This window comes from Lemur catta, chromosome 2 (genome assembly GCF_020740605.2).
Source record: "Lemur catta isolate mLemCat1 chromosome 2, mLemCat1.pri, whole genome shotgun sequence".
Lineage (NCBI taxonomy): Eukaryota > Metazoa > Chordata > Mammalia > Primates > Lemuridae > Lemur > Lemur catta.
This window is the reverse complement of record NC_059129.1, coordinates 106,603,335-106,675,423: the sequence shown is the minus strand read 5'-3', so window position 1 is coordinate 106,675,423 and position 72,089 is coordinate 106,603,335.

The following is a 72,089-nucleotide window of genomic DNA, read 5'->3' as shown; positions in this document are numbered from 1 at the left end:
TATGTAATATGCACGAAATGGAAGACTATAAGTATAGTTATCCTAACACTGAATTATTTTCTTGAAAATTTTACAATTTTACGTATGACATGAATAGCTCTGCAGCTTCATTAGGCAGAAATCCTCATTGCAAGTGTCCTGGAGGGCAGATCAGATGGGAGGTGCTCAATAGAAGGAAAATAGATGCAGCTACAAAAGTTGACCTTGCCTGGTTCCTTCTCTGTGTTTCAGAGTACTAAGTTCTTTTCTTTCAAAGGAATTGATCTCCAAGGTTAGTTGAGAGCAAAATCTGACCTGAATGTTTTTTGTCCTCTTTCTCTTTCCTCTCTTTCTTCTGCTCCTCCCTCTTTCCTTCCATTTTTTTTACCTCTTCCATTTTTTCATATATTGCTCTAGATTTTTTCTCTTCTCTTCTTTTGAAAATGAAAAAATTTTATTTTTAAAAATTTCCACCTATTAAAATAGAGCAAAACATTAGAGTTCAGAAAAGAGACAATTAGCTGAAATCTCACTATAAATACAGTTTTATCATTATCATTTTTCTCTCTCACACACAAACGCATTCATTCACATACATGAAAGCACACCACAAATACTTATTTATTCAAATGTGATTATAGTATATGAACTGATTTGTAGGGCTTTTATTCCCCATCAAATATATTGTGGACATCTTTTTTTTACCAATCAAATTAATTCTATATCAACATTTTAATATTAGCATAGTAATACTCTGAATGAATTCAGAATATTTAACCCACTGCCTTCTTTTTTTACTGTGGTAAAATAGATGTACCAAGTTGACAATTTAACTATTTTAAGTATATAATTCAGTGGCATTAATTACATTCATAATGTTGTACAACCATCATCATTTCTAGAACTCATCGTCTCAAGCAGAAACTGTACTTATTAAGCAATAACTTCCTATTCTTCCGTTCCTCCAGTTTCTGGTAACATCTAATCTTTCTGTCTCTATGTATTTGCCTGTTCTAGATAATGCACATGGTGGAATATACAATGCTTATTCTGTGTGTCTGGCTTATTTCACTTATGATGTTTTCAAGGTTCATCCATATTGTAACATATTACAAAACTTCATTGAGTTTTATGGCTGAATGATATTTGATTGTATGTATAGGCCACATTTTGTTTATTCATTTGTCTATTGATGGACCCTTGGGTTGTTTCCACCTTTTGTCTATTCTGGATAATATTGCTATGAACATTGTTTTATAAGTATCTGTTTAAGTTCTTGTTTTCAACTCTTTTGAGTACATACCTCAGCGTGAAATTTCTGGATAACATTGTAATTCTGTTTAACTTTCTGAGAACTGTTTTCCCAGTGGCTACAGAATTTTATATTCCCACCAGCAATGCACAAGGGTTCTAATTTCTCCACATCCTCATCAATATTTGTTATTTCCATTTTTTTAAAATTATATTTTTACTAGTGGGTGTGAAGTAGTATCTTACTGTGGCGTTGATTTGCGTTTCCATAAAGACTAAGGCTGTTGAACATTTTTTTCTGTTCTTATTAGCCATTTGTATTTCTATGGAGAAATGTCTATTCAAGTCCTTTGCTCACTTTTGAATTGGGTTATTTGTTTTCTTGTTGAATTATAAGAGTTCTTTGTATGTTCTGGATATGTGATTTGCAAATATTTCTTTCCTTCTGTGTGTTGTTTCCCCCCCCCTTGATAGTGTCTTTTGATGCATAAAAGTTTTCCTCACTGACTACAGAAGGATATTTAGACAGTGTCCATTTTTTTCAGTATTATTGGTAATCGTGCAATAAACATTCATATATTACATCTATATGTGCTTTTCTGAATTATGTCTTTTAGAAGTAAAATTGATGGGGTACAGTCTAACCACTTTTAAAACTTTTGATAATTATTGACTAATACTCTGTTCAGGTTGCTCACCTGCATTGTACAGAAATACGTAATTCCCCCTACATTGTCAACCACATTATCCTTCTTTTTCATCCTTTCATATAATAAAATAGCTCTTTAATGACTTTATGTTCTTGGAGGCCAAATTACAATGTATGTAGGGGGAAATTTTGGAAACAATTTTTAAAAATAAACTGATATTTAAGAATAATTATAAAACTTGTTAAAGGAAACCCAGAAAAATTTTTGAGCAATAAATTTTAAATAAATAACATATAATTATTAAACTAATAAACATTTATAAGGTTAATAATCATTCTCTAATTAATCTACTGTGCAAACATGAATTTTATTTCCTCATTTGCACAAATAATTCCTGTGTGTAAGAGAAATGCATTACCATATGAAAAATATTTACTACTCATATGCTAATAAATAGTCCACATAACAATTTTTGTTTTTCAGATATTCTAAAGTTTTACGTGGAAATTACTAAAGCAAAAAATTAGCACCTTAAGACATGATTATTATAATAAAGTGAATGAGTCATTTAAAATCTGATAATTGCCTGTAGAAAATATTTGGAAAAATAAAAGTAACTGAAAATATTCAGAGATAAACTATCAATGCTTCTTGCATATAAAATTTGTAATTTGTTTAATTTATACAAACATAGCAGTTCAGATTTATGAAAACTGGAAAGAGTAGATTTAACCATTCTATCACCCATTATGTTAATCTGTATTAAGAAATTCTGTAGCCAGTGTGATATGGAGAAAAAAATCATGAAGCTTTGTACTCAGTCTAGGTTTTAAATTTACCTTGAGCCTTACTATCTTTATGAACTTGGGGAAAGTACACACATTTTCTAGGTTTCATTACCTTCATCTGCAAATAAAGATGATAATATCAGCCTCATTGGGAAATTGCAGAAATTAAATGAGATAATCATACAAGATGTATTTCCCATAAAGCCTAGTGCATTACATAGGATGAATATATAGTAGTCTTCCCTTCAAATAAATATAATACATTTGTATGATCCATAATACATGGAAATGAAAGCTCAAGATTTTCCATATGCTACTCTTCCATAGAAATACGTAGATGAAATTTTGTGTACTCTAATTTGATGTTTATTACTCTTTGATTTTATGTAGGTATTCTGTTTTGTTAAAATGCTTAATAGTAGCCTGTGGTGTTATTTAAATAAAGAAAGATTTGTTTCTGAAATTAAAAGCATCTTTACCTTTAATTCTAAGACTTGCATTATTATCCATGGGAGGTTGATGTGGCTATAATGCGTAGGGAGGCAATAACAGGAATTCCTGTCTAATAACTAACCAACAGGTTCTCTCAGAAAGGGAATCCCATCTGTCCCTCCTGTTGAGATGTTTTAATTCAGCTTTGCAGACTTTCTATACTAATTAATGTGTAGAGTGTTTACATAGATTATGGAACAGACATTATTTGTTTTTAGAAAAGGTAATTGCCTGAAAAACTATAGTGATCCTATTTAGAGGCAAAGATTTTATGTGATAAATAAAACTACCCCCTAAATGTGTGCAACTATTGTTCCTCTTCTGTGATTGCCCTGATTTCAGGGCATGTGAACACAAATGTGGCACATGGTAGACATTTAATAAATGTTTTTCAGAAAGATGTCAAATAGACAAACATGGTAAAAATAGAAAGAAGAGAAGTAATTGTAGCTTTATCATCTTATGAGATTTCTAAAGTGGTCCATAAATCAGTCATCTGTTTACTAGATAAGCAACGCATGTGAATTTTTTCCCAAGAAACTCCTCTCTATTAATGAGAAAATTTTTAAAAAAATCAAGAGCCACTGCTGTAAGAGGATGCCACCACCTCATGCAGAAGATGTGCTTTCTTCTAGCCTTGCTGGCTACTGGCCCGGCCTGGTAGTTCTTTGTGCTTACCCTGAACCCACTGATTTGCTGAGTCCAATTGTCTTCCACTGCCAATCTACCACTTTCAAAAGTATGATAAAATATAAAAACAAACTGAAGTATTGACAAGTTCATTATTCTTATTTCAGTTGCAAATGAAATTTTTGAGAAGTACGTTGAAAATGACCAGGTTTTACATTGTAAATGCCATCTCCGTTTCTCACTCCTACCCCAACTTTCTATTGCTTATTGCACTTTCCATTTCCTCTTCTGAGTCTGTTTACTTCTCCTTCATTTCCTCTGAGAGCCATCCTCACAAAAACTGGGGATTTTGAAGGGTTCAGAATGGCTGTTTGCAGAGTTATCTCATTTGGCCACATTTCCCACAGATCCTTAGGAAAGAGAGAAAAGTCAGAAAAGGTAGCATCTGTGATCCTGAGGGGAAAGAGGTACCTGCTCAGAGATGCTTAATGCTCTCCAAGCTTATTTTTAAAAAGCACCATTTGGGCCTCCAACTGGCTCAGCAATGGGGCTCGCTTCTTGCTGCTTTCATGTTAAAAAGCTCCTTTGTCAAAGCCCTTAAGCCCAATGGTGATAACTGCTACAGAAAAATACTAGCGATAGAAAGATATATTTTCAATAACCCTTGACTTTTATTAGTTCAGCCACGGCTAGAATAAAGGGTAAGTGGGCCCTTGATATTTTAAATGTTCCATGTCCCCCTCCGTATACTTCCCAGGTCAGCATTCTTTACTGATGAAAATTCTGGTCTGGATCTTGGTTAGCTGTCATGGGAAGAAGTGTCTGCAACATTATCTACCTCTGAGCTTTGGTTGTTTTCCCCAACAGCCTAAGATCAATAATGGTAGCATGAGCTTTGCAGTGGTTTCCTTATTTTCATTATATCTGGAAACCAAGTGTCAGATTAATAAATCTCTAGCAGTATGCACGGAGGGTGGAGGTTTTCTGAAACAAAGGAGAGCAGCACAATTTTGTGTGATAAAATCTTAAACACAATTAAGGATATTTCTAAAATACTGTGTAAAACTTCTTAAAAGAATTTTGCAGCTTCAGGGCAATGTTATGGATAAATTTTTAAAAATTCTGTTAGTCATAAAAATTTTACTAGCCTATAATTTTTTATAATTTCCTACATTGATTGGTGCTAGCAAAAAAACTTTACGTGAAAAGAAGTATTTAGCCCAAAGATGCATGGAACTAATGTAATGATTTTTAACATAAATTCACATTTGTTCAAGGGCTTTAAGCCAATCTAATTGTTCATGTATCCTAAAATAGCAGAACTTTACATTACATTACATTACATGGAGCAAATTTTAGCTCAAGCATTTGCCAATAAATTGAAAGCTGACCTTCGAGTGTGTAGGGATGAGCTAGACTTATTGCCATCTGAATTTCAATGCAGTTTTCTCAGGCTTTCAATCTCATGGGCAGTTGATAGAGTGGAAAGCACACTAAAATGAAAGCTAGGAAAAGTGGGTTCTAGTAATGGCAGTGGATGTCGGGTGAGTTAGTTAATGCCTCTGGATCTCCAGTTGCAAATCTGTAAAATGAAGGAGCTTGATTAGATGATCTCTGAGTACCATTTGAATTAGAAAATTCTGGTTTTATTGAGAAGTGCTATTCATAATTTTTGCAAAACTATTAGAATCTATGTTAGATGAAATTAGTTGAAAAATTGATAAAAAGGATGCTTTTTTGTTTATATGGATATTCTATCATCTTGGCACTGATATTATATCATTAGTTCATTGTAAAAGAATTTTAAACATTATCTTATTTTCTCCCCTTACACTTATGATAGAATGGGATAAATCTAGAAAGAAGAAAACATTGAAGTACATAGAATGGAAATTATGGTCACCATGTTAAGTTTGAAATAAATGAAATTAAATAAACAACTTGTTCAAGTTCATATGGGGGAAAAATAGAAAAAAAAAAACCTATTTCAGAGCATGTAAAGTAAGGTTTATATGAAATCAATTCTCCCTATAAAAATAGATGGATCTCTAAGAGAAAGAAATGTTTTCTTGTTTGTTTATTTTAGATCTGGAGTCCATGTAACAACAGGTCAATATATGATACTTGAAATTCATATAATTTAAACATAATTTAATTAAGTGATAGAGTTGATACAGTTATTGATATGAAGATATGAAGAAAGTATAGCAATTATTGAATTTTTACATGGAGAAATAAATATTTTTAATTTCTCTTGGTTAACTTTCTTCCACTTCGAAAAATGTTTTATATTTGTTGTGTTACACATAATTTTAAGGCAAAATATTGAATGAAAACAGAAAAACTATCAATTCATTACCGATGAGGACATTTAACCCATCTTTTATATATTTCTTTAGATTGGTGGTTCATAAACAGCCCTGTTCAGTTTTTCGATGACACTAACACAAAAGTTTTGGTATGAGGACCAAAAGGCATGCTACATTTTCTGAAGAAATGTTATGCTTTGCATTGAATAGAATAACAAGAGTAAATATTCCTTGTACATTACTTAGAAGGAAAAATCCCTATTTATTTTATTATTATGGTTTATTTACTTGAACCTCTAAAGAGGAAATATGGGTAAATCCATACTACTTCAATCATAACAGAAAATCCTCCTAATTTACAAACTTAGTATTCCTTTAAAAATTGTTCTTTTTGTAGGTATGTTGTTGTATCAGTACTTGAACTTAGAAGATAGATTCATTGTGATGGTTTTGGTCTTTAACAGTAGAATCTTTATAAATTTGCAAAAACTTTCTTGCTGAAAGAGGTCTTCTTCTATATTCTCATTGTATAAATGAAGGCTCAGAGGCTCTTTAGGATCAGAAAAATCTCCTAAGAAATACAATTATAGGCCTAAAATAGCATCTAGTTATTCTGATACCTAGTGGTCAGTGGTTTTTGTCCTTTCCACCATCTTCACAGAAAGTGTATTTAATATGAAATCGAATTAACAAAAATACTGTTTGTAGGGAAATATAATTAAAACCACAATGAGAACATGAATTTAGATGTATCATCCCGGCAAAATTTGTTAAATTCCACACAATGAAATATTGACAGTATGAAGAAACAAGAATAATTAATTATACTTATCCTACAAATATAGAATATTCACCAGTAGTAGCAAGATAAATTTGTAGAGCCAATCAGAAAACACTTTGGCATTATAAAAGTGAAAAATATATCTACCAAAACTTAACAATTGCATTTGTTATTTTTCCTCACTTTAAAATATCTGATTGACAAATAAATATTATATATATTCAAAGTATAAAACATAATGATTTGATATTAATAAATGCATACATTGTGTAATGATTACCACAATCAAATTAATTGACACATTTGTCACTACCTAAACTGTACATTAGATACTCTGAACTTGTTCATCTTAAAACTTAAAGTTTATACACTTTCAACATCTTCCCATTTCTCCCACCCTCAAACTTCTGGTAACCACTTTTCTACTCTCAGCTTCTATCATCTCAACTCTTTAAAGATTCCACTTGTGCCAGTTGGCCAAGTTGTGAATGCAAAGGAAAAGCTTCTGAATAAAATGTAAAGTGTTCCTCCTCCAGTGAGCACATGAATGATCAGAGTGAAACAGTCTTAACTGTTGGTAAGGAGAAAGTCTTAGTGGTCTGAATAGAAGATCAAACCAGCCATAACATTCCTTTAAGACAAAGCCTAATACACAGCAAGGCCCTAACTCTTCAATTTTATGAAGACTGAAAGAGGTGAGGAAGCTGCAGAAGAAAAGTTTGAAGCAATCAGATGTTGGTTCATGAGGTTTAAGGAAAGAAGCCATCTCTGTAACGTAAAAGTACAAGGGGAAGCAGCAAGTGCTGATGTAAAAGCTGCAGCGAATTATTCAGATCTAGCTAAGATCATTGATGAAGATGTCTACACTAAATAGTAGATTTTCATTGTATATGGAACAGCTTTATATTGGAAAAAGATGCCATCTAAGAATTTTATAGCTAGAAAGAAGTCAATGATGGCCTCAAAGCTTCAAAGGACAGGTTGACTATTATGTTAGGGGCTAATTGCAGTTAGTGACTTTCAATTGAAGTCAATGCTTATTTAACATTCCAAAAATCTTAAGGTCCTTGAAAATTATGCTATATCAACTCTGCCTTAAAAATTATGTTATATGTACTCTGTCTGTGCTCTTTGAATGGAACAACAAAACCCGGATGACAGGATACCTGTTTACAGCATAGTTTACTGAATATTTTAAATCCACTATTGAGATTTACTGCTCAGGAAAAGAGATTTCTTTCAAAAGATTACTGTTCATTGGGAATAGACCAGGTTGCCCAAGAACTCTGATAGAGATACACAAGGAGATTAATGTTGCTTTCATACTTACTAACACATCCACTATGCACCCCATGTATCAAAGAGTAATTTTGACTTTCACATCTTATTATTTAAGAAATACATTTCATAGTGCTATAGCTACCAATAGACAGTGATTCCTCTGATGAATCTTGGCAAAGTAAATGAAAAAACTCTGGGAAGAATTCACCATTCTAGATACCATTAACCACATTTGTGATTCGTGGGAGGAAGTCAAAATAGCAATATTAGCAGGGGTGGGGAAGAAGTTGATTCCAATCCTTATAGGTAACTTTGAGGAATTCAAGACTTCAATGGAGAAAGTAACATCAGATATGGCAGAAATAGCCAGAGAACTAAAATTAGAGGTGATGCCGAAGATGTGACTGAATCGCTATAATCTCATGATAAAATTTGAACAGATGTGGTGTTGCTTCTGATGGATGAGCAAAGAAAGTGGTTTCTTGAGATGGAATGTACTCCTAGTGAACATGTTGTGAACATTGTTGAGATGAAAGCAGAGGATTTACAATATTATGTAACTTAGTTAATAAATTCAGCAGTGACATGGTTTCATAGGATTGACTCCAATTTTCAAAGAAATTCAGTTGTGGGTAAAATGCTATCAAACAGTATCACATGCTACAGAGAAATCTTTTGTGAAAGGAAGAGTCAACCAATGCAGTGGACTTAATTGTTTTCTTAGTTAAGAAATTGCCATGACCACCCTGACAACCTTTGGGAACAACAACCCTGATCAGCAGCAGCCATCAACATCAAGGCGAGACCCACAGCTAGCAAAAGATTATAACTTGCTGAAGGCTCAGATAATTATTAGCATTTTTTAGAAATAAAGTATTTGCAATTAAGGTGTATACATTATTTTTTAATTATTATGCTATTGCACACTTAATTGATTGCAGTATGGCAAAAAAACAACTTTTATATGTACTGGAAGATCAAAAAAATTATGTGAATCATTTTATTGTGATACTCACTTCATTTTGCTGGTCTGGAACTGAACTCAGAATATCTTCAAGGTATGCTTGTATACACCACATTTTCTTTATCCATTTATCCATTGGTGGGCACTTAGGTTGTTTCCATATCTTGGTTACTGTGAATGATGCTCCAGAGAACATGGGAGTGCAGATATCTGCTTGACATACTAATTTCATTTCCTTTGAATATATATCCAAAAGTAGGATTGCTGGATTATATGGTATTTCTATTTTTAATTTTTTGAAGAACCTCCACACTGTTTTCCATAATATTTGTGCAAATTTATATTTTCATCTACACTATACAAAGTTCCTGTTTCTCCACACTCTCGTTAACACTTGTTATCTGTTGTCTTTCTGATAATAGCATCTTAGAAGGTGTGAAGTATTATCTTTCTGTGGTTTTGACTTACATTTTACTGATGTCTAGTGATGTTGAGAAATTTTCATATACTTGTTGGCCATGTATATATCTTCTTCAGAGAAAAGCCTATGGTATTACATTTCATTTTCAGGAATGAGTTCACATCAACTTATTAAAAAACAAATATCTTTTTGTCAAATGAGCTTTCCTGAAGGAAATTGTGTGTGCAATTGCTCTTAGAAAAATGCTATTTCCTTCACCATTCTAATATCACCAATAAAATTACACAAAGTAAATATCAGTTTGGAAATATTCATGTATATGTCTTCTAATTGATTTTTGAGTTAAAGTCAGTGATCACTACGTATTAAAATAATGGTGGCTGGATTGTGAAAGTGCTAATTTCAGAAGATTCATAGGCCAAGATGGTAGTATCATTGGCCCTATAGTTTAATTACTTGTTATTGGCTAATCACAGGCCTTACTGTAATAGGTAAACAACAAGAAAACACACAAAATTACTACATCATAGGCCAATTTGAGTTGTGTTCTGGATTATCCCAGTATGTAAATTAATTAACATACTGTTTAGGCAGAATAAATAAATGACAGACACATTACTAAACACTGGGAGGAAAACTGAGAAACACAAAAACATAACTATGTCAATATATACAAAAATAGGAAGATGTACATATATCAAAATAATAAAAATTGATCAGTTCCTTGAAAGACAGTATTCCTTGAAAGACATAATGTACCTAAGTAGAAATAGATAACCTGAATAGGCCTGTATCTATTAAGTACATTTCATCAATAATACCCTTCCAAAAAGAAAGCACTAGGGCCAGGTGGTTTAACTGATATATTCTATGACCTCTCTAGGGGAGAAATGACACTAACTCTACACCAACTCATTCGGAAAATAGAAGAGAGAACATTTCCTAAATCATTTCAATAGGTCAGCATTCTCCTAATACCAAAACCAGATAAGACATCAGAAGGAAAGATAACTATAGACCAATATCTCTCATAAATATAAACAAAAATGTAGAATCACCATAATTATGATAGTACTAATTTTGGATTATTTCTCCTCATAATTTAATTCCATATACTGGAGCTATAATATAAGCTATAATATAAGCTATAATATATCTTACAATATAAGATAAGCTTTGACTGGAGAAATCAGCCTGATAGGATCAAATCAAAGGCTTAGGTGCATAACATACCTTCTGTGCTCTTGCAATTGAATGGTGTATTCCTCCCCTGCAATACAGAGCAATTCCCCTCCCTGTATTGTCGAATTTCTATATTATTATATAATCTCTTATATGCCTCTTCACTAATCTGGAATGTTCATTCCAACTCTCCTGTTCTTTCATTCTGTTTCTTTAAGACCCTTTAGAATTTACATGCCTACAAGGCCTTCATAATAGATTTCCTAATTTATCACAATCCGTAATAATGAGAACTTTAGCCTAACTAAATTTTGTTTCCATGCTCTATTCTCTAAATTGAAAAATAAAAAATGAAAAAATAGAGTGCTAAAAAAAACCCCACCCTAAATATATTTGAGAATATATGTTCTGAATCAAAGTACTAAGGCAACAGAATGTAATCAATGAAAGTCTCAATTACGTTCAATGTAATTTGTGAAAACAGTAATATTCTACTATGGGAAAAATTCCAGATTTACATATAGAATAATAAATTTTAGAGAAAATATAATGGAAACAGAAAATATGTCTCTAAAAAATACAGATAAAGTGTTAGGAAACAAAGAATACAAGATGTGCCATTAGGGTCTAAATTGAAGGCTCCTCCCTGTGATGACTAAGGACAGAGTTTTGCCTCTGAAAGAGTTTCAACTAGGACAGCTATAGCTGGGTTCTAATAAAGCAGGACTTAAATAGGTACCACTCTAATAAATCTGAGGAGTTAACAAAGGCATTTTAACTGTTTGCAAGATATCACACTTGCAACAGGGAAGAATCAGCTCTTGAGTGTTAAAAAAAAAAATCTGAAGATTTCCCCTGGCCATTCTGAAAAAGGAAGTTTTATTGAAGCAAATAAATGTTTTAGATGATGAATCTCTGATGTTTCTAATTTATTTATCCATTTGATGACAAGTTTTTCATGGTTCTGACATATAGTCTTAGATATTTAGTATTAATATCCAGAAACCACAAAGAGGGTTCACTCTGAAAGCTGCTGGAAACTAAATGGATAATAATGTCAGATGCAATAACTAGAAGTCTGCATGTTTGATGTGGGTTAGAGAAGTAAGTGAGACCCTGATTCACTCAGCTGTAGAAAACATTTCTTATTGTTCTATTTTATCACTTGTACATGGTGCTGAATATTCTCAGGAGCAATACATCATTAATTAATTTCTCTGGCAGTGAAAATTTCAACTTTGGAGAGAAAAATCAATGTCTCAGCAAGTTACACCATAATTGGATCTTTAAAAAATAGTTTTCCTAAATTCAACTTTAAAAATCACATTTTTTTCACACTCTTGCAGATACTGAGTCTTGTCACTTGGAAAAGTAACTCAAAATCTTATAAATTATCTTTATTTGATGTTGTTGGGGTTATAACTGTTTTAAAATCTATTCCTTATTTTGAAAACTCATATGAGCATCTTTCCCTCGACAGTTTGTGTTTTATACTGAGAGAAGCGAAACCTGTTTTTGTAACCATCTTTTTACATAGCACATGGAAATAATACATCTTTGTTGGCCACAATTTGATTAGACTCTAATTTTCACTGTTTTATTCCACACCTAATCAAAGTCAGAAGTCATATTGTTGATGAGCTACAATTTTCTCTGAAAAAAGCTATGGGATTCTAACATTTTAAATACATTTATTAGTTCCATTCCTTGTGTTCATGTATATTAACCCCAACATACTTTTGAATGTGCATTGTAAGTAGAAAAATTTATTTGAAATACACTATCACATAGATGAAGTTTTTAATAACAGAAACATTGTTGTCTGAATCAATGCCAAAATGCCAAGAAATGATTCTACCTTTGTACATCAGCGATCTTGAGAAGAAAACAACATGCTAGCTAGCACACAGAATATTTATTGCTTCCCACTGTGGTATGATGCTAATGTTATAGAAAATTCTATAGTTCTATTTCATAGAAGGATTTTGCCAAAAGCTTTTTCTGTTTTTCAATATATGCCATAGCATTATATTTAGTGTTATGAACTTCATACATATTTGCTACAGAAAGTAAAACTTTTTTAGTCCTACCTTTATTGATGAGAGAGAAAAGAAAAATGTATCACTAGGACAATGAAATCCAATTTTCAGATATTCATCTTCTTATTTCCAATTTGCAATTTTGTCATTGGCTTTGTTGAAAAATGATCACATATTCAGATTTACTTGACCTAACACCAATAGAATAACATTTTGTTATAAACCCAGAGTCTTTTTGACTATATTATTTGTGTCTATGATGGTACTCTGAGGTTTAGCACATCCATTAATAACTTCCTATCTTTTACTTCATTGAAACAATTTTGAGTTTTTTGAGTCATTTAGTGAATGTAAAATAGCACAACAGAAACACTATCACCAACAATAGATAACATGTAAATGATATTGAAATGTTGGCTGGGAAAAAAAAATCACACTATTAACTAATCATTGGATGAGATTAGCGGATCAACACAATTCTTTAGTGCATAAATTGTTACTATATAGTGAGGTTTCCGTGAAAATAGTAATTATTGCATTCCAAAAGTATAAAATATATGTGTAATGGGTTGAATAGTGTCTCCTCCAAATTCAAGTCCACCTGGAACTTCAGAATGGGAATTTATTTGAAAATAAAATCTTTGCAGATATAATTAACCCTAATATGAGGTCATATTGGGTTGGGGTGGGCCCTAAACCCAATGTCTGTTGTCCTTGTAAGAAGAGAAGCCACACAGAGACACAGGGAAGGAGTTATGCAAAGGCAGTATGAGATGACCACAGATGCAGGCAGATTCAAAACAGCTTTTAGAGGTGAAAATTACAGACATTCTAAATAAAGATGAGAGATAAAGAATGAGAGATAAAAGATGAAAGAATTGATCTCTGGCAGAAGTACACTAGAAGAAATGAAAAAGGAAAGGAGGTTCTTCAGGTGGAAAGGAAATTATACCAAATGATACTTAGAAAAATTATGAGCATTAGAAATGTTAAGTGTAAAACTAAAGGCAAAAGATTATCATTTGTTACTTCTCTTAATATTTTAAAAAGACAATTGACTGTTCAAAGCAAAAATTATAACACTGTATTGTGAGATTTAAGATTTATATAAAAGTAAACTGTATGAAAATAATTGCACAAAAATGAAGACATTAAATGAAACTATACTATTGTATTTCATACATTTATACATTATATATTTTATACGAAGTAGTACAGATTACAGATACGTATTGTAATCCCCATTGTAACCACTATAAAACAAAAATACAAAACATTATAGCTAACATTCTAAGAAAGATTTAAAATGAATACTGATTTTATCTAATTATCAAAGAAGGAAAGGAAGAATAATGAACCAAAAACAGGTGATAGTAAAATGTCAATAAAATAAAATTAGAGATCATTATAAATAACTTATCTAGAAAAGTCCTAACTATTATGGAATTTAAAAATCTACATAACATGTAATCAAGAAAGTACCTACATGGGAAATAAAATATGTATTTTGATTTGTTTATGAACAATCATGAAAACACCTCCTATCAAACTTTGTGTGACACAGCTAGAAATGCTGTTTAAAGGCAAATTTATACTTTAACTGCTATTATTAGGAAAGATAAAAAGATTTAAAGTCAGTTATCGAAACTTCCACATAAGAAACTAGGGGGCAAAAAGAAAAAGAAAAGAACAAAAAGCAGCAACATCTAAAACAAACAGTAGAGAAAGGTTTTTAAGAACCCCAAATTTTATTTTTTGAAAGGTTAATGAAACTGGTAAAGGTTTGACTGGACACATCAAGAAAAAAAAGAAAGAAAGAAATCCATAAATTAGTAATAACCGGAATGGCAGGAGGAGATATCACTATAGATCCTGGAGGCATTAGACAAAGGTCAAAGCAAGTGGGGGTTAAATACTCACAGTTTGGGGAACCATATATATGAAACTTAATGGCCTCAAATTGTTGACTGAACTTTTGAAATCAAATATAAAGTAAGAATTACATTTGAGAAATGTAGACAAATATTCCATGAAATTACATGTGATTTTAAGTACCGAGAAATGGAAAATTATTTAAATTTCAAAATGAGCACAGATAGGAAATTCTTCAGTCATATTTGTACTTATCAAGAAAATCAATAATACATGGTTGAAAGGGTGTGGCTTCCCCACAGCCCCTCCTCAAATCAGTGAAAGCAATTACTTCTTGACACTGAGGTAACAGGATTTTGCTTTTAGTTTAGATAGGTGGTGAATTTACAATATAAACCATTTGCAGTTGAGAAGAAAAAGCTTTCAGAGAGCTTTTAGTATAATGATTTTAATTTTCACTATAACGACACATATAACAAAAAATAAAAAGTTTCTGTGCCAGTGCTATCATGTTAGGGGTACTATTTCATTCAGTAAAAGGCAGAATTTAAAAGTATCTCCTAAGTAAATGATTAACCCAGACTTTTTAGTGAATAAGTTATTTCCACAAAAATGTTGAGTTATTGCTGAGTTGGAATGAAGTGTATTATTTTTGTAGGATACATATTTTTGATGCTCTAAGAAATCTTCTAACCTCTATATTTAATCAATCCCTGAAATACAGTTTAATTATAAAATAAAATGCTCCTTTGTCTTTGTTCTTCTCATGCCATGTTCCTCCCTTGCTGCATCCCCCTGCCCCACCCACAGACTTGAGAATCAGGAAGTGTTCTTTGAATTAAACCTCTGGGTTCATTGTCTGTGATCATAACATGTAGAGGGAGTTAATTGTTTTATTTTATTTTATTTTGAAAACATTAAAATAACTTATTCATCACTACCCACCAGAGTGGTGGTATCTTACTATTTGTTGAGTAAGAAAATAGTTCTATGATTTACAAGAAAGTTTTGGCTATTATATGTAAAAAAAGTTAACCATATTTACCAAAGACTGTCTCATAATATTTTTTATGTGAATAAGCATCATGATTCCCAGAGAAAGACCCATTTTCTTCCAGAGAATGTCTAAAATTGATATTTTTTGGTGGAACTTTGGGAAATGTGGCCCTATAGGATTTTACTAAATAGGAATACTCTTTCTCTTTTAGAGAGCACAACTTTCATAGAAAATAAGTATTTTTTGCTACTTTTTACTAACCCTATCTGCTATTATTTCAGTACGCAGTGATGCAAAAATTTGCACAAGAAAAATTACAAATTTCTCACTAAATAAAACCAGCTGAACTCAGAGCAAAGTTCTCCCTAGAAATGACAGCTGTCCCCATCTGCAGTCCTAAGCTTATCATAGGTGATAGGACAAAGTGATTTTAACATATTTTCAGGCAAATATATTTTCACAGTAAATTCAAAAGTGTAGAAACACAATAATGTATTGACTTTTTATTGAATAAAAGATTTTCTTGTAACATGCCTAAATTGAAGCCACAGACTAAGGTGCTGCTCAGCCATCAGTAGATCAAAGGAGTAGTATTAATGGTTGTGTCATAGTAAAGATAGTAAAGCTTTCACCATCATCTATAAAGACTAGGTAAAAAATTCTGCTGGCATCAATGTATAATCAAATTTTCCTTCTTGTAAATTAAAAGTCTAAATAATTGTATACTTTTGCTCAAAAAGATGCTATGAATTAGATCATGAACAGAGAGCTCTATGTAAATATCTATCAGAGGGCACGCTCATTTAAAGACGAAACAGTCAGAAACAACAAATCATTGGTAGCTTTTAAGTGCTAGGCACTGTGCCATGTATTTTAAGATCCATTATCTCACTATGTCTCTCATGTTGATGGAAACCTAGAGCAAAAATTGAATCATTTATATTATTTTTCATCAAAACTAAGCTTGGGCCCAATAATCTGCTGAGTGTTAACCTTCATACAATCTACTGAAGCCTTAGTAACTTTTAAGTTAAATATTTTTTGTTTTGGCACTATTCTGTACCTTGAAGTAGAATCCAACTAGTTTTATAAAATCAGAGTCTCAGCTCACTAAAAAGAAACTGAATTAAAAAGCTAGAATTTTCAAAATAAGCTAATGATAATTAACATCTACTGGGCTACTAGAAGCTTTATCCCATTTGGCTAGAATCTGACCATTTATAGCAATAAAAATTCTCCTTAAAGAAATTTCTCCTATTGTAATCTACTTATACAATTAAATATATTATAAAATCTATAAAGATTTTATATATTTTCTCAGTTGAATGTCATAGCCTTTAATTTCAGTGTTTGGTAGACATCTTAAGCTATCAGAACAGCAAATTATTATTGATCTAATTTTTAAAATTGCAACCTTAAGCCAGGAAACACTAACTGTTTATTTTTCCACACTTTACAGCATGCCTTATAAAATTGTGCACAGATGGTGACAAAATGGACTATTCGGATTTATTGCCTGTTAAAAAAGGAGCAGGAAGTATAGATATAAAACTTGTTTGCCTCGAAATATGAGGAAAGTAGCAGACTTTTCAATTATTCCTGCAAATCACCAACAGTAACTTTGTTTTGAATGCGTCAGCAACTGTCTTTCTTGCCTTGATATTCTTTGTATTGGAAGGAGCTTAAGTAGATTTATTCCAGATAGTTATTCTTGTTCTCATCACTGTCAAAGGTACTCTACACTTGGATGGATACATTTATTTATTTATTTACAAATCTTCTTTAAATTTTATTTCAGAATACTACAGGGCTACAAACATTTTGGTTAGATAAATTGCTTTTGTACCATTTGAGTAAAAGTTATAAGTGTGCCCATCACCCTGATAGTGTGCATTGTACCCATTAGGTGTGAATTTACCCATCTGCTTTCCCCCCACCTGTTTGATTTCTGATGAATGTTATTTCCATATGTGCACATAAGTATTGATTGATTGGTTCCAGTTTAATGGTGAGTACATGTGGTGTGGTGTTCACTTTTCCATTCTTGTGATACTTCATTTAGCAGAATGGTTGGATGGATACATTTAGATGGCAGAAGAATATTTCCTTGATTGTAGTTTTCACAAAAGGCATCTCTGGTTGTGTGTCTACCTGCTTGACTATTGATTGATTTTATTCCAACTCCTCAATTTGTCTTCACATTCATTTTCTACCCAGTATTTCTCAAAACTCAATTTGATTAAGAAATATCACTCAAAAATTGTTGATGCTGTTCTGTTCACACACATGACAATTGCATAAGAAACAGAAAGTGTCCACATGCCTTTGTCAGTAATGAGTGCCTACGCAAATACCCTGTTTTTGGAAACAGTAATAAAGTTTTCAGTTTCTTTCTTCAAATCAATCATGAGACTTTTAGATTTTCCTGATTTCTTAAAAGGAAAATATCTGTCTGTCATTTTACTTAGGCTGTTGTACAGGAAATTCAAATTTCCCATTCCAGAAATTTCAGGGGTAAAATCTAGCCTCAAATAATCATGATAATAATTGAAGCAAATACACATATAGCACTTTCTATGTGTCACATACAATTCTAAGATTTTACCTACATCATATAAATGTATTATTAATTCTCCCCAAAACTGTAGGAGATAGAAGCTATCATTCACTCTGTTTTACAGATGGGTCATTGAGGTACAGATCTAGATGTATAATGGTGACTGAGAAGTTTTTCCAAAGTCACACATCTAGTAGTAACTGTGAAAATTGAATGTTGCCAGCCTGAGTCCACAATTTATATTCTTAGTCACTATGCTATATAAACTGTCCAGCATTGTGCCTAGAATACAGGTCATGGTCAATAAAAATCTTTGTTCCCTTACTATCTTCCACCTTTACAAATCTATATAATCAGTTCTTAGAAAGGTGCTTTTCTTTCTCATTCGTGGTTATCATGTCCTTTAGAGGTTCTAATGCACGTGACCACATTCCTCAGGCCTGGATATAACCTGCCCCATACCACCCAGGAGTTTGCTTCAAAACAGAAAAACCCAACACACTAGAACTTCTATGTGCTAACGCTAGGCCGTTGGATACATTAAAATCCTGAATTGGTGGCATATGTGGAAACTGGCAGGGTTTTTCCTGGCCACTGGAAGAAAATACTTTGAATCTTTTTTTTTGAAGCAAGAAATATGTAGAAAAGTTGTAATTTTCAGAATCAAAATTTCTCTTAAATGTATCTTTTGTGACAAGGAACAGTGATTGCATAATAAAATACAAAATTGGTACAGTCTTTCTCAGAAAAGGATTTTTGAAAATAGGAGAATGGGAGAGGAACTGAATTTAGCTGTACAAACTTCTATGTTTAACTATCTATGATGTGCGTTCTATTTTCATTCATTCATTCACCAAGAGTTTCTTTAATGGTACCAGGTATTAGGATGGATGCAGAGACATAATAGAATAACAACTAACATGCTATCACTATTTTTAAGGGACTATAGTTTATCGGGAAAGGCATATAAGTAGATAACATAATTATAATGGGATAATGCTCATAGTAGCTGTTGTGGGAATAAAAGGGATGGATATCCTACTTGTCACTTTTAAGATGAAGAGGAGTCAGCAAACAGAAGTAAAACACTAGTGCTCCAGGGAGAGAACATCTTATGCAAATGTCCTGAGTTTAGGAAGTGTCGAAAACGTATGACATGTCATTACCTTTGACTTCTGGATGATGTGCTTCATTTTCCTTTTCCAGTGGTTTAAACAATATGTCTCCAGTAAAACTCCCATATTTAGAAAATGACTAAATTAATTTATTCCCTCTCTGTACAAGCTCACATCCTTAACTGTATTCTTTCCCTATCCAGATGTTATCCTCAGAATGGCTGTACTCGTTAACACTCAGTATTTCAGCACATGCTACCACATTTCCTCTTCCCATCTATAATTTGGCAGCCAGTTTGAAACCATTATTTAACATGTTAGTGTTATAATTAACTAAAAATGATTGAAGCGCAGTTTTAAATGTCCTTACAAAATAGAATGATGCTTGCCAGGGCCACAATTGACAAAATATGTGGTGATAAAAGAGACATTTGGGCTGTACTTGTCAAATACATTACCTTTCATTTCTAAGAAATCATATCAGATAATTCTCTTCTATTACTTTGGAACTCAGATGCCTCATTTATTGTTTGATAGCTACTAGAAATGGAAACAGTCTCTTTCCCTCTCTTTAAGCTTGGTAATAAACTACCATGGTGTCGACATCTGAGTGTATATTAATTCAGATGGAATTTTACCACCTGGCATTTGGGATGTAATTCTTGAACCTGTGAAAACTTGACACTGAGCCCCCTGAAAGATAAAAAACAATGTTTCTGAGCACTTTAAAATGCTCATAACTTCTCTGCTGTAATAAAATTTTAATTATAATTATCTGATAAACTACCAATTAAGTTTTAAAGAAAATGTACTTTTCTATCTGTATAACCTTGAATTTCGTATACCTTCACTGTTTTTTCCTGAAGTAAATATTCTTTAAAGAGGTTTGCTCTGTTTAATAGGATTAACTCAAATATCTGTAACTCTAACCTGCTTTTCTCAATGCTTCTTACATGCCCAGAGTTTTCTCCTAGAAGCATGTTATCTTCTAAAAAGCATGTTTGGTTTTGTGTTTTTGACCACTTGTTTGATTAGTGGCACACCAGTGGTTAGGATATTATGAAGAAGGAAGTATGGAGAGAAAATATAAAAGAGAACTATAAAGCACTTTCAAGAGAAAATCTTATCTCCTTACTAGTGATTTAGAGACTTTTTTCCAACGTAACAAAAACAAGATCTTAAGCATGAGTTTTCTGCTTCCTAGAAGTTTGAACGTAGTTATTTAATATTAAATTTTTAACCTAGGTTTGGTTCTCCCTGCTGCTGACTCTTTCCTCCATCTCACAACTCTTTGGACAGGGGTGGGGAACCTATGGCCTTCCAGGTCTTTAAATGCAGCCTTTTGACTGAATCCAAATTTTATAGAATAAATCCTTTTATTTTTAGTAATACATTTTTGTTTGTCTTTTATATTTTTAAAAATGAATGTATTTAAAATACCAAAGAATAAAATAAGTTTCAATGAAATAATCCTTCCAGATTGACAGCCACAATTAGTAAGCTATCAGAGGCAAACTGACCACTGCTATGCTCAAGATTTAGTTCAACTTCTGCCACCTAACTGGTGCCACTACTGTATGAGGCTGCTTGGTGAGAGTTTATGGGGGCTGAGTACATCAATCTGTTATCAGCTTAAGACAACAGTGCACTGTGTTCTGTCTGAAGTGGAATTTGTGAATAATTGTACAGCATGACAGTATTTTTTGATTGGTCTGCTTAACAGCCCATCATGTCAAAGAAGATCAAGAAAACACCGGAGGAAGAAAACAGACTTTTTAATGAGGGTTGGGAATTGCAATATTATCTTGTTTCTGCTAATGATAAGCTGATTTGCTTGCTTTGTGATACTGCCATATCAACATTAAAGAAATTCAGTGCTCATCAATGTGATAACACTCATAAGGATGAGAAATATTTTAAATTAGAGGAAGAGGCATGAAAAGTAGTATTGCAGAAATTAAAAGATGAAAAGCAAAAGCAAAAACAATTCTATCAGATAACCATAAGACCTGGAAATAATGCTACTGAAGCAACTGATAAAGTAGCTTATACACGGGAAAAAGTGGAAGCCACTCAGGGATGTAGAAATTGTGAAAGAATGTATTGTTGAAGTTGTAGTATGCTTAGACCCCGATAAGGTTTCAAAGTACAAACAACTGCCTCTTTCAAGAAGAAACATAATGGATTGGCAGCATGAGTTAGCCTTCAACTTAAAGGAACAACTTCTTGCAATACTTCAAAAGGAAAATATATATTATTCAATAGCTCTGGATGAATCAACTGACACTACTGACTTGCCACGGGTTTTATGTTAATACTTTATTCAGGTCATAGCAGAAGATTTTCTTTGCTATTAAGAGTTACTTTGTGCACTCTTGTGCATAGAATTTGGGGAATAGATAGCTTCAACAACTTTCAAGATAAATGTCTTGAAGTTGGTGTGAATTTGGTACATATACCATCTGTGTATGTACAGATGGTGCACCTTCCATGACAGGAAAACATGAAGGGTTTATTGCACAGATAAAAAAAAGTATTATCAGATCCAGAGGCTCTCATTTCTTTTCATTGTATCTTGCATCAGCAAAATCTCTGTGCTAAAGCTACTATTTTAAGTGACATTTTGCAACAAGTTATAAAGATTGTTAGTTATAATTGTGCAAATACAATAGAGCATCCTCAGTTTCATAACATGCTCAAGTTGAGTGATGACATATTCAGTGTAAATTTTCCTATCATTCTAAAGTGTGTTGGCTAGTGCAGAGACAGGTGTTAGCCAAAATTTTGTCTCTGCAAGAACAGATACTTCAATTTTATGTAGAACAGAATCAGCCATGTGAATTATTGAAAGAAGATTTCTGTAGGAATGCAGCATTTCTGTGTGATATCATGTCAAATCAAAATGACTTGAATATTTCTTTGCCAGGTAAAACTAAATCTATGTATGATATGTGGCCAAACATCCAAACATTTTGGAGAAAAAGCTATCTTTTTTCAAAACACTTCTTTATCAAAAGGAAATTCTGGGTGAACATTTTCCTCATTTAGCAAAGGTCATTGATGAGCAGGATGATATATGTGAATCATTTGAAGAATATGCAGCTGTTATAGACCTATTAGTTAGAGAATACAATGGAAGATTCACTGACTTTAAAAACCATGACATTATCCTCAAATTAGTATTTCAGCCTCACCAAGTTTATATGACCAAGGCACCTAAAGAACGACAGATAGAGAATTGATTGAGCTCTCAGTAGATGACATTTCAAAGTCATTGTTTGATGCTAAGAAAGATCCAGTTGAAATATGGAAAGAATCCCCATGCCTTCAGCAACATGCACCAAAAATACTTTCTTGCTTTTTAACCACTTGTTACTGTGAATCTTCATTCTCCTACCTAACCCAAATCAAGATGCCCAAGGTCACAAATGACTGATATCCATCTAGAGGATCAACTGAAACTGTGGACCACCGTGCTGTAACCAAATATTAAAATGCTTTCCAATAAATAGTGAACAGAACAAAGTCATTAAAAGGTTAGTTAACTTTAAAATTAAGAAATGATTTTCATTTTTCAAAATTATTAAGTACATAGTAGTTAGATTTTTGTGAAATAATGTACATTTTTGAGTATACCTAAGTGAAGTTTCTTGAATGTAGTCTTATTTGATTATAGCTAAATTAATGTGCCCTTTTAACATGAAAATGTTCTCCACACTGTCTTTGGATATTATGTTACGCATGTCTAGGCAGCACCATCTCAGCTATGACCTCTTTTGGGTGTGGCCTTGGTACTGGAAAACAAGCTGCCTTAACATCACTTTCTCATATTATTCTGTTCTTATTCTATTTTCCGGAAGCAAGGGTAAGATGACTGAAGGTGAAACAGTGTGTTAAGAAACCACTAGCTTATTATTTATTTTCTCTTTCTTTCTTATCAATAGAACCTTAACCTAATGGAGTGGTGGTAATGCACTGTGTTCACAAACTATTCTACCCAGTCTTTCTTGCAGTTAGGGATGCCAATGAGATTTGAGGGAAAGTCAACAGATAGGTTCAGAAAAGCCTGTTCATCTCTTTGCCCTTTCTGTTTTTCCTAATTGAAATACTAGACACAATAGTTGGAGCTCTAGAGAGAATATTTCTTATGACTTCAAGATAGGAAGCAAAGCACTAAAGGCAGCAGAGGAGAAAATAGAAGGAGGGTCTCTGATGATTTTTCAAAACTTCCATATTATTTTTCATCTGTCTAAATCTGGACTTCTGAAATAAATACTCTAATTTAAGACACTATATTCGAGTCTTTGTTACTATCAACCAGACACAATTTCTAAAAGGTACATTGAGTAAATCATTGACCAGTAAACTACTTCAGTCAGGAAATCAACTGTCCCTATCTCCCTCTCCATTTCTGTGGCCTCATCACATATCACAAAATGGAGGGAGTCACTGGATTTTATAGACACAGATTTTGGAGCAGAAGAAGATGAGAACCATCTCAAGCCACACAATGACATTAATGCTAGGAAGGTGAAGACTAGAGATACTGAAATGAAACAAACATTTATTCAGTAATACAGATGCTCCTCACCTTACAATGGACATCCTTACAATTTACATCCTGATACACCCATCAGAAATTGAATATATCCTAAATTGAAAACACCTAACGTACCAAACATCATAGCTCGGCCTAGCCTCCCTTAAACGTGCTCAGCACACTTACCTACAGCTGGAGAAAATCATCTGCCAACACAGTACACTGCACAGTATTGTTTCCTCACCATCCTGATTGGTGGCTGACAGAGAGCTGCAGCTCACTGCTCCTGCCCAGCATGATGAATATTGTACCATATATTGCTAGCCTGGGAAAAGGCCAAAATTCAAAATTTGAAATATGGTTTCTACTGAATGTGTATCACTTTTGTACCATCATATAGTTCAAAAAATCTTAAGTCAAACCATCATATGTCTGGGACCATCTGTACTATGGATTGGGAATGGTACTGTTAATTGCATTTCATAGAAGTACTTTGTCAGGTAGACTTTGTTAGACTGACTTTTGCAGAAAAGCAAATAGAAGTAGGGAAATTAAGTAACCTCCAAGACCACTTAGCTTATTCATTCTAGAGCCAGGACTCAAATCTTGATGACACTCCTCTAAAACCCTTGCTCTTTAGGCTTTAGTAAATAACCAAACAAAATCATGATATTTTCTGTTTTTTCATATATATGTATATATTCCACCTCACTCTCACTCTCTCTATATATGCATTCCATTTATATGACTAATAGAGTAGACAAACTTCATCAGAGCTTAACAAATTAGAAAGAATAGCAAATTCTACTTTTTATTTCTCAATAAAGTGGCAGCTTCTTCATCTCATCAGGCCCAGCTTATAAATCATAGCATCCCCATATGAGCTGTAATAAAATTAGATGAGGAAGAATCTCACTGAAGTGGAATAACAAGGACACCAGATGTGAAGCAACTAGAGAAATGAATGAATGAACATCTTATCCTTATTAGTTGCACAACTCTAGATTTGTCAAGAACTAGGAGTTTTTAAAAAATTAAGCAGATTCTCCAACGTCTTGCTCCTGAACTCACAGAAAAGTGCTGAAATTTTGCAAAATATAAAAGTCAGTTCCTATATTTGTTAGTATTTGTAAAAAACATATATATAAAACAAGCTCAGTGAGATATTCTGACTTGTGGATAAAAATAGCATTTATTAAACTTTGCCATATGTGAGAACATGCTCAAAAAATGAAGTAGAAAGAGTTCTAGTTAATGGTCAGCACATTAATCATTTCCAATGTTGATTTCTGTCATCATTTTTGAAAGTGGTTTGTAATTACTTTTTCTTAGATGCTGCAAACGAGGAAGAATATTTAGTGGCTGCATGTGGGTGGAGTCCAAAGCAACTCTGAGATCTTAGTAATGCTGGTTGCAGTAAGGTTATTTAATAAATCCTAAAAGGCAAAGGCTTGGGAGAAATCACATCTAGATTTGAATTCTGGTAACAAGGGTTACAAGGACCAAGAGGTGAAATAAGAATTAACTATAGAAATAAACTGAAGGTCCAAATTACTTTGTTTATGGGAAAGCTCAAACCTTAAAAAAGTCCAGTAATATAGAATGCAGCCCCATAAAGCTCTGGATAAAAAAGAGATGGAGGTGAGAGCTTTCCTGAGACAAGCTTATTCCTGCATGCCTGAAAAGCAGTTACACAAAACATCACATTTTTGAATAATTCATAGTTCTATTGAAGAGGGAGACTTGAGCTGTCAAACAGGAAAACTACCTAGGTGCATCCCTACCCCCACAGAAACTCCTTCATTAGAGCTTCGGAAAGCCTGGGTCATGTAAGCAAATGGAAAAATAATCGTCATTAAACTCTAAACTAAGACAGTGAAAAAGATGAAAATAAAATGAGTAATATTTCTACAGTTAAATAAAACACCCCAGAAAAAACTGTTTTTGAAGAAGATGATAATTTTAATCCAATATTTGAAAATTAGCTTTATGAATTTTAGAAGTCATAAAAAAAAAGCTCAGAAATGACTTCACTACATAATAGAAGTATGGGAATCAAGAAATAAGGGACCTAAGAGAAGGATAATGAAAATAGAACAAAATTTAAAAAAACAAACTCTAAATAAGAACTCATGCAAATACACATAAAAGAAGTCACAGCATCACAGCAAGGGAACGAAAAGTATGAAATAAAAATAAATAAGAAAATAAAATAGAGTCAAGGAAGGTTTGGAGACAAAGTAATAGTTATACAAATATGCAAAGAGATCTAGTGTTTGCCCACTGGAGTCCCTGAAGAGGAAAGGCAAAGCAATAAAACATAATAAATAGTTATAACTGTAATTCAGGAAACTTTCTTAAAATAAATGAATATTAAATCTGCATGTTATAAAGGAACATTCTATACCTCAAGAATTCTATTCAGAATATTCAAAACATAATTTTTAAAACAACTATTCAACTTTAAATATAAGAAAAAGTGTTCTTTGGAAATCTGGGAAAGGAATCACTTAAAAAGGAAAAAATGCCACCCAAGGAAAACATTAAAACATCTTTAAGAATCACAAATGTAGACTGAATAAATGGAGAGGAATTCCATGTTCTTGGAAACCTTAGTATCACTAAGATGTTAAGTCTCTTCAAATTGATGTCAAATTCAGTATGATCCAAGAAAAATCAACAGTTCATTTTTAACTTAAGCTATATACATTGCTTTTACTTTACATAGAAAATAAATGAGAACAAAAAGCTAAGGAATTTGTAGAAAAAAAATAACAATATTATTAAATGTTATATATGTGGTGAGGCCTTTATGATTAAAATAGGAAAAGAACAGATAGACAAATGAAACAGAAAGGACATTTTAAAAATAGACCAAAGTGAATTTGATCATTTATGATAAAATTGACATAGAAAATCAGTGGGGATAAATTAATGTTTTAAATCATTAGATTAATGCCATTCAGAAAAGAAAATGATAGAATTGAACCCATATCTTTGTTACATTGTATAAGAAAGTAACTTCCAAATAGATCAGAGATATAAATTTAAAAAAAAAATAGTCACACAAGTAGGAAGGAAGGAAGTCTTGGTGAATTATTTTGTGCCTAGCTTTAATAAAATCTTCCTAATTATGATTCAAAATTGATAATAAGTAATGAAAAAAGAATAATATCTTTGATTAAATAAACACTAAAATATCAAATAAGATAAATGGGAAACTGGGAAAAGTATTTGCAACTTATACAACAAAGAACTTATACAACTTACTTTAATAAGTAAACAGTTTTTAAAATGAAAAAAAAATATAATCCAGAAATTTAACACAAAAATTACAAATGACACGAATAGGTTACAGGAAAAAATACACAAATATCTATTAAACAAATAGAAAGATATCTTGATTCACTCATAAAAAGAAAATAAATGAAACAACACTGGGATACCATTTCTCACCTTTCAGGTAGGGAAACACTAAACAAAAGACAAGGTTTCACAATATACCAGGTTGGCAGGTATGTGGTAAAACAGCATTATGTTAATTTTAATTATTTTAATCAGGTTCCTTTGGCCTGCGAACTAAGTTCAACCGAAGCCAGAAAGTTTCACACTAACTTAGGGCCAATTAGCAATGGTAGAATTCATGGTTTATTGCGAGAGATTTACATATACAATCCATCAAGCAAACATTCACAATACAATTATTAAAGGCAGTAATTGGGGTGTGAGGAATCATAGTGACGGCCCTGAAGGCCAGTGCACTGACAGAAGACTTGAATGGGTGTGGAAGTCCCTCAGATGCTGGTCAGTGGGGCAGTGGCTGCTCCCCTGGGCTAGAGCCTCTGGGCGGCAACTGTCAAATTGGGAGGAGGCTTCAGGATTCTCATGGACAGAGATTCTAAAGGCCCCTTGGACGCTGTCAGCTCCTTGCTGGTTTTATGATTCTCTATAGGTGTGTTCATTATCGTTATCTCAGCTACCTTTTGGCTCCATTTTCTCGGTTCTTTCTGGCTCTCGGTGACACTGAGCCACAGCAGGTGTTATCCCCTTAGTCTATTATGCACATTTATCACTTAGGAGAAAAGAGCTCTCGTGTAAACTCATTGCTCAGTCTATTACACATATGCTTATCACTTTGAGAAGTAAACAACTTCAGGAAGGGCTTAATGCCACTTAACAGGAGTGACTCCATTTTGAGACATTAGGATCGCAAATCATTATTATATACAAAAAAGTCACTCATACATTGTGAATAGAAATGCAAAGTGTTACAACTCGTGTAGGGGGCTTTGGCAATATTTAGCAAAATTATGTCAGGCTTCAGCTGACAAAATCCCGCTTCTAGGAATCCACCCCAAAGGTACACTGGCAAACCACAAAAATAGTTTATGTGTAATATCATTTGTTAATATTATTTGTAATAGCAAAATATTTTGAATTATACGTCCTTTTGTACTGGATGGGTTGAATAAATAATTATACATATTATAATGAAATACTATGAGGCTGAAAAACAGAATGAGAAAGCTCTCTGTCCATGGATATGCAGTGATCTACAGCATACATAGCGGATGGATATAGTATGATACGTTTTGTGTAAGAAATGGAGGGGGATCAAAATATATACATTTTATTTGCTCAAATTTGCAAAAGGAAACAATGAAAAATATTAATAAAACAAAAAGTTAATGAAAATGGTTACCTATAGTAAAAGAGAAGAAACAAGTGGACTGAGATTAGGAATATACCTAATTATATAGTTTATCTTTGAAATCACGTGAATGTTTTATATAACAAAACAAAACCAAATAAAAAATTAAAATCTCTAAAAATTTAAAATGAGGCAAAACAAATATAAATGATTATAAATTTTGTGACATATGCACTCAGAATAAAGAATTATTCTTACTAAATTTACAGCATAGCTTTTCAGTATAAATCATGACAAACCACACTCTACAGATCAAATCAGCTACAAAGAAACCTTATCTGTATGTACTAGTTTTATTATTAGTGATAATACTGGCATGGTTATTTAGACATAATTATACATACATTGTAAGAGAACTTTTAAAAGTTGATGTTTTCAGAGGTAGAGATTTTTAGCATAACAAAAATATTTAAATAAAGAATCTAATTTTAAGTAAATTTGAAATAGTACAGTATGAGCATTGATTATTATAATATTTATGACTATTTATTTCCTAACTCTAGCCACTGAAAAAAGTATATGCTAGTGACAATCAACTAGTAATTCACTTCTAACACACCAACTGTGATTTCAAAATACCATTCTGTATCTTTAAAAAAGTAACAGAGTCACTTGGGTTAATGGTTATTTATAGTTAGGGATTAGGAAATATATTAGATGAGCCTAGAATGTAAGATGAAAAGGAAAGAAGCCATAAAGGCTAATGAGGTTGTAGCTAAAGGACACACAGGCAAACTTTAAGTGCTCTGGCCAACATGGAGTAATTTGAGCAATACAAAGAATAATAGCTATATTTAATTAAAATAGTGAATATACAAAAAACAAACATGAGTTCATAATGATACAGGAAAAAGAAGGAAGGAAACAAAACTTGGACACCATTAAAGATTGCTAGAGCACCAACTCAGTATAATGAACATAAATTACAGAATGTACTGATCACAGGGAAAGAATCCTGCATTCATTCTGGATTCCAGTATGAACTGCATTTGGGGTCATCAAATAACTAGAATGGATTAAGGAAATTTCTATACATAATAATTCCATCTAATAAATGCAAAAGGAATGATAAAATCAGAAAATCATCATTTCATCCCTAATGAACAAATTGATCCAGGCAAGTCATCAATGGACAGTAAAACCATTAGGTGAAAGGTTGATTGGAAACTTTAACTTGACATAGTCTTGCTGTCACCTCCTGAACTCATTAACCAATGTTGCATCACTAACATGCATGAGAAAACCAGACAGTATGTGCCTACCGAAAAGATATACTATGAAACAAGCTGCATGCAGCATCTATGCAGTATTGAAAAGAATCTGAATCAAATCAGGCTAGCAGGAAATTCATGGAATGAAGTGACAAATGACACATCAAGAAAGCAATCAGTCAAATACAGAATGTGAGACATTCACTGGACATCTAATGTGGTTTCTAAAACAAGAATATTACATACAAAGATAGCAAACTGATGAGCAAAACAGAAAAATTGTTATAAATTAACAGACACTTAAAATACAAGGAGTATAGGAACAAAATATAGAGATTATAGCTTGTCTAGATCCCAGTTTGAATGAATTGACTATCGAAGAGCAAGTTTTTATCAATTAGGGTAATGTGAAAGTAGACTAGGTATTAGATAATATTAATGCACATTATTAATTTTTAGAGGTGTGACGATGATATTGGATTATTTAAGAAAATTCCCTGTTTTTGAGATGTACATGGGAGAGTTGACATGATGCATAAATTTTTCTTTGAAATACTCTGGTAGAATAATTTTTAAAAATATTTTTAAAAATATGGGTGGAGGATAGATAAACAAAGAATGGGAAAATATCTTTCATCTAGCTTCAAAAATATCAACATTTTTCCATGCTTATTTTAGCTATTCCCAATCAGTACTTTTTGCCATATCAAGAAAACTTTCAAACATACAATAAATGTTATGAGTAATAATCTAAGTATACTTTTGTGTATATTTGAATATTTTCATAATTATTTTAATTGCTCTATAGACATTCAATAAATGATCTAGATAATCTTGTGATCATTTGAAGGTTTTTTAAAAATAGATTATCTTCTAAATATATTGAGATAGATTAAGCAAGATATTTCCGGAATCATTTTTCTATCAGGTGTGCTCACTAGGCCTTAGCTTTAGAAACCAAGAGAGGCCCCTCAATCACCATTTCTTGAGTTATTTAAAATGACACTACCTGAAACACTTGAAACAAAATGTAAGGAACAAAATCACTACAGGCAAAGTAGTGTGTTATGAAGAGGGCATTATCTAGCACTGAACTCTCACGATTTTACTATTTTGTAGAAAATTTATTCCATGTTCTTAAATTTCTACATTGAAATGCCAGAAGATTTGCCTCTCAGCATGCAGACTCATAGAAACACAGTATAGAATTTGGTAATGTCTCCAGGAAATTCACACATTGCTGAGATAACAAATGACCAGAGTGGTTTTTTAACTATGTTCAAATTTCATGGCTTAGAAAAACACTTTCAGATCTGATTTTGTGGCTCTCACTTATAATCCACTTTGGAAGGTCAAGGCCAGAGGAGCCCAGGAGTGTGAGACCAGATTGAGCAACATAGTGAGACCCCATCTCTAAAACAAAAAAAAAAGAAAGAAAAAAATTTATATATGCAGGCATGGTGGTGCATGCTTGTAGTCCCAGCTACTTGGGAAACTGAGGCAGGAGGATCCCTTCAGCCCAGAAGTTCGAGGCTGTAGTGAGCTATGATCAGGCCACTCTAGCCTGAGCAAGACTCTGTCTCCATGAAAAAAAAGATGAAAAAGAAAAACACTTTCTTCTCTCCATCTTTGTCATCAAATATATGTCATGTGGGCTGTCAACACATCAAAGTAGGTGAAATTTCATAATTTAATGTTTAAAGATGACAAAATGATGTCGATTATGGATTACCTTGGAGCATTTTAACTTGTAAATTAACAGTTTAGCATTTCAACACCACTCAGGCAACATATTTGGAGGGCTACTTTGTTCATATAATTATTATGTTGTCAGGCTCTTTCAGCTGTTGGATCATATGGAGATAGCCAGGATTGTTTTACGAGCAGCTCACTGAGAGCACAATATAGCAAGTGGCTTGGGGGAAAAAACATGTATTATTGGACTTTTTATCCTTTAAAAATAGTAAGATTAGGAGTTGAGCAGTAGTAGTAAAAATTAATAGCAAATGTTTATGGAAATCTTACTATATGTCCCACCCTGTCTTATGACATTTACATGTATAATGTGCAATACAGCAATCCTGTGAACTAGGTACTATTATTACCCTTTGCATTTCCTAGAGTACTTGGAACACCACTGTTGGTCAAAGTTTGTGAATAAATTAATGAATATGTTGATATGTGGTAAATAATCATATCTAGAAAGTTTCTGAAAATATTTTATCTTTCCTAAATAATTTATTTTATCAGTTGACTGCATTAGCAGCATATGCTCCCAGGATGAGCATGCAATGAAGCATGCTACAGTCATTTATTTTGTGTTTCTAAATGTAAAATCACAATTGGGTTGAGTGACACACAATTGATCACTGCTGTTTTGGTGACTTGTGAAAAAATACTATGGTGAAATCATCAACCTTTGTGTTGTTTTTGCAATTTTATTCTGAAAGTTATCACATTCCTGTTACATGAAACAATGACAACGAGATCTATTCCCCTGTGTTTTCTTCCATGTTCTCTTTTCTTTCTCTGTAGGTTTAGGAGTTTAGGATTCAAACCTCTGATTTTTGTGAAATTGATAAGCAGAAATCTCTGTGGTAGGAGCCCTATTGCCTTGATCTGTAATTGAATCTCCTTTGGAATTTTGTGATAAAATTGATCCAGCCCAATTAAATCAGGTAGATACTGCTTCTCTACTGTTTGCCTTTGAGGCCTCTACTCAGGTTTATCACTCCCATCAACGTTATCCCAGCTTGTGTAACTAATTCTTTGTGTGGCAGATATAAAGCTTAAACTCTTTTTCAACTGCTGCAGAACAAATGTAAGTATAGTATATACATCACATTACTTTATTTCCAGTTACAAAATTAATTCATGCTAAAAAATAAACTTACAAAACTCCTCTTACTAAAATGAAATCATTAGGAATCCTACAACCTATCAATAATTAATATTACTGTTTTATGTGTAGACCTCCCATGTATTCCCTGCATGTGTGTATGTGATTGCATTTGCAGATGATCACACTGCACATTATTTGTAATTTTTTCCATATAACATCATGGACATTTTCTGCTCTTAATAAATGTTATTCTTATGATATTTAATGGTTGTATAGTACTATAGTATTATGCTCTTTGGGTATATAATACAATCTCATTGTTGGACATTTAGGCTTTTTTCACCATTTTCCTTATATTACTATAATATAAATAACACTCTGATGACCATCCTTCCATATAAATTTTCATGCCTAAAACATTTCTTTACTGGAAGTAATTGAATAAGTCAAAATATGAGAAGCAAGTTCAGGCTTTTGTACAATCATGCAAGCACCTTTAAAAGCACTACTTTTAGAATAAGAGCATTAGTCATACTACATTTCTTTACAAACATTTTTATATACATGGACTGCCTCAGATGTTTGGATTCATGTTTAGGTGAAGATGTGGCTCCTTGACTTTCACCTGTCCTGAGAAAAATTTTTTTCTTTTCTTTCTCATGTACTTTTAATTCCATTATTCGTAGCATAATTTTGGAGATAACCATGTTTGTTTTCCAAGTTGTCTTGTGACTTGATGAAAATTACTATCTCTACCTTCTTGCACCATTTATGTAGCAGAACTTTTCCATTAGCACACAGGATATCTAACACTATTCCAAACAAAATACTCTCTACTCAGGTACTTCCTATGGCAAACTTAAAACAAGTTTTGAACTTACTAATGCAAATATCACTCTGTATTACATATTTGTTGATTTGCAGCCAAATTTTTTTTTTTTTTTGCTTTACATTTTTCTAGGAAAAATCAAGACTATATAGTAGTGATCTCTGGTTCTTTGATCTTCATAGCAAACAATACTTTTGACAAAACTGCTCCAGGAAGATAGGAAGACTCTCAAGGCTAGAATTCTACTTCTACACACAAAGTCACAGTTAACAGCCTTGTCATTGCTTAATCTTATGCTGTGAATGTATATTAACTGATTTATATAAGGCATCTTGTTTAGGATTATTAATTATTTTATCAATATGTTCTAGGCCAAGTTACCTCTGCAACAAATTTAACAAATTGGTTCACTTAATAATACAAAGATTGAGCCAGTGTTTTCGTAAGGTCTTTTTAAAAATTGAGTATGACGCTAAGCATTTTCACAGAGAAAATTCTCACATTCTAATATATTGTGGCAAACAACATTATACCCAATCTACATATGAGAAAACAGAAGCTCAACAAGCTTAATTAACTTGCCAATATGACAATGAATAAAGGGTAGAGCTAGGCTTTGAGCACAGGTCTTCCAACTCTAAAGTTAATGCTCTCTTCATTGCTCTTTACACAAATAATTTTTATTCATTTATGACTTATTTTCAAGAAACATGTATTGAATTTTAACTTGTTGCAAGCCCTCTGCTTAGTACTGGGAAAGATAATAAGAAAAATAAATACATAAATAAATTTAAAAAAAACAGTAAAATAGTATGCCTGTTACCTTTTTGGAGTTAACTGTCTGATGTGTGGGGAAAATATTAATCAAAATATAACACAAATATTCCTCACAGACAAGGACAATGATATAGGTCAGAAACTCATATCTACACAAAGAAAGGAAGAACATTAAAGGGGGAATGAGTGAAGGTAAAATAAAAACTTTTGTTTTGCTTATTTTATTTTAATTAATTAATTTATTTATTTTTGAGAGAGTCTCACTCTGTTGTCCAGGCTACAGTGCAGTGGAGTTATTATAGCTCACTGCAACCTTAAACTCCTGGGCTCAAGTGATCCTCCTACTTCAACCTCCCAAAGTAGCTAGGACTACAGGTGTGCACCACAATGCCTGGCCATTTTTTTTTTCCTTTTTCTTTTTGGTAGAGACAGGTTCTCACTGTTGCTCAGGCTAGTCTCAAACTCCTGAGCTCAAGCAATCCTTCCACCTCCACCTCCCAGAGTGCTAGGCTTACAGGCATGAGCCACCACTCCCGGCCTTCCTGGTCAGTTTTTTACATATTTTGTAGAGGTGAGGTCTTGCTATGTTGCTCAGGCTGGTCTTGAACTACTGGCCTCAAGCAATTCTCCTGCCTTGTCCTCCCAAAGTGCTAGGATTACAGCTATGAGCCACTGTGCCTGACCTAGTTTTTTTAAATTTAGTTGATCTAACAGACAACATTGTATTCAAAATTATAATTGCAACTATGTATTTGATTATATGTATACTTATGTACAAATGGATAAATTATAGCAATAGGAGAGGGAAGGGAGGGAGGAATTATAAATATTTTGTTATTATAAGGTACTTGCACTACCTGGGAAGCAGTTTCATGTTATTTGAAAGTAGGCTTGAAGTAGTAGTAAATATATATTGCAAACTCTAGGGAAACCACTAAAAAAATATAAAAAGAAGTATAATTGAATCAAAGAGAGGACAGAAACTGGAATAATATAAAATTCTCAATTAAAAGCACAAAAGATAGAAAAGTGGAAGACTAAAATAGGAGCAAGAACAAGGACAACGAATAGAACACAGTAACAAATATGGGAGATATTATTCCAACTATATTAATAATAATTTTAAATATCAGTCATTTAAATATACCAATTAAAGACAGAGACAAAAAATTTGGATAAAAAACAAGACCCTCAGAAAGTGGTTCCGGAGCTGATACTGGTTAATTGAAAAGAATTAACTGAGTGATGTGGGTCTGCTCTGCTCCCATCCTGTCCTAAGCAGGCCCCAACCCTCCTCTACTTTACAAAGAAATAAGATTCATCCCCTGATACCACGATAGAGAGGATGAGATATTAAACTGAATACAAACATAGTAAACTGAAAACCTACAAAATAATTTTGAGACCTCTGGCCCCTTCCACTATGTGTCTCCCCAAATGCTCACAGTTAGATTTCTACACCCCTGTAGGGAATGTGGGAGAGTCCCCTGTGGAGAAGCATTTTAGTCTCCAGATAGGAGTATCTATGGAGTACTTGCATGAAGTTGCCTGGTGCTCGCCCAGTCATCCAGGGTGAAGCCCAGCATTTAATGAGTCCTGCTACTACTTATAGAACATCCAGTCATTTTCAGTACTTTAATCCTAAATATGAATTGACAGACAAGAATTATCAGACATGTGAGGAACTCCCTAATATGAAATAGAGAGATTAATTCTCCATCATGCCTCCCCCCAAAAACAGAAAAAAACTCAGTGAAAACAGAGACAATATTGAAAAGAGAAGAAAATGTCAATATACCTATAGTTAATATTTTCAGAGACATATGATAAGAAATTGATTTTATATATAAATATGTCAAAATTAATAATAGAATAAAAAATAAAACTTTTATAATTAAAATATGAAATAGAAATTAAAAATTCACTAAACATTTGAAAGGTAAAGTTTAGAAAGTAAAATAAAATACAAAAAAAGACAATAATCTAGGAAATACAGGATAATTAGGGGCTTTGGAAAGTCCAAATGCTAGTAATAGTAGTGTCATAATAAATAGTAAAATTACGGGGGAGGAAAATGTCAAAGAAATAGTAGAAAAAAATGCCCAGAAATCAATTATGTGGGTTCTTAAATTAAAATGGTTCACTCAGTTCCAATGAAGTAAACTCATTTTGAAATTTCAGAATAATGAAGATGAATACAAGGTCATCGTATTTTCCAGTGGTAGATAATGAGTTATCTATAAGAGATCAAGAATTCAAATGCCACTGTATTGTTTCCATAATTACAGGGATGCTGAAAGCTAGACTAGGAAGCAATGCTAATAGAGCTCTGATGGGAAATAATTTCCAACGTAGCCCTACACGTAGCCAAATTTCTTCTCATGAGTAAAGAAAAAACAAAGGTATTTGAAACCATGCAAGTTTTTTTAAAAAAGCTACTCCCTATGTAAGCTGGTGAAGAATGTGTTCCATCATTATGGAGGTGTAAACCACAAAGGAGGAAGACAGAGTACCCACAAACAGGGAATTCAACACAAGAAAGGGGTCAAAAGAACTCCAAGTATGACAGTGAAGGGAGACCCAATTTGAACAGATGTGTAGCCCACTTAGAGAAAGATCATTTGCAGATATTTTCAAAAGGATGTTTTTTTCAAAAGTATAGACATCCTGACAATTCGAAAAAATGAAACTTTCTATTTTGAATTATGGGTATCATCCTTAAATCCTCAAAAATTAATATGATAGCTTGCATTATTTAACACCTATATAGTATTTCCTAAATGCCTGGCACTGTTTCAAGCACTTTACATATACTAATCACTTAAATCTCATATTAATCCTATAATATAGTTATTATTTTTTACCCTGAGAAGTTAGATTGACAGGTTAAATGACTAGCTGCTTAGTGGAAGAGTCAGAATTCAAACTCAGGAGGTCTATCTAACGGAGTCTGTGCTCTGAACCACTGCCTATCTGCCTCTCATCCAATGACTCATTGTACTGCAACTTTCACTATTATGAGAATTTATTCAAAAGGCTTCTTTTCTTTCTAATTTTGGACTGCCTAATGGGTCTGAGAGTTAAGGTTGTGACTTTCTGCACTATCCTTACAAAAAATGAAAAATTTGAGTTTAGTTGTTATATTTTAGCAGAAATATTATATACATTTTTCCATCAATGTTAGAAAGAGAGGGAATTTAGTAAGTGTAGCTGAACTCCATGGGTGGTTTTATAAGATAGCAGAATGTTTTTGCTGCTTCCTGTCTAACATTACATTTCAATTTTAGGCATTTAAGAATCTCTATTACAGAGGAAGAAGTTGTCAGGACAAAGACATTCTATACTCTGCTATTGGGATTCAAGGTATATTTACTTTATACAGGAGTCCACAGGAGGCCAGTGTTATAGGTGTAATAAATGTCTATATCTGTAGTTCAAATATGTTGGGAGAGCACTTTATCTATTAAGGAAACCTAACTTGGAACCTGCATTGGTCACTAACTAGCTCTATCAATTTATGAGTCGTACAACTTCTTTGATTTGTATTCCATCATTTTTGATGATTATTTTATTTTATAATAGGGATAACAATATTCTCTCAGGTTACTTTATGACTTTTATGAAGCTCAACACACATTGATGGATTATAAAATATTAACAAAGCACATGAAGTAAGTGCATACTATTTTTTTCAGGGCCAAAAAGGCTTAGAAACACTGTAGTATACAAAAAAGAAAAAAAAAATCATCACAAGAATGATTCTTGCCCTGAAGGAATATGCACTCTGATGAAGAAGACAGACAAATAAAACACAATTGCAAAGCAATATGAAAATTGCTAAAATAAGTGTAAGTGCAAACAGGTATGAGAGCAAAGAGTCAGGGATCCTTGACTCTGCATTTCCCTAGTCTCCTAGTTACCACTTTCATCTCTTTCTCTCCTCAAATTCCCTAAACCTGCTAACACACACACTCTGTGAGCTGATAAACTTATTTTCTCTTCACTTCAAAGATCTCACCCTATCACATCGTCTACCAGCATCTGTGTCCATGTGCTTAGTAATGCTATCTGCTGTTACAGATGAACTCTCCATGCCCAAATCTAAAGCCAGTCCTTCACGTGGGCACTAGATCCCAACACTTCTCACATCAAACAGCACATTATTTCAGCAGTTTTCACCTTCTCTTGAAGTTTAAAAACATGCTGCCATTTCTCCTCTCCTCTCCCCCTCCCCCAGCCTAGAAACAGTACGATTTCTTGAAAAGACTTTACCAGACAGCCTGATTTCTTTTCTTTGCAGCAAAAGTCCTCAAAAGAGTTACCTATATTCACTCTCTCTGATTCTTCCCCCTACATTGTTTTTTCAACAAGCTCCAAGCAAGCTGAAGGTGCTAAGCATTCCACTAAAACTGCACTCATCGCTAGTGACTTCCGCTTTGCTAAATCCAATGGCAGGTCTCCAAAATTTTGCTGGAACTGTCAACAGAGTTTGATGCAATCTGTTCCTCCTTCTTAAGAACCCTGCTGCATTTGACTTCCTGGGTGGTTTTATCTTTATTATTAATATTTTTGTCCTTTTCATTCTTCTTGGTCCGTTCCTAGTCATCTCTCTTACATCTTAATTTTGGACCCATCTTCCCCCTTTCTGGGCTTAGTTCTTGTTCTTCTTCAATTCTCTATCCAAGTTCATATCATGTCCTTACCATCTCATCTTGACTCATGGTTATACCTGTCGTGTGTGTGTGTGTGTGTGTGTGTGTGTGTGTGTGTGTGTGTGTGACAACTCCAAATCTATATCTCCATTCAGGACCTCTTGAGGCATAGATGCATGCTAATTTTAAAGCTAACAAACCTTAAGCTTTGGGCTCCTTCCTTGCATGAATCCCTTTCGGGGCTTTGGGTGGCAGCCTAGCAATATGATCTTGCAGGCACCATTTTTGTAAAACATGTGGAAGACTTTATGTAATGGTAATTTGTTAAGATGGTGAGTTCTCTCTAACCTTTCCCCATGCCCAATGGCCAATGGGCATTTTGGGGATATAAGCAATGGGATATTAAATTGGCAGTGGGCCTCTGGTCATTATGTAGAGTGTTTTTTGTGCATGTGGGACACAGACCTGTTGCAGTACTGTAACTATTAAGTATATCTGTTTGCGTTTGGGATTGTGGAAGAAAGTAGAAAAAGGGAGGGGAAATGTAGGTGTCATGGATTCATAAGAAATAAGCTGAAAAGATACTTTCAACAACATATTATAAAGGAGTTTTTCTGCCAGTTTTAGGCAAATGAAAAATAATAGACTAGAAAATTATCAGAAAATTTTATAGTTTTCTACACACTGAGCATTTTTATCAGTGCTATAGGAATAGATGTGCTTTTGTATTTTTGGCATGCAACCATCCTTTTATTACAGTTGAAAACTTGGGAACACATAAAATTTGAGAGAATTCAAAGGCTTATATTATACATACAAATGATCAGGATCTGATGAGAAGATACATTATAGTCAACATATTCATTGGTATGAATTAAATTGAAGTAAAGTGAATTAAATTGCTTAGCTTAAGGTGGAGAGTTCGAGACAGAGAGAGAGTGTGTGTAATGGGAGATTTTATCAATCAGGCAGACAGGTCAAGAGCACACAGGGGCTTGACGGAGAGGTTAAAGGATTTTTGAATTTTTTTTTGAAGAAATAATCCTTCCTTAATAGTTGTATGAAAATATACTTCTTTCATTAAAATAAAAATGTTGTGAAAAGTTAAGCCACCAGGCAAATTACCTACCCAAAGTAGTTTTTTTTGTTTCTGGGAGCAGTTTGCTTTAAATACCAGAAGTGTTAAGAATATTAGTATTTCTGTCTTAAGAATAAATAAAAATGGTAATTAAAAATCACACGGTATAAAGACAGATTTTTTTTCTTTATTTTCTATAAGAAAAGAAAAGGATATAAGAATGTTCCCAAGATGATAAGAAAGATCTTCATTGGGAAGAGAAAGTGAGAACTTTGCTAGCATATTTTTTCTATAAAAAATGGAATGAACAGCAGTTGAGTTGCTATAAAGTTTTTTTTAACTAAAATTTAACTGTCACTCATTCATCTGTCCTGCCCTTGGGTAAAGAATTAATGATCAGATATAATCCTCATAATCTCTGTTCATGGGACTTTAAAATCATTGAAATAAAAATCCAAATAAACACTGAAATTTTACCTCAGTGTTTTGCGGACAGTTACTCTGTCAAATGTGTCAGGTTGAGACTAGAGACAAGAATAGCAGTAAAGTTTTGACATAATTCATGGGAAAAATAATAAATGACCCAACATAAAGAGATGATTGCTTAAGTAAAAACAGTTAATATTTATTAAGACCTTATTATATATAAAGATAATCTGAGTGAATTATAAATATGTGATTAGGTCAAGGTTGAACGAACTTATCAGAACTGAGATTTAGACGCCAGTAATTTGGTTCCAGAGCATGCATTTTAACCACTGAACTGAACTACCTCCAAATAGGGAATGAATTGAAAGGTATACAAAAGCTCAGAGGAAAAATGAGACACCATTACTGGGACTTTAGGTCACATGATAATAACACAGGATAGTAGCAAGAACGATTATATGGAGAGTTTTCAAATGATTGTTGATTTTACCCAAATGAAATCATATCATATGCCCTTCTCTGTACCTTGATTTTCTCACTTAAAATTACATCATGGTAATCCCTATGGTTAAATTGTTAGAGCTTAAAAACTTTTTTTCTAAAAAAAAATATGCTGCTTAAGTTTCTATGATATAAATGTGAAATGGTTTATTCAACTCTACCTTTATTAACAGACTTCTATTTTATCTGATTTTGTCCACTTATAATAATAAGAGATGCAAACAAACCTTATTTATCATATCCATACATACTGATGTTTTATTACCATGGGATTAACTTTCATGAGTAAAACTGCTAGATCCAGTAGTATGCCCATTTTTATTTTGAATAACTATTGACAGATTGCTTTCCAAACATCTGTAACAATTCATATTTCCAGCAGCAATGTGTGAGGATAAAATTGTCCTTTCATAAAAGCCAGCCATAGTTTTTATCACTCTTAATATTTTCCAATTTAATCTTCAAGAAGTATAATTTCATTATGAATTAAAAATTTACTTTCCTCTAAATACTAGTGAGACAGAACACGTTTTCATAAACTTATTGGCTATTTAGATTTAATTATCTATGAATTATTGACTGGAATAGCTTTGACTGATTTTTCTGTTGGATTTTTTTTACCATTTTCATTTTAAATTTGTCAAAGGCTCTGGTAAATATTTTCTCCAAATGGTATTTTATCTTTGATTTGATTTGTGGTATGTTTTACCTTATGCTAAAATTATTTATAAGTAAGGGAATCATGGCACTCTTTCATTTTATAGCTTCTGAGTTTCTAATCTTGATTAAGAAGGGCTGTCCAAACCAAGATTATGCATACATTCTCCTAAATTTTCTTTAATATATATTTTTTTAATTTCGGGAAATTATGGGGGTACAAACATTTTGGTTACATGTTATGACTTTGCCGCATCCCAACCATGATTTGAGATGTGCTCTTTCCCCACCTACAATGCTCACTGCATCCATTAGTTGTGAGTTTACCCATTCCCCAACCCCTCTACCCCCAAAGAATATTACTACTATGTAAGCACCTTAGTGTTGATCAGTTAGTGCCAGTTTGATGGTGAGTACATGTGGTGCCTAGTCTTCCATTCTTGTGATACCTCACTTCGGAGAATAGGCTAAAGCTGTATCCAGGAAAATGTAAGAGGTGGTAGATCACCATCGTTTTATTTTATTATACTTTATATGAAAAATTTTTATAAGGTAAGAATTTTTTTTCATTATGGTGTGAAGAAAGGTCCAAAGATATATCTGGCTTCCTAGATAGCAACTTGTACCAGCATTGTTAAAAAAAAATCTTTTCTTTTTGAATTGAAATAATAACTTTTTCATATGTTAAACTCTAGTAATACTGGGCTCTATTTCTAGACTTTATATATACTTATGTATTTGTCTTTTCCTATTTAAATTCTAGAATATTTTGATCAGATGGAGTCTTGTATGTGTTAAAGTAAGGCAATGCCCCCTACCCAAGATAATTGCCTTGGGAATTATAATAAGTTTTTATGTTAATTTGGGGAGCATTGACTTTTTTTATGAGCTGTTTATTACCTAAGGAAAAAAACATGCTTCCATTTGTAGATATCTTATTTTATCTCCTTCAATAAGACTCCATGGTTTTTCTATGCTTTACTTGTTAAATTTGTTCTTGAGACTTTTATAATTTTCATTACTATTGTGAATTAAATAGTTTCCTTTCCATGTTTAGGTTGTTATTTATTACTCATAGATTTATCTTCTATAAACCTACTATTCAAAGTTCCATAATTCCAATAATTTTAGTAGTCTGTTGAATTTTCTCTTCTTATTTTAAGAAAAAAAACTTAAAAATGCATTGCCTCATTTCAAATATTTTCATTGACTATTTAAATTTCTTATTAAAATCCACATAATGCTAAATGTGTTATTTTGACTGAATGAGAAATGAATAAATCTTTTGGCAAAGTTGGCTGCGGAGATAACTGGGTAGAGTCCAGGCTGAGTTTGGGGCACTACTTTCTTTCTTCTGTCTTGCTTAATCTCAAGCCTGAGTCAAGGTTCCTACAGGCTCACTCGCCCTAATTCTGAGTATATACTGAGCTTTGGCAGCATATGATAACACTATCCACACAAGTAGGTGGTTTTAAAAATTAACCGTCTTTTCCTAAAACTTGTTTTGTGTGCTTAAAGTGAGCACCCGGGCAACTAAAATCTGATCAGTCTCTTCCTTTCTTTCTCCTAACACCTTCACTATAAATCTAGTCTATGTGCCTGGACTTCTGCCTTACAGTCCTCTTTTCCTGCTCATGCTAGATGAAATGGGGCCCTGAAGATCTTACCCAGATACTAACAATATTACCTAAACAATACAGTAGGTTTGCCCTGTTTCCCAACGTCAACTATATGCCTGACACTAGAGCATGCAAATCATCCTCACTTGGCCCTAGGCTTCATCATTACTAACGTACCCGTAGATACAGTCTTGGTTTAAATCAAATCTGATTTTGACAAATTCCAGTGGATACACTAAGTTGAAATACTGCTGTTTAAGCTTTTCCATTTTCTGGAGACTAACTTCCCCCCATCTCCTACCCTACTCATTTTCCCATTTCTCCCTATGCCACCAGTGAACAACTCTACATTTTGTGGTATCTCCATGTCAGGTTTGAACATAATAATCAAAATTAAAATCAAATGATTACTAACCTCATTACTTACTATAATATATGCATATAGTTTTCCAAATGTTTTACATGTATTAATTCACTTAATTTTCACAACCACCATATGAACTACCCCTGTTTTACAAATGAGAACATTAACTGACATACAGGCAGGTTTCTCCTTTTGAAAACTAGGCTTCTCTCTTCCCATTTGTCAAACCTTATCCCTTTTAAGACAGCAAGGATTGTTTCCAAAATTAGTATACTGTGTAAATATCCTTTCTCCTTGCTTCAATCACAGATTACTCGGCACTTTTATTTTTTCTTAGCACTTTTTATCAAGTCCTATGTAATTTGTGGTCAACCTTTTCTGATGTTCTTAACGTTTTGTAATATTCCTTGCATTTAGTTTTCCTAGTTACGGTATTTTTTATGACTTATTTCCTTTTATAACCCAAACTCATCTGTAAACGTAATGTGCATTCACATTGTTTTCTTTAATCTGATTTCTGTTCTTTCCTCACAATGAATTGTGTAATAAAAAATTTATTGCTTTCTATCATGTTGAGCTGTGTTTCCTTTATAGAGGCTCTTGCTCTAGGATTACTTTGAAATCTAATTTGAAATAAATGTTTGACAATGTCCTGAATTATGTTCTGAATTTTATTCTGGAGGCTTTTAGGGTCTTCTTTCTATCCACATTATTTCAAAATTTCAATAAGATATAATTGGCTGGGGGTTACTTTTTATTCATTGCACTGAGCATTCAGTGAGTTTATTCAATCAGAAAACTTCTATCATTCAGGCCACAGAAATTTTCCTCTTCTCTGTAATAATATGACCACCTCCAATCTCCACTGCTCTCTCTTTCTGAAACTAGTAGTCAAATGTTTGCCATCCCGTATAAATAATTTTATTTCTATTTTTTCTTTTCCTTTATTATACCTCTGAGGAGTTGGGAGTCTCTCTGGTATGTTTTCTTTGAAATATATACTGTGGAAGAGAAGTAGCTTGTCTACTTAGGATGTTTAAATAATTTTTATGTTCTTACACGAATCTCATTTTCAACCACTCTATTTCACCTCACGTTTTTAGATTCCTTGTATCTTTAGGAGGATTCTCCAGGGTAAATCATTTGGCAACTCATTTGATTCTTTCTCTAGGGACACTGAGGTTTGACTTTCCCTTTTCAGTCAGTCATAATTACTTCATTTGTTTTTTATCATAACATTTTGCATTTTGGATTGGCAAATCTTTCCTTACTTTGTTGAGGATGGGATTGATGTTCATGTTTCTTTTTTTTATTTTCCTTGAAATTTTAGAGCAATTTTTAAATCTGGGTTGCCAAAATTTTTAGAGATGCACCACTTGCAGTTGACCATTTTTATTCCCCTCTTTTTTGTCTCCAGGGCCTAGTCCATGCTATTCCTTTTTCAGAGAAAGACTCATCTCCTTACAGCACCCTTTACTCCTCTATCACAGTAATAACCATACTAGGTTGTTACTGTCCAAATGTTTGAACCCAAGCATGTAGACACCATGAAAACAAAACTGTGCTATGATTGCTGTTGTCACCACCAGCACAGCGTCACTCAAATGTATGTTGAAAAGATAAGTGTGTTTTTGTGACCCCATCTCTCATCCCCACACAGACCAGTGGAAGTAGAGAGGAGTGAGGTTGATGACTCTGGGCAGGATTTCTGTCATGTCTTGGATTCACACTCCAGAAAGACAGCATCAGAGCCAATTAGCCATGCCATCTCCACATATGGCTGTCACCATATGCCTCAGCAGAAAGGCACCAGACAAAAATATGCCATCATTTCTTCCTGGAATTTAGCAGTGTTTATGCATCTGTTAATGCTCATGGATTTTATTATTGTTTATCACTATTTTGTAGAATGCCCTAATTAACCCTCTAGGAGAAGATCCTCACACGTATTATTTACTCCTACATTTTTCATTTCTCCTCTCTTTCATGCCCATCTTTACCTTTTAATGTTTTTGTTTGTTTGTTTGTTTGTTTTTTTAATGAACTCTTGTCTGCCTCCTCAGAAACTTTTTTTGTTCCCTTTTACCTTCCTGGATTATTTCTCCTAATTAGCATGAGAATTCTTCATTCTCTTCAATAAATCAATGCATAGAGATGTTTCCTAAATGGTTTCTTCCATTAGCCAGTAAGGAGGCCAGCCTCCATTAATAATATTCAGAATAAGAAACAGCCTCAATCAGGAAGATAAACATAATACATCCTCTGGTTTCCAGGAACAGGTCCACCTGTGCCCATGTGAGTCTTGCTGGCCATGCCTATCCACAGCAGATATCTGGCCAAGAGGCAGCTATTAGGAAAAGTATCTTTAAGCTTTTTAGCCATTCCCTCCCTGTCCTTTAACTGTTCTGAATGTATTTGTGAATGTATACCTGTGTACCAAGTCTTGCTTTTGTCAATATACACCAGCACACACACCCTTGCAGATCTGCATCAGCAACTTGGAAAAATTATTTCTCTCACTTCTAACAGTCTATTTTGTTGTGCCCGCTCACTAGGGGTTTCTAGCAGGTTACCTTTTCCTTCTACAAATGGGGCTCCCAAAACTGTAAATAAAAGTGCTCACCTTGCCACCTCTCATTTGAACTCAAACAGCTTTAAATTGTCCGATTATTTTCACCTTTTTGGAAACTGAGCCTGAAAAACAGGATTCACAATAGCTATCTGTTGCTATTTCATTGTCCTGCATCATTAAAAATGAGGCTGTAACTCACAAGGATGCATGGATTTCCTCCTTGACACATTCATCTGCTACAAGTTATCACTGAGTAAGGTATAGACAGCAATCTTCCTCCAATCTCCTCAATGATTTTGCAGTTAAAGGGCTCACAAGTTGGCTTCTAAACAGACCCAGAGATGACTAAAGATTTATCCTTAATGAAATTCTTCTCATTTCTCTCAACCAAACTAGAAATGAGTTGACAGAAAGAGAAAACTGGCTAGTAAAATTAATAGGTATTGGGTGTGTGCATGTGCATATAAGGAAATAACCTTCTTTGCCCTCAAATGATAATCCATTTGTTATTTTAAAAATGCAAAAAGCGCATTTATTTATGCTCACGCATTCTATAAAAAAGAAGAACCCCAATAAGCAATGGGAAGCAACCATCTGCATCTTGCATAACACTTTCAGATTCACATTTGTCCTTCCCCTGTAGGGCTCTTGTCCATCAAGGCCATTATCAAACTAATACTGATGCACCAAAAAGAAAGCAAAGAAGCCCCTAGAGCCTCTTTCTTTGCTTTGAGCCAATTGTCAAGGGTTACAGAAAGGAAAAAAAAAATATCTTTTTGATCCCTGTGGTGTTAAGTTTATTTTCTGAGGCGTGAGAATTTATTCCTCTTATTTCTTCAAGTAGAACCATTGATACAGTTTGTTAGAAGGGAGATAGGGCTCTTTTCTGTCTTTGAAATTCCAGGCAAGATTTTTAAAGCAGTGAATTTCCCAGGGTGATTGTTTGCTGGGTGGCATAGAAATTTTCTTTCTACCTACTCTGCTTGCTGTTGCCTATGTTGACTGCCTATGTTACAGTATTGATTCACATAATCCTCTTTTTCTAAGCACTGTCTTAGGGGCTAGAGTTAGAAAGAGTTGAGCACGCACAAGAAATAGAGCAACATTTTGAAGAACAAAGTTTCTATTTGTTGTCCTATTATTATCTGTATTATATCAGGGGAGGGAGAGATATGTCTGTTAAAATGCTATTTATTCTCACCCAGTCTATAACATAAAAATACTGACTTAAACAGCTTTGAAAATCATAAAATCATAAAGGACAATACTAAAGGTTTGGGCTTACTGGAATGTGATTGCTGCTAAGTAGGTGCTGGTGCCACCCCCTGGTGCTGTTATAATTAGTCATTAACTGTATAGTTGTCCTTAACTGAGTGATTTGGAAATGTATATTGGAGTTCAAGCAAAACCTCACTGGACTGATAACTCTTTCGCTAGAAATGGTATTGAAGCCTATCTGGTAAATTCTTTCAAAATCACCCCATTAAAGTCTTTATCTAGTTTCTCCCTGAATTTCTCCTAAGAGAGAAAACTTACTACCTTTTTGAGGCAACCAATAATGTTGTTGACACTATAAATCATTAATAAATTTTTCTCATACGTTAAGCTAAATCTGCTTCACTTTTACTTTTACTCCTGCCTCTACCATATGAAATCATTAGTACTGAGCTGCTCCCTCTTATACAGTATTTTATTAGATATTCAGAATCAGATCAGCTGTTTCTAATACTAAATATGTGTAGCATGTTACAGGTTACATAAATGCATTGGGATAAATGATCTCATTGGACCTACATAATAACTTTACAATGTCCGGTATTGTTATATCTGTTAGAGATGAGGAAACTGGGCCTTAAAGAGAAAAAAATGACTTACCCCAAACTGCTCAACTCTTACCTAAAGTAACATGGGTTCAAACCTAATCTTTCTGACTCCACATCTAGAGTTCTATTTAATCTCTAACATTGAAGAATTTCTAGACTCTTCACTAATTTCATCATTATTCCCTGGGTGGCATCTACCACTCTCACCTTTTAACAATGTGGCTCACAGAATCAAGCAGTTAGGTGTGGCCTGCCAAGTGCAGAATTCAGTGATATGATCACTAGGCTCAAATACTTTCTTTCTTAGACTTGCTTCCTGCTGTTGTTGACTCATGCTGAACATATGAACACTTAGAGCTTTCTGTCTATGAGATTACTAACAATTCATGATGCCTCTTTGCTGAAATTCCAGTCTATTCTTAAATCTAAATTCCTAGCAAATACTTTTATTCTCCCAATATTTCTAGATTTCTTTTATTTTTTAATTTGGTTCTGTGTCTTGGGTTTATGGCACAATGAAAATGACAATTAATTTTATTTGGCTTCTGACATTCAAGAATATTTTCCAATTGCAAATTTATCTCCTCTTCTCATTGTTAATATTCACCAAAGACTCAGTGAGCAATAACAGATTGTATTTTATTTTATCAAGGTCTTTAAGTACCTTACGCTAAGTACAAAGTTAGGAAATTGTAGGCACAGTACACAGCCAGTGGTAGAGATATATTTGGTTAGCAACACTCCTCAACGGTACTGCTCAGACTTCTAGTTGTTCTGCTTACACATATAATGACCTTATAGATGAAAATACATAACTGAGATAGCAGTGAACAAATTATAAATGTGTAGGCTACATCAAGTAATAGTATAAAACATAAATGCTTTCTACTCAAAATAATTCATTATTGGACTCACATCTTGAAAAGTGATTTTAATTATTGAAATCAACAACCCTGTACTTGGTTTCAAAGCTAACAAGAGATATGAGACAGATTTTATGTGACAAGAAACATATTTTTTATTAACTGGACTGTTTTTATGCTGTTAGAATTTCTTTATTTAAATGTTTTTTTCTGCTTTCCTATTGAAATCCTTTTTGAAAAAGTTTGCCTGTTTCACCTCTGCTGAAGAAATTGAGCTGGAGACATGAGCATCCTTCCCAGGGCCAGGCCTGACACAGGCTGTGGGAAAGGAAATGAGAGGGTCTTGAGGGGAACTGAAACTCAAGGGAGAGTCAGGGCCACAATGGCCCCTCTTTTTCTGGGCAATCTCCTCTCAGAAGATTTCGCTAAACTATGGGAAGCCATGGGTTTAGCTTTCACAAAGGGAGGATTTTCCATGTGAGTCTAAATCAAAGACAAACTTTTGAGAAATTAGTATCATTCAGGAATCACAGGTAGGATTTAGAGTCGAGTCTGTGCTCATTTTTGACCATTTTATGGTTCCTTAATTTGATTGTCTATAGCTGCCCATGGTAGGCATCTAATAATAATGGTTACACAGTCAAATTTTCCTTCTGAGCAATGGCTACCACCTGCTACCTTGGTTCAGCACCAGTGGTCTCCCATTTGGCTGAATCCTCTCCAAATAGATGGATAAATCCTGAAGTGCAAAGATCCTTTCTTGTCTTTTTATTAACCTCTGTAAAAGAGCTAAGTGGATGGGCAGCACACAAGTAAAACAAAGTACCCTATGTAGGGTGTGAGTGAATACTAGAATAGCAGGAAATTAACCCTGACAAATCTTGACTCAGACTGAGGACAAATTTGGGGATGTTTAAGGCTTTGTTGATCGATAAGACCCCTAATGGTTTCAATAGTCATCAGGATGGTAAGGCTCTCTATGTCAGCAGGGGACCATTGACTTTGCACATGGAGTAGTATATCAGAATGTTTGAAAGCAGCATGCATCTAAAATTCAGAAGATTTTGCCTAATAATAGCTTGGACATCTGCCAATCCTTTCACTTAGCTGCTCCAGAGGAACAGGGTGACTCTAAGCCAGCTTCAGACTTCAGTGATAGCTCCATTTTGTGTCTTACAACAACTAACATCCCAAAGGAAAACTTGACATATCAACCATGAGATAAATCATCCTAAATCTGAAATGTCATCTCTCCAGAAGAGGTAAATACCATGTAATTATCTATTGGACAATTCATCAATTCTTGGCCCCTGTCCTTTAGAGGTGAGGTTCTAAAGAGTAGAAGATATGGAATCATTTTGAAGCATAAAATAATTTATGTATTAGAAAACTATAGTTATGAAGGAGATTATTCAGCTAGCATACTCAGCTTTTCTTTTTCAAGGTTGTGTCATGAAACTCATATAAATGTGAACATTGGTTTGCATACCCAGGTGAGCTAGGATAGTTGATAACTTTCTTTATGAGTCAGCATTTCTTTTTGTTTTTTGATTTGTTTGATGGAATTTGCAGTCCCAACAATAGCTATTGTTTTTATATAGTTAGTATATTACACATTTCTAAACAAAAGATATTCCAGTTAGAATAAACTACACCTGCACAAAAGAGGTGTTAAATTTAAGATTAATGATCTGATAGGTCAAGTATGAATTTGAGATAGCATAACTTCTAACTCCTTTTCTCAGTAAATAAATCACCACAAAGATTTGAAATGACCATTCAGAGTTATGAAACCCATGAATAGCAAAACTAGAACTTATACCAAGTTTTCTTAATTACTTGTGTATAGAGTGGAAATCTCAAGAGAGGAGGGCAGATCTCTTGGTGACATTTATATGGTAAATTGGTTTAATAGCACCAGCTTTGGAGCCAGGCAGACTTGCTTTTCAGTATCAGCCTTGTCGCTTACTAGATATATTACCTGGTAGGTTACTTAAATTCTCTGAGATCTAATTTCCTCATATCTATATGTTTTATAAGCATATAAATAATACGTATCCTAGAAGAATGTTTCAATAAGTAGAGAAGAATGACTCTATAGTACCTAACTTGAGGTTTCTCCTTCCTCTGTACTTCTTTTTCTGTTCCCAGGATATGTACATTTGATCAACAAATATAATCCCTATCCTGCCTGAGTTAGCAATCCATCTCAAAGAGGTAAATGTGGCATTTATTTACTTATTCATTCAACAATTATTTAATATTCATAAACATTGTACTCTGAGACGAAAAATTTAAAAAAGGCGTATGCAAAGATAACCAGTTCTTAAAGAAGCAGAGTTCAAATTGGCACAGAAATTCTTCAACTTGACAGTAGACAGCTTAAGTCAAGGCTAAGTGCATTAATTTTGGAATCACACGGCCTATGTTTGAAGCATAGTTCAGTCACTCACCAGCTGTATTATCTCAAATAATTATTCAGTTGTTCTAGGCCTCAGGTGTTGCAGGCTGTAAATAGTTCCTGCCTCATAGGATTGTGAGGCCTTAATGATTATTTAATGCAAATCACAAGTAATAATTACTCAATAGTTGCTTACCGTATAATACTCTTATACTTACTTTGCATACTTACCATGTAAGTACACTTACTTATAACACAAGTATACTTACTAAGTATTACTTAGTAAACACTAAATGCTTACTGTCAGTAATATTGATTATTATGTCCATGGAGATTGAGGTGTGCCTGTGTGTGTGAGATAGAGTGGGTGCATGTGTGGTGTGTATAGCTAGACTATCTCAGCCATCTAAAGTGCTGAAGATAGACATCCTTTGCAATTTATTCCAAGGTATACAGGTAGCCTCAAGAGAGCATATTTTAGACAGTAGGCAGCAACACAAGATCAGGAAATAAGTATCAGGGGAAAGGGAAAAGTATTGAGAGGAGACTCATGCTTGGGGTGGGGATTAGGGATGGAATGGTGGTAGTTGACAAAAACAACAAGCAAAAGTAAATACACAACAAACATTGGGTTTTGAAAATGTAAGTTTTATTTGAAATTTTCCTTAATTTAAACTGTTCAGCAGTAGGTCTAAGCTACACGTCGTTTGTTTGGCTATTTGCTTATTCAACAGACATTTATTGAGAGCAGGATTATGAAGATGAAGTCATATAACAGTCAAACATGGCACCTACTTTTATAACACTTGTAGTCTACTGGGAATGGTGCTTCTTAGCATCCATTCCTAAATCTTCCATTTTTCCACTAGGGTCCTTTATCTGTATATATGGTATACTTTTCCCAAGAGAGAAAAAAATATTCTATGTATGCCTTGGGTAATTTTATGATTAAATTGTATTTACCTAAATTCAGTGTCTAATATCAGCATTAACTTTATGCTATTGAATACAGTTTCACATGCATTTAAGTTAGAGAAATAGAAACATTTAATGTGAAATATATTTATAAATATTTCAATTGGAGGCCAAAATGTAAATTTTTCTTTTGGCAATGTTGACAAAGATGCTTTTATATTGTCTCTGAGAAAATTCTATATAAAGATTTTATGAATGAGTTTTAATGTTTTATTAAGAAGGTAATATAAGGATTTTCATACATGTGAATTTATTTATGAAAAAGGTATTTTGTATTAACAAAATGTGATAGTGTAAATTCACTTTACTGTCCCATAGGACATTTTACACAGTTGCAGTTTGTGGTTGTTGATATTTATGGAAGTCATTAATGTAAACATTGGGGGAGAAATATTCACTTTAAATAAGGTAACATAATGAGAAACATGATCAATATACACCACAGAAACACATGCTTCTGGAAAGTTTTATTTTAGCTAGAAGCTTTGATTATCACAATTACCAATTACAAAGCAAGCAGGCAAAAAATTCAGAGAATAAAAAATGTTTTATGCACATTTAGCACATATATTTCTTTTCATTTCACAATACTCTTCCCCTTTGTTTTCCCAACATAATGATAAAATCACAAGTGACTGAAAATACTTTAACTCTTAACACAGCAAAACTTAATCTTATATTTTAAATGTATCTGTGGTTCACAAAGAAACAAAAGATTTTATTTTTGTGTTTTATTTCTGGAAAACTTTCTATTGCTATTTCCTCAGTAAATAAGAAAGTTTCCTTTAAATACATTCCAATTAAACTGTGCTACACAATAACTTCTATCAATTCCATCTTAAAATAATATACATATAGGAATAGAAGCACTTTTATCAATAAAAATGATCTTTATAATTAAATAGAGTTAGTTTTAAATTCCAGCTTCTTTAGGTGCTACTGCTGTAACCTTGGGAAAATTAGTAAATCTCTAAGCCTTATTTTTCTTAAATTAAAATAGGTTTGTACTAAACAACATTATTATGTTGTTTAAACCATTAGAAGTATGATTTAAAAGGTTAGTGAAGTACCTTCACAAACAATAAGGTTAAATAAATTGTAGTCATGAGTTCTTAGGTTTATTGTTAATATATAAATCTAATAGGCCCACAAGTCCATTTAGGTAAAAGAAAATGTGAATAAAGAGAAAGTCTGAGAATATAATAGTAAGTCAACACTGGAGCTTGTGGTTCAACATGGTGTCTGGCTAGTGAACTTTTTTTTTTAACTGAAAAATAATCCATGAAGACACAGAAGAAAGTGAAAATCCAAAATACCTTAAAATTAAGAAAATATAATGACATAATTTGGGATGGTAGAATTGGGGATATTTCCTTGATGATAAAATCTATGGAATTTCATTAAGAATTGCAATCTATGTCCAATGCATGCTTGCCACATGCTTTGTTCGAGGGTAGGAAGTAGATTGCCTCATTTCTTCTCAGCTTCATACCTAGATTGGAGACCTAGTGTTTGTACCTATAAAAAAACTGAACAGCGTTTCTTCTACTGCATAGGTACTAATATTTGAGACAGCCAGAATACAAAATACCACTTTCACCAACACTTTCTTTCTCTTTCACCATGTTTCTTTCTATGTGGCTTCTAATACCAAAATATCTAGAAAATCAAAGGACAATGAATGATAGTGGTTAGAATTTGGGTGGGATGGATGGGGATGGAGGAAGTCGGAATGTTGATGGCTATGAGTGGCATTCCAGGGTGATAGTTTATATCCAGCTTACTAAAACAGAAAATCAGTATTTTATGCATAACCTCTAACACCATCATTGATTAACACTTTCCCCAAAGTTGTGGCCAACGTAACAGAACACAGAAGAGAAATGAGAAAATCCCATTAGAAAAATAAAAGTGTAACATTATGGACACACAATAGTGTTGTATAATAAGAAAGTCCTACAGCAGCACTGTCCAATATCACTTTCTGCAATGATGAAAAAGTTCAGCTAGTGACCGTGCAAGGAGGTAGCCATTAACCACATGTGGCTATTCAGCATTTGAAATGTGGCATGTGTAACTAAGGAACTGAATTTTTTATTTAATTGAATACTAATTAATTTAAATAACTTAAATGGGGTGAACGGCTACTATGTTGAAAAGCACAGCCCTAGCATATTATTTAAATTCATTAGAATTAAAAATGAACATCCAGCCAAATGGCAGCTGTAGTATCAATACTTTTAAATGATTGTTTCCAGACATCGTCAAGCAATTAAAATTATAATTGAAAAATTCATTCAATTTGTTATCGCAGTAAAATATCCAAAACTTACATAGTTTAAACTCTGAATAAAATGAATAATTCTCTTAGAGCTATTAAAAACTTTAAAATTTAGCTGAAAGTTTTAAGAAACAAATTTGGATAAGAGAAAGATGTGACTGAATGTAAAGTCTGGATATTGTAAACATGCTAGTTTCAGCTAAATTAATTTATGGGTTTAAATAAATTTCAGTTAAAAGTACAATAGGATCTCTCTTGGAATTTAATCAAATTTTTAAAAAGTGGGTTTATTGTAGATTTGCACTTTGTATTACCATGTGCCTCTAACTGCAGGAAGATTATAAAACTCCATCCTTTGAACTCAGGCCTGGCCTTATGACTATATTTGTCCAGTAAAATGTGGATGTAGAGGGCATTCTAGAAGCCAGTATCTCTCTTTTCCCGCAGCCCTGGAATCTTTAATGTTCCAGAGTGAAAACATCCAGAAGAGCTGCAGTTAACTCAGGATAAACATGAAACATAAGCAAGTAATAAAACTTGGCTTTGTAAACCTCTGAGATAAATGGGCATATTTATCAATATTTCTTTGTTTTTCACCCATTTTAGTCCATATTAAATTGCATTCTAAAACTAAAATATTATACTAGTCTGATATTGGTATAAGAAGCAACAGACGCATCCCCGAGACCTGAGTCAGACTGAGACCTAGAAACATAGAGAACAGGGAATACTCTTGGCCCCATACTATGATACACTCTCAGCCCATGGTACATTGAGAGGGTTCAAAGGTGAATGTTTACAACATACTTCCACATATGTGTCATTAGACTAAAGACAATTGGAGTGAAGTGAATTGGCAAGTTTTTAGTGCTTTATCTAATTATAAATTATAATGAGCAGATTACTGAACCATTTTGTGTAGACAGACATCTATTAAGTTGGTGCAAAAGTAATTGTGGTTTTAGCATTGTTGAAATTTGCCATTTGATATTGGAATACATTCTTAAATAAATGTGGTTATGTTATACATCATTTTAATGTGCATTTCTCTTTTTTTGCTAATGTTTTATTATTACTTGCTATTTATTTTATATTTGTTTTCAACTATGGAAATGATCTTAGACAAAAAGCAAATTCCAGTGGTTTTCTTATTTGAGTGCAAAATGGGTCATAAAGCAGCAGAGACAGCTCACAACATCAACAATGCATTTGGCCCAGGAACTACTAATGAACATGCAGTGCAGTGGTGGTTCAAGAAGTTTTGCAAAGGAGAGGAGAGCCTTGAAGATGAGGACAACATTGGCTGGCCATTGGAAGTTGACAACAACCAACTGAGAGCAGTCAGTGAAGCTGGTCCTCTTACAACTGCATGAGAAATTGCCGAAGAACTGTACATCGACCATTCTATGGACGTTCAGCATTTGAAACAAACTGGAAAGGTGAAAAAGTTTGATAATTAAGTGCCTCATGAGCTGACTGAAAATCAAAAAAATCATTATTTTGAAGTGTTGCCTTCTCTTCTTGTATGCAAAGCGAACCATTTCTAGAACAGATTGTGATGTGCAACAAAAAGTGGATCGTATACAACAACCAGTAACGACCAGCTCAGAGGTTGGACTAAGAAGGAGCTCCAAAGCCAAACTTGCACCACAAAAAGGTTATGGTCACTGTTTTGTGGTCTGCTGACAGCCTCATCCACCTACAGCTTTCTGAATCCTGGTGATACCTCTGAGAAGTGTGCTCAGCAAATCAATGAGATGCACCGAATACTGCAATGCCTGCAGCCTGACATTGGTCAGCACAAAGGGCCCAATTCTTCTCCATGACTGCACATCACACAACCAACACTTCAAAAGTTGACCACATTGGGCTACGAATTTTTGCCTCATCTACCATATTCACCTGACCTCTTGCCAACCAACAACCTCTTCTTCAAGCATCTTGACAACTTTTTGCGGGGAAAATGCTTCCACAACCAGCTGGATGAAGAAAATGCTTTCCAAGAGTTCATTGAATCCCGAAGCATGGATTTTTTTGCTACAGGAATAAACAAACTTATTTCTCATTGGCAAAAATGTGTTGATTGTAATGGTTCCTATTTTGATTAATAAAGATGTGTTTGAGCCCACTCATAATGATTTAAAATTCATGGTCCAAAACTGCAATTACTTTTGCACCAACCTAATACATGTGGAATATACTGTTCAATATTCCATGTTCTTCAGAGAATTCAGAGAGATGATTTATTTTTGGCTTCAAGGTAGAAGGCAAGCTGGATGAATGCCTCCCAGATTGTCCTGTAAATCTGTTACCTCAAAAGTGCAAAGTAGATTCATGAAATTAGGACTGAGTCAATTGCTATTAAAAATAAAAAGAATACAATTTAAGTTAAACTATGCATGACTCTGTGAAGGCATGAAGCTGCAGAAGAGTATGCTGATAACAGGTGTGAAATGGAGACAAGCAGAAGCACACAGGAAGATTAAAATGCCTGTTACAGGAACAAATAAATGGACAGGGGATTACATTAAAATATAAAGAGCAGAAGGATTGGTGCACCTCAGGTTGTTGGTGAAAGTTATGAAAATTTCAGTAATTTGTCAACATGAATGGGCAAATCGAATGCTAATCACTGTTTGAGCCTATAGCCTGGGTGTTAGTAGATGATTGTCCTATCACTAAATACCAAGGGAGCTCTCAAGTTCCATTTCTTTGTTGGTCTGAGAGGAGGCTGACAGTTGAATAAGCTTTTTGTAGTTGTTATTTTGCATGCTTAATATTCACTCAAAATTTACCCAAAAATATTATCGGAAAAATTCAAATCAATTTGAGACTACTAAGAGGTAGAACAATAAAGGATAAAAAAATCACTTCTTCATGCAATTAATATTTATGAAATTCTTACTATTTGCTAAACACTAGAGTAATTGCTAGGCAACAATCATCCATACCCTTATTGAACTTACAGTCTAATTTTATCAAATAACCATATACATAAATGTAAGACTGCAACTATGGCAAAGGCAATAAAGAAGAGGTACACAGTGCTTATAAGATCATGTAAAATTTAAATCATCAGGTGGTCAAGGAAGGCTTCCCTAAGGAAATCACTTTCATTCTTGGATCTTCTGAAAGATGAGTAGGTGTTAACCAGGAGAGAAAAACGGAGTTCTCCCACCAAAGGGCATAGTATATACAAAGAGGCAGCTGGGACCAAAATAAACGTGTGAAACTTACAGGATTGAATCCGAGAGAAGAAAGGATAGAAAGTTTGGTATAGGAAGATACTAGAAACTAGGTAGAGAGGGACAATGGGGGTCTAGTGGGCCTTATTTTGAGCTATACTTCCTAACACAATAGCCATGGGCCCATGTGGTTATTTCAATTTGAATTTAAAGAAATAAAAATTAAATAAAATCAAGAATTTAGTTCCTTAGTTGAACTAGCTACATGTAAATGCTCACAACCCACGTTTGACTACCATATTGGAAAGTTTAAAGAACATTTTCAGTATTGCAGAAAGTTCTAATGAATAGCACTATGTTTGGGGTTTGGTTTTATCCTAAGAGCAGTGGGAGGTCACAGAGAATTTCCTTCAACATTGAGGTGAAGAGTAATATGATCAACATGCATTTTATGGAGAACTTGATGGCTATAGAATAGAGACAGTTTGGTTGGGGAAAGGCAAATTGTATATACGTAGGCCGCTTAAGGGACTATTGTAGCCTCCAACAGAGAGTTGGAAATGGACAGAGTTGTGTAATTTTATGAGATTAAGCAGTCAATACTTAGCGATGGATTGAATTTGGGAATTGAAGAGGTTTTTGGTTTTCACAGTTTCTCAGTGGTGATGTCATTAATAGGAGGACCACTGGGATTTGGACCATAGCTACAGAGAGGAGGAGCACTTTGTCTGAGGTATCTGAACAATTGAAGATGCCAAGAAGCAGCTGGTAAAACCACTGCCCTTAGATGAGTCTCTAAGAGGGCCAAGAAGAATTTCAACACCTGCCTATAAAGAAACAAACCGGCAGCATCCACAGCAAACAAAAAAGAAAATGTCTCTCTGCTTCTTTCTTCCCACCCTCTTTTCCTTTTCCCTTCCCTATCAAATTTCCTGGCCACCTGTAACTTGTTGCTTTTAAGAGATTCTTCAGCTTAGAGTGAGGTTATGAGATGTATAATTCAATTTTGATTACACTCTTTGTATTATAATAAGAGCTGGACATTTAACCAACTGAAAACATAGCCAACTCATATTTGAGTGCTAAATGAGATGCCAGTAATGCCACTACCATCATTTTCTGGATATAAAGACCAAATCTTAGGGAATGTCCATGATTTGGTGAGACTTCTCCTGCTTTTGCATATTGTTTTTTTCTGCTTATACCATGTTGCTTCCCTGAGGTGAAGAAAATAAGTCTTTTTCTAATCCAAAACTTTGCAGTAAGCAAAGAAATATCTTTGGAACTGCCTAGCCTAAAGGCAGACGCTGCACAACTCTGCTTGATAATGAAAGAGAGAAAGACTCATGCTAGGTTTCTTGGCACAATTTTAAAGACATAATCCTTCAACATTTCTTGATACTATAGCAGTATATTTTGATGGTATCTGTGTGTTGCTCAGAGAATTTCAAAGTAGTTTTAAATTTCTTTAGCCACAAAGAGCTTGTCAAAGACTGTTGAACAACTACAAAAAATGTGAAAACAAACATTCTTGGTGAATACAAAAAGCTTACCGATTTGGGACAGGTTTCAAAACAACAAATCCAGTATTTCTTATCGAGATTATATACTTTCTGCCTTTTCACTTTGCTCACTCACTCTCTAGCTTTGTTATTTCCATCTGCTTATATATACTCTGTATTTCCATCGGATCCCTATATTTTTTTAGTGTTAGTGTAAGATAAAGTTTACTAACCTGAATAATTACTTTACAAATATAATTGAGGAACCTCAATTGTATATAAAACAAATTTTTGGAAGCCTATTTTAAACGGGGAGATCTACGTTCAATTTAAAGCAAATATTTTCACTTTAAAATATCTTGATTTTTTTTTTATTCCATGTCTTTGTAGGAAATAGAATCCACATTGGGTATTAACAAAAAAATCTGGACTAATCCTTTCATTTCATTTATGTAAGTACCTAAAGCATTTGGGATTTGTTCTAAATAATCTGCTAACAATCTGGTGACATGAAAAAACATTGCCACTCTTTTTTAAACATAAAAAGATAAAATGTAGGTCAATTGAATTTGTAATATCTTATAAGAAATTAGTTGATAAAAGCTAGAAGAATAGTTAATGGTTCCTGTTGAATATTAACCAATTAAGTATAACACTAGAAATACTAGAACCTATCTTTCTTAGTTTTAACTACTCCATTAAAAGCTAACTTGAATTTCTAACAAATTAATCTGAAGAAAGTCTGAGATATATGATTTTGAACATATGAAGGCACATAAATCCAGAAGTGATTGCTTTTCTTTTTCTTTTTTCTTTCCCTTTCTTTCCTACTCTTTGTTTCTTTCAACCTCTCTCTCCCTCCCTCCCTCCTTCCATCCTTCCCTCCCTTCCTTCCTTCCTTTCTTCTTTTTTTCTTTGTCTTTTTTCTTTCCCTTTCTTTCTTTCTAATTGACAATAATATGTATATTTGTGGTGTATAACATGATGTTTGAAATATGTGTACATTGTGAAAATGGCTAAATCAAGCTAGTTAACATGTGCATTACCTCAAATACTTATTTTTGGTGGGTGAGAACACTTAAAATCTAATTTCTTAGCACCTTTCAAGAAGATAATACCTTTCTATTAATATTAACTGTAGTCACCATATCGTACAGTAGATCTCTTTAATTTGTTCCTCTGTCTACATGAAATTTTACATCTTTTGACCAACATCTTCCCAATCCCCCGCCCCCACTCCTCCAGCCCTTGGAAACCACTATTCTATTATTCTCTGCTACTCTGAGTTCTACCTTTCTACCTTTTTAGATAACCACATATGAACAAGATCATGCAGTATTGTCTTTCTGTGCTTGGCTTGTTTTACTTTGTGTATTGTCCTCCGAGCGCATCTGTGATGTCACAAAATGACAGGATTTCCTTTTTTGTTAATTGTTCTCATCTCTAATTTGAGCCTAATATTATTCTTATCATGACAGATCATACAGATGACCAAAAAAATACCCCTCAAAACAATAACCAAAGAAAACAGTTTAGTTCTTGAAGTACAAATATTATGTCCTCTTACTTTCATTACATATTTTCCAATTTTTATTGAAATGAGAAAAGATGTAGTCATGGAAATTGCTTACTAATATATCAGTTTTATACCGACTTGACCTTGTCTCAAGAAACATGCTTGAAAAGTTGAAAAGTACCTTGCTAAGTAATATGCATTAGTCGTTAACATTAACACAATTTTCAGATAAATAGTAAATCTCTTCTGATTTTATAGCTAGGAGTTAATACAGTAGGGTGGTTATCATCAACTCCAAACCTTTTGGGGTTTTTAATTGTTCTACTCAAATGGAAAGCTTTATGCCAGCTTTTGTTACCACCCAATTAATTCTCAAACACAATTAAGATAAAATCATGCATAATAATCTTCTACTTATTACTAAGTACATAAAATTTGCCTCCATCACTTAGTTCTTTTGAACCACCATTGACAACTTCTGATTACTGGCATGCAGTCCTCTGTGCTTCTTTGCTTATTAGCATTCATGGACTTTTGGAAAAAAGATACCTACTTCAATTTTCTAATTCAGATTACATTGAACATTTCCAACAATTTGAATAGCCCTGTAATTGTTTGTCTTTGAATACTGGACTTCACATTATACTTGTTTTTAACATCACTCCTGCTTGAGAAGAATGTGATACTAAAACAAATGTGATGTGATTAACCTGCCTATTGGGTTAATCATTCATAAAATCTCTGAGAATAAAAACATAAATATTAAAAGTAACATTTATATTTATGTTTGTAAAATAAATTATGTAAATTATATTTTTTATTTTTTTGATTTAGGTAATTGACTATTATTTCTCAAATTCTGGATAGCATTCTACATATTTTTAAATGCCCATTCAAGTAATGTTTTACATAGTATTACAGAAAATGTTCTAAATTGTATTAGAGTACTGTATTCTTTCCATAAACATAATTTAACATTATGTAAATTTAAATTTATTATAACATTGTGAAATAATGCTCAGATATTTTTGCCATCTGGATTTTAAAATAATTAGTCCTGTTTATTTCAGAAAATTAACAGCATTCAAATGCATTTTTATGCCTTATTCATATAACTGAATTCAGTTAAAGTATTTAAAGAAATATTTTTGTAAACACAAAACAAATTAATGAATCTGTGTTCATGCAAAATTCTGAGAGTAAACCATACATGGTATTAGCTCCTTGAAGTAATTTTATCTGCATAAACATCTGAAATGGCAATAAATTAATTTTTTACACCTATTTTTATAATGTTTTATTGATGTGGTAGTTCTGGATTCTCATTAGAGATGCCACCAGAGAAAGGATGCACGCCCCTGTACAGATTTCTGATTACTAGCATATTTTGATTTATACAGCTGATCACACTTATAATTTATTTATTGGTGTGATTTCTCCATATGTCTCACTAGACTGAGGCTAGTGAGGATCTAAATATCTTTAGATCTTGGTACGATGATTGTTATATAATATAAGATTCTTTCAGTAAATATTTGCCAATTGAATGAATGGATGAATTAATGGCCAAGTGGAATAGGGTCAGGAAAAGGTCAATATATGTAAAAAAATTCCTGAAAACAGTTTACTTTTAGACTAATCTGTGCATATAATCACAAGATCAGATGTATGTGGAAAGAATATGATTAAAGTTGAAAATATTTTTTGATAAATGTCTGGAAAATGAAGGAAAAAACCATATTGAAATGTCAAGAACTCTGTACTGTATCTTTATTTGAATTATACTTTAGAAAACCATGCTAATCAGAGAGGATCTTGGCTTTCATCATAAAGAAACAAATAATACAAAGGTCTGTGAGATTCTATTATATCTAAATTCAATAAGCAGTTTTAAGAAATTGCTCTAAAAAGTTTTTGAAAGGTTACCACATAGAGACCAAAGAATTGATGAAATAGAATACCACATAGTATGCAATAAAAATGTCTGTTTTCTTGACCTTCTTAAATCTATTGCACATGGAGTACTCAGTAAATCTTGTTAAAGCTTTGCTACTAAGGCCTTTGTGAGGGAAACTTTCTTCCATAAATTCATTTACTAACGGCCTCTCCTAGTAAGGAAACACAATAAAAATATTTCCTGGGAATTCAAGTTAGACTAAATTGAAAAGGCTCTGGACCAACATCCTGCCTATCCTACCAATGGCTCTGTGACTTTGGGAAAATGAAAAAGAGCTAAAGACTAGAAAAATTTATATTTCTTTCAGCTCCATCGTTCTATATTTATGTCTGATAGAGGCATGGTTTCATCTGCCACAAAGAGGTAGAGATGTAAAAGTTCCTTGGATTGCAAACTAATAAATATCATTATGTTTTGGGGGAGACTGTGGGCCTCATCATCCTCTCAAAAGGTTCTAATTTAATATTTTCTGTGTATAAAAATATTTATTTTTTTGGCAAAATAGCTAGGATGACCACAACTCAACCACTTACTAGCTGTTACTTAACTTTCACATCAATAAAAAGGTGGTGATAATGGCACTAACCTCATAGATTTGTGGTAAGGACCCATTTCAAATACTTGGAACAGTATTTGACATGTAGTAAGAGCTTAACAGATTTTAAATATTATTAATATTATCACAGAATTAAAAAAATATATATGTGCCTTCTAAAATCTCATAATATATTTGGATAGATTTTAACACAATGGCTGGGCCAATCAGGGCTGTGGGGTCTGAGCAGTGCCCGTCAGGACTTCCACGGATTTATAAGTAGGTGAAGGGGCGGGGACTTTTTCGAGAAACAATCTTTCCCTAGCAAAAAGATAGATAGTAAAGCAACAATGAAAATAATCACTGTCATGTGGCCAAAACACTATAAACTCAACTTCATTTACCTAATGGAAATCTAGGACTAGATTTGACCAAACTCGTCTCCAAGGTTATACTAGTTACTAGTTCAAATGACAATGACAGGCATAGTTATGGCATGTGGTCTTTTGAGAACAACGGAGTTAGAGCCTCCTATCATAGTGGAAAGGGCTAAATATAAAGGCACTCATTACAAATACCCTGCAAATATTGAGTAGCAGTTTATTTTAGAAGTCATTTCAAAAAATTATGGTGTTTTTAAACCATCCTTTCAAGAAGCTAAAATACTGAATACAAGCTCAAACCTTTCAACACAAAATGAAGGAAATGGTAGAAAATGGTACATTTATGAATTCTCTACAGAAAATTATTAGTTTTCTGGTACTAATCTCACTCCCTCCTCCCCCATGGACACTATCCTTTTACAAAATTATCAGATCTACTACCACATAGATGGAAACCCTGAACATAAAAAAAAAAAAAATTGCCAACATTTTGAGGAGAAAAAAATTACTCTTACACCTAGGAGAAATTAATCGCACTGTCTAAACTGTTGATAACAGTGAGGAGAAAAACATGCTACTTTCATTATTTATTCAAAGCTGCCAAAATGGCATTGGAGACATTGATAAAAAAATAACTACATTTGCAATTTAAATAACCCAAAATATTTCATTTTTAGCTGTTCTCCTCCTTTTATTTATCAGGCTTCGCTGGGCTGATTACTTGCCTTCATAATGTACTGTTTGGAATGATTTAAATGCACTTTTTTTTAAAATGGAAAAAAGATAAATGGAGGTTTTTTTAAAAGCTCACATACATTGGTGTGTTTTGACATGCAATTCTTTGTTTGAATTTATTGTAAAATTTTATTTCAAATTGTAAGCTTTAGAATTTGGAAATGTGGAGAAGCAGGGAAAGGGAAGGATTTGACTTACAACATGAAATAGGATGTCTCTCCTAGAAAAGTCTTCATGGGTTTCATTTTAATTAACCTGCCTTCATTTTTATTGTTGTATTATTCAGTTTCACTTTATGGTGCCACTTAGACAGTAAACTTTTCACACATCTGCAGGGACTGATAACAATGAGTTTAATTTAAATTAAAACTATCAGTGCAATTTAAAGATACCAGTGCTACTGAGAATATTCGCCACAATAATATATATCAGTGCACACTTTTTTTCAAGAAGCCTGTGGAAATACTTGCAGTTATACTGAGAATTTTTACCTTATTTTATTTTATACTAAATTATTCATTTATGTAATGATTTTGAGAACTATAAGAAACTAAGCAATTCTTAATTCTCAATGAATTTGTTCCACCTTCTGTATGACTATACTAATCCTGAGTTGTTTAAACTATACTGATTATTGGAATTGTTAAAGTATAATGTTACTTTCAATTGAAATATGGGAATTTTAATTATGTCATCAATAGCATTATTTAAATGACTTAAGTAGTAAATATACAATCAAGGAGGTACTTAGTGAAATGAAATATATTTTCCAGAAAAATTTGGGATGGGGAAACAAAAAATAATATGGGACTTTAAAATAGCTCATGGAAAAAGATATTTATCTGATTGTGGTTCTATAACTTTCAACATTGTGTCATATATATCTGAACTTGTAGATCCTCTTCAAGTTCTCTGAGATCCGACCTCTGATTATATAACCATATATCACATTAATATTAGCTTCTTCTGAATTCCTTCACCCTTGTGATTTCAAGCATATTATTGATTTGAATAATGTGTTGGATTTTCCTCAAATCACCTCTCTTCCAATGTAGGCAAGGACTGTTTTTGTTTTCTTCTTTGATATGAGGTGAGAATCCAAGTTGATCATTTCTTCTGTTTGTGAATAATGACTTTCCCCATCACCAATTCAGTGATCCTACATATGTATTGATAATTCCTAGATCATATTAAATTTGTTCATATACCAGAGTGGCCTCTGTCCTATAACTTTTCTTAAAGTAATCTGCATTTCTGATTTTTGCTGGTACACATGACTTCCCTTCAATAGATAATGCAGACAAAAACATACATAAAAATAAGAAATGTCTAAAATGTATTTCAAGACTCATAAGGTATACTGTAATAATGGGATCCATGTAATGAAATGTATAAAAAATTAACTATGAAACTGATAAACCTTTTATGTTATTGCCCTGTAGAGTTGAGAGTATTACATAACATAAATGAATGTGTATAATTAGTGATCTCTTTTAAGCATAAGAAAAGGCAAATTAACAAATGTTCTAGTTCTTGTGACTTGAATGACGGAAAGGCAGGGCCAGTGGCAGGGAAAAGCTAGAGAAAACTTTAAAACTACTCTGCCCTACCCTGGAATGTTGGGTGATTTAAACAATTCTGGCAGAAACCTTCACAGAGGGAGACCTCACACTCGGGACCTCACTCTCAGAGTTCCATTAAAACAATGGTAGTGACTCCTCAACCCACAGGAGCAAGGTCTAGGAAGATGAAGATCCACAAAATGTACCCAGAGCGGGATTTAGCTCTGTAATGAAGCCCCTATTGAGGGAGAGAGTGACTTCACAACACTCAGAAGAAAACTGGAGAAGAAATATTGCATTATAGAAGTTTCACTTAACCCTATTTCTCTACATCCAAAAGAGGTGAGAAATGCCCAAATAAAGCCACGAAGCTGTCATACTTGACTGGCACACCTGAAAGATCTTGATATTTTGACTTTATTTTGCTCTTTGAATCCCAAACCTTGTAATATCTCCCATATATCAGCACCTGCTGCAACACTGAGGGCCTGACAGTGTTCATGTGGAAACTATGAGACGTGGGGATGAAGAAGCCATGCCAGGTTACCAGTCATTGGCCAACTGGACTGTAATCTATTCTTCATTTATCTTTCAGAGAAAGCAGGAGATATAGGAACACTCATACACTGTTGGTGGGACTGCAAACTAGTACAACCTCTGTGGAAAGCAATATGGAGATACTTCAAAGGGATATAAGTAGAACTACCATTTGATCCAGCAATCCGATTATTGGGCATCTACCCAAAAGAACAAAAGACATTCTATAAAAAAGACATCTGCACTCGAATGTTTATAGCAGCAGAATTCACAATTGCAAAGATGTGGAAACAGCCCAAGTGCCCATCAATACAAGAGTGGATTAATAAAATGTAGTATATGTATACCATGGAGTTCTACTCAGCCACAAAAAATAATGGTGATCTAGCACCTCTTGTATTTTCCTGGATAGAGCTGGAACCCAGTCTACTAAGCGAAGTATCTCAAGAATGGAAAAACAAGCACCACAGGTACTCACCATCAAACTGCTTTTAACAGATCAACACTTACGTGCATATGTAGTAATAACATTCACTGGGTGTCAGGCTGGTGGGAGGGGGGAGGAGGGAATGAGTATATACACACCTAATGAATGTGATATGCACTATCTGGGGGATGGACACGCTTGAAGCTCTGACTCCCGTGGGGCAAGGGCAATATATGTAACCTAAAAATTTGTACCCCCATAATATGCTGAAACAAAAAAGAAAAATCAAGTGTTACTGCCTTAGCAAAGGAACACCTGTCTGTTCTTCAGGACTTTTCTCTAGAGAAAGTTTTAATGGACCCATATTCTGTAGCAGGAATTAAAAGGAAGAGACAGCTATTGGGACAGATTTTTGACACTCATTGATATGTGCATATTATGGAAAAGTTAGGTAACAACTATTATTTATACCTGTTTATACCAAAATCCCAGTCCCCAAAGAGTTTAAAGCAATTACCATTCAAATAAAGGCAGTGACAAATTGTAAACTGATTATTACAGTGTTTAAAATAGCTGTCAGAAATATAACTCTTGACTCCCTTCATATCTAATATTCTATCTATAAAGCCAAACTGCCTCATTGCTCATTATAAAGTAATAGAGTTCCTGAGTTATAAATCCCTTGACCTGGTCAAGCTCATTTCCTACATTCTAAATTCTGTGCTTGAGAGTTACTGACCTCCACAAATCTTCTAATCATAGTAATTGTACTAGTAAAACTTCTGACAAAATTAGATGATATGCTTTATCAAATCAGAGAAAATTAGTCAGTATAATTTTGCAATCTTAGTAAGAACAAATAGAACAACATACTATTTTTGTTTAAATTCTTGATTAGAAAATATTTCTGTACACCTCTTATAGTGTTTTAGAGATTGTCAAATTAGAGTGGAATATTGGCTGAAGGGAAACATGACTGTATGAAAATTAGCTTAGGATAAGGTTTCTCTAATTTTTATTGTAGAACAACCATGTGTACAACCTCCAACAGAACACAGCTTTTGAAACTACTTATAATTATTCATCTTATCCAAATATTTAAAAGAATGTTTAATGAGATGTACATAGAAGTGTGTTGTGGGTGTGTGTCCATACATGATATGTTATACATTTCTCAATTTTCCAGTCTTTTAAAACCATTCATCCTAAACATCCTAAACACAGCAAATATCTACTACATATTTCAAGAATATGGAGGACATTTTGACATTTTGGTACATAATCCTCTTCTCTTTCTGTAACATTGTTTTCTCTTTTCTGTAGCCTCACATCATATGTTCTTGTTTCCTCATTCTATGGTTAGATGTTATGGTCCTCATTAGAACTTCGAGGCGCTATAATTATCAGGATATTAATTTATGATTTTTCTCTCTTTTTTTCCCTTATCTTTCCCATTTCTTACCTTTCCCAGTACTTTTTAAAGAAAATATTCTTCCATGTAAGGCCAAAATGAAAATTTGTTTACAGACTTTGTATTTCTTGGCTTTTTGCTTTCTAAGCATGGATTAACCAAAAACATCATGCTGTAATTTTAAGAAAGGGAGGAGAGAAAAGGGTATGTTTTCAGAGAAAGAGAAAGAAGTGATCCTGAGACATGCAAAGAGGTTGACCATGTCATGAATGGGTCTTAAGCTTGTCAGGGACTGTATCATGCCCATGGTAGAGTTAGGGAGGATGGCAGAGGAGAAGGTAGAGGACAAAATTACCACTGTGGCAGAGATGTAGAGAAACACTAGAGGCAAGGGACCATTATAAGCTTGAACCATGAATGTGTCATTATCAGCTATAATGTACTAGAAATTAGAGGCCAATTTACCACTTTGTAATGGAAATTGGAGACCCATTTTCTACATTCCCGTAGTCTCCTGGATTCTAGGCTGTGGACAGGATATAAACAGGACCCCACAACGACTAAGAATGAATTATAATTGATTTAAAGAAAATGTTATAAGTGGAATATTTCTTGTGGACTTCAGTTTGGGTCCAATTAATAAACAGTTCAAGTTCATCTTCTGCACTAATCACCCATGAACTTAAAATTTTTTTTCTTAAAAAGAATTTTTATTGGTAGAAAGCCAATGTATGTGTAATAATGTAATATCAAGAAATTTCTAGGGGATTATTCAAATGATCAAAGAAAATTGAGGAACTATAGCTATATAGTTGTTATTCAGATAAGCCATGCAGTAAATTATTTTGAAAATAAAGCACAGTATGATATGTCAGCATTTCACTCTCATTTTAAAAGTTCAATTAAAAAGGGTCAAGTCTTCAGGTGTTCTCTTGAAGTGTTAATCTACCGTTAGGTACCATTTCAAATAGAAGCATACAGTTTACTCAATATAAATTCTTGGCGATTTCAAATATATTGTATATGTATTTGACTAAGATGAGAACAGGAAGCAATTCCTTCAACAATATGAGGTAGTGTAAAGCTTCTTATAATCTATTTGGAAGTAGTTTATCATTAGAAAAGATCTACATATTTACATGTGATATTAGTCTCCTAGGGCTGCCGTAAGAAAGTACCACAAAACAGGTGGCTTAAAATAGAATTTTACTGGCTCACAATTCTGGAGGCTAGAATTCTTAAATCAAGATGTCACCAGGGCTATCTCCAAAGGCTCTAGGTAAGGATTCTTCCTTGCCTCTTTCTACTTTCTGTTGGTATGTAAAGGAAAAGTGCACTGGACCCAGTTAAATAGGAAAAGGACGACTTTACTCAAGACTGCAGAGAGATAGGAGTCAAGACTTGAAATTGGGAAGAAAGACAGATCTCAACTGTGCTGAAACAAAAAGCCTAAGAGTCTTTCAAACCCTGCGTGAGGTAGTGGAAAACTACTAAAGGACATTAGATGGGAGGTTGATCAATGAGATTAAGCTATCTGTGTTTGCTAATTGGTGTTTATCACCCTCCCAGGGAGACTGGTAGATCGGGCAGTATCTAATTACATTTCAAAGGGATAGTTTCCAGGTCCTTAAGAAAGATATCCCTGGGTTGTAAAACAGGCAGAAAGCTGGAAGATGATTTACATCTACATCGCAAAGGGTCAGAGAAAGAATTTTCAATTGCAAGTGTTCTTAAAGTAAATGCTCTAAGAAAAGGGAGGTTAGAAGGCTGCAGTCAAAAATAAATTTAACATTTAGTCAAGCTGAAGGGAAATTAAGATCATCTTGGTCAGTGGTTGTTGGCAATCCTTAGTGATTGCTTTTGACAAGTTATTGTAACTTTTACGTCTGTCCTCACATGGCCTTCAACTCTGTGTATCAGCGTGTCTCTGTTTTCTTAGAAAGACAAATTATCGGATTAGGACCTATCCACTCTAATGTAGTATGACTTCATATTAACTAAGCACATCTGCAATACCCTACCTCCAAATAAGAGCACAATTTGATGTATTAGGGGAGACAGGAATCGGACTGGAGAAGGCACCATACAACCCAGTACACATGTAACTCCATAAATGGACTTTAAGACTAATAAGATGAGTAGAATAAACTTGGTCTTATGCAAAATTGTCCTTTTGCTCTTAATGTTAAGGTTAATTAGCAAATTGTTTCTAAGTGATATCCACCCACCCACACCCACTACACACATACACACATGAAGTCATTGATATTTAAGATTACATGCCTAAGAGGAAATACTCTGTGTAATTTACTGTGCATAGTGACACTATTGCTTTTATTTCCTTGCATTATTCACACATATCACTGAGAAAAATTGCTATCCACTTTCTAATAGGGTGATATAATTTTGTATAAGAAAAAATAAAAGAGAGATTTCATAACAAAAAGAATAAACAAATGAGAGTTTTCTTCTCTTTCCACTGGTATCACTTACTCTGATTCTTCAAATAATTTTATAATTTCGTACTTTAGTCTGTTTTTGTCGTTTTAAAACATCTTTGCTTTACGTGTTACTTCATACTTTCTTATAATTAAAGCTTTTCCAGAAGAAAACTATCAGATTTGATAAGCTCAGTTCAGTTATTATGTGTAAAAATATTACTGTAAGAAGAAACTTTAAAATAAAGTTAACTTTAACCAAGTGAAAAATTGAATAATACCATGTACTATGCACAGATATATAAAGATGAGGGAAAACTATAAATCATATTTGATGTAAACTAAAAAATGTATTTTACCTGATATACATCATGAATCAATGTAAAATACATTTAATTTTTATTTATGATATATATTTAAAGTGAATCAATTTTCCTTGGGGAAATACATTGCTTACCATAACTATTTTACAATGCTTCACTAGCCTGTAAAAACCTTCATTTGTTTTTCCAACTATCTAAACGCTAGTTCTCTTACAAAGCTTGTTTAACCTCTTTTTATAACAGAAAACTTTTCCTGAGATTCTCGGTAACAATAACTTCTTCCTTTCTTAAATTTCATTAATGTTATATATTTTACAGAATTTATTGCTTATGAAGAGCAGGTATATGCTTTGGAATTTTCTCTGCCATGTGGAATTGCAAGCTGTGGCTTATTTCTAGAACTTTGTAGCCCAAATGAACTCCTTCCCCATATACAAAGGAAAAACGATATAATAAAATTGAGACAATTAATAAGTCTGTAAAAAGCAGGTTATCTATCTTCCCCAAGTTTAGTTGAAGAAAGTATATAATATTTGAAATTAAATATGTCCAATTTTATGAAAATATCTGTTGAAAATGGTCAATGAGAATTATCCATTTATTTACTAATGTAAAATTTATTGAAGGCCCATTATGCACCAACCACAAGGCTAGTCACTTGGGATTTTAGAGTCCCTCTCTTCATGAACTTTATAATTCCAATGACAAAACTGACAATAAATAAATAAAATTATATTAAATAGGATAAGTGCTATAAAGGAAGTTTATACTGTGCTGTAAAGATACAAGAAGAAGAAGAGAGAGGGTAACAATAATGAGACCTATACAATAAAAAGATGATGCATTCATGGAAACTGGAAAAGCAAATTTTATGCAGATTTATGGGAAAATGAAATGAATTATTCTAAGACTCTCTAGAGGGCCAACAAGGCTGGATCTTTGTAAGCTTGGCCAACTTTGGTGGAAGATGATATTGGATCAGATGATGGAGGCCCTCATCCTGGTAAGGGGTTTGAATTCCCAGTTGTGGGAAACTATGAATGGCTTTTTAAGAAGGCGAGTGCCAATTGGCCACATTCTTAAGAGATTCCTTTAGCTACTGCCATAGTTTGGGCAAAATCTGATAGTAACTTGGACTAGGAAGA